Source organism: Lycium barbarum, chromosome 9 (assembly GCF_019175385.1).
Source record: "Lycium barbarum isolate Lr01 chromosome 9, ASM1917538v2, whole genome shotgun sequence".
Classification (NCBI taxonomy): Eukaryota; Viridiplantae; Streptophyta; class Magnoliopsida; order Solanales; family Solanaceae; genus Lycium; species Lycium barbarum.
The window spans coordinates 3,365,192-3,431,860 of record NC_083345.1 but is presented as its reverse complement, the minus strand read 5'-3'; the positions used below and the strand labels follow the sequence as shown (position 1 = coordinate 3,431,860).

Below are 66,669 nucleotides of genomic sequence, written 5' to 3'. Positions count from 1 at the left end.
CAAGACTCTCATTCGGCTAGTGGCGCTCCGAAGTGTTTTCATCACTAAATCTCTCTCTTTTATTTATCTCTCATCTTACCATCGCCTTACGGTGCCCATGAGGGTTTTCACCAATAAAACTCTCTCATTTTCATTCCCTCAACTCACCGTCGCCTTATGGTGCCTATGAAGGTTTTCACCGGTAAGACTCTCTCATTTTCATTCCCTCAACTCACCGTCGACTTATGGTGCCTGTGATGGTTTTCACCAGTGAGAGACTCTCATTTTCATTTCTCTCAAATCTTCATTGCCTTATGGTGCCTGTGAAGGTTTTCACCGGTAAGACTTTCTCATTTTCATTCTCTCAACTCACCGTCGACTTATAGTGCCTGTGAAGGTTTTCACCAGTGAGGAACTCTCATTTTCATTTCTCTCAGACCTTCATCGCCTTATGGTGCCTGTGAAGGCTTTCACCAATAAGACTCTCTCATTTTCATTCTCTTCTTCCACTTCCCTTATGCTTACGCAGACAGGTGATGCTCGTTAGCAAATATTTTGTACTCATAGCGTGCTCAGCCTTGACATTCTCAATGATTGGTCTGAAAGTCTTTTCTTTGGTTGTAACGTGGCTTTGGATAGGGTTGAAAAGAAAGGATGGCGTGGAGGCTCGAAGATAACACAAAAATAATAAGGGAGAGACTTACAACTTTTGGAATCGACTCAAAAGGAAAAATAACTTCTGTCCCTGTTTCTTTGACACGGGAAATTTCGAATCTTATTTGCGTTGGGACTTACAACTTTTGGAACCGACTAAAAAAAACTAAAAACAACTTCTGCCCCGTTTCTTTGAAACGGGGAATTCTGAATTTTTCTTGGGTTGGACCGAACCCCAGAATAGGATTGCCTACGTATCCTGTCGAGACAAGAATCAGGTCAGACGTAGTTTCGGCAATTTCTTGTGTGTTTTTTTTTTTTTTTTGCTTGGCCTTTCTATTTTCTTTTTATTTCAACTCTTTTATCTTCATTTGACTTTCTCCTTACCTTTTCTTTTTTCTCTACTGTCTTTTTTTTTTACTGTACTTTGATTCCAAAAGAGGGGTATGAAAGAAAATAAAACTAAGGCTCAAAAGGGGTAGCAAAGGGTGACACAATGTTCAGATAACATAATGAAATACCTTCGTCCTACCAATCCTTTAAAATGTCAAGTACAAAGCATGCGATTCAAGAATGAGAAGTGAAAATCATATGGTATATCTTTACAATGGATGACTCAAGTTAATCGGGGGGCACTTGCTTTTGACTTCTCTTGATATTGACCCACTTCAAATCACTTGGGATGAACATTTTGTTATACACTAGTACCATTCTCATGATTCCAAAAGTGACCGCCTTAATTTCATTCAAGCCAGACTTCAGCTTACTCTCAAAATGTTTTAGTACTCTACTATTTCCTCCCATGTTTTTCTTTACCATTTTCAATCCTTTGGGTGCATTTCTTGTGTAATTAAACTGGCCTTCAAGATCTGGCTAAAAATATCTGCATGCATGTCATGTCAATAGAACCAGCCTAAAAAGAACTATACAAAAGAAAAATTAAAGAAAATATACTAGGAAATGAAAAAACAAAAACTCTTTTTTTTTATTATTAAACAAAATGATAGAAGGGCTGTGGACATTAAAACAAGCAAAAAATTTCTGGATTACAACCCTAGAATAACCCGGATAACAGAAAGAACATCAAAACAAACTATCAAGACTCCTTCCTAGAGGGGAGATGAGTGACTTCCCAACTGCAAAGCTGTCATCTTAGCCACTAAGTTGCACATAAGCATTACTTGAACCATTATCATTTTCAATCAAATTATTCTCAGCAAACAAGTTCTGGGTCCCTTTAACCAATTCATCTTTATCAACTTCTGGAATTGAGACTGATAGCCCGAGAGGTTTCCCAGATGCATCTCTTCTCTGTTGTCTATCTTTCTTGCATTCCGGCCTAGGTAGAAAGTTGGAGCTGGTACGAGGTCGGTATGCTTGTGGGGTCGGGTAAGAACCTTGTGGAGCTGGTTCGCACCATTGTTGGTAAGGATGTGGTTGAGCATATAGTTATGCACCATAGGAAAAGTATTGAAGAGGTGGCATAGAATATTGAGGGTCTTGTGGAGGGAAGTAATATTGAGGTCGAGTGTATAGAGTTTGGGCATAGACTTGAGGTTGTGGCTGGGTATATGAGCGAGATCGACCCCTCACACCTCGACGCGATTCTGGTATAATCATGGCTATATCATCATTTTCCCTCATGTCGCTCAGGCTTCCGGAACCGTTTTGAGTTACATCAACATTTACTTTCATGTCAGCAAAACACATTACGTCATGTTTTGATTCCATCTTCTATCATTTCCCCCATCTTAATGACCTCAATAAACGGTTTGCCCAGTGCCGGGAGTATGTGTTGATAGTATTCTTCAGTTTGGGCTTGGAGAAAAGTATCTACAACCTCACCTTCTACCATTGGAGGATTTACTCTAGCAGCCTGCTCTCTCCACCTAATGGCGAATTCCCTGAAACGTTCTGTAGATTTCTTCTACACCTTGGTCATGGAGTGCGACAATTTCAGTATAATATAGACATTGCTCTAGAGCAATGTCTATATTATACTGAAATTGTCGCACAAACTCTTGAGCCATGTCATCCCAAATATGCCACTTAATGACGTCCTGATCAGTGAACCAATCCGAGGCTATTTCTGTTAAGCTGTCGCTAAAGTAGGCCATAAGCATTTCGTCCTTACCTCCAGCTCCTCTCAATTGATTGCAATACCTCTTCAAATGGGCCACAGGATCACCATGCCCATCATACTTGTCAAACTTTGGAGTCTTAAAACCAGAGGGCAAGTGAACATTAGGAAACATGCACAAGTCTTTGTATGAAACACTCGTATGACCTTCTTGACCTTGCAAGTATCTTATGGATTGCTCCAAGCTTTTCATCTTTCTAGTTATTTCCTCATCATCCACGGTCTTATCAAGTTTTTCACTGTTAACGGGAGGCTCAAGGTGAGGATTGGAGACATTTAAAGTCGGTTCTGGAGTATAGGGTTAAGCATTAGGGGTTTTGAACAAAGGCCCACTGTTAGATGGATCACTAGGCACAGTAAGTGGAGCTCGGGTTGAGGTCGACATATTAGGGGAAATGTCAAGGAAGCCCGGTGGCGGTGGAGGTGGTGGCTGACCAGTCATCCAAGCCCGATACATGCTTTCCATGTGTTGTTTTAACATTCTCACTTCTTCAGCTAAGCCCGAATTTTGGTCAATCAACTGTGTTTGAGCATCCACGTCAACCAACCCGGTGTCCTCGTTGGTTGTCATCTCCTTTTTGGTTTTCGACCTTGTGTTGTAAGGATGAGTCGCCAGTTTTAAAACCTCAAACCAACCACCTTCTAAAATCAAACATCATGAATAAAAATGATTGAGTTAGGGAATCGCGTGCAAGTCACATATCCATGATTATTAGTTCTAGAATGATTCTAAGGGTAACAATATCATTTTGGCATCATCCCCATTTTCGCTTGATTTGGCCTTCCTCTCTTTCATTTTTTGCTTTCCACACCTCTCGGTTCACTCATCTTTTTTTTATTTTTATGATTATCTCTCTTTTTCTTTCCACTCTTTTTTATTCTCCGCTCTTTCAATACTCTTTTTGGATTTTTTTTAAATTCGATCGAACCCGACTCGGGTTGCCTACGTATCATGCTGGGACATGAATCAGATCTTTGCGTACTTCGGGAAGTTTAGGCAAAAATTAATCAACAAAATTGTTTCGAATTTTCTCTTCTCTTTTTTTTTTTGAAATTTAGGAAGAGAGAAAAAAAACTGCAAAAACTTGAAGAAAAAAAAAACTTTTTGGATTTTGATTGTAAAATTTCCTCCAACGAAACCCCGCTAAAAATACTACTCGAAGTAAAATCTTTTTGCGTTTTCCTTTTTCCTTTGGATAGGGCGTTAAAAAGGAATCTCCCCCCTTTTATTATTATTTTTTTTTTATAAAACTATCTTCTTTGTTTTTTCGGATTTTCTAATACAAAATAAAAACACTTTTTTTAAAAAAAAAATTGAATAAGGATCACCGAACCCGATATGGGATGCCTACGTATCGTCGCCCCGAGAGACGGGAATCAGGTGTGCGTAGTTCGTTCAGATTGGACTGCTAAGTTGTTTTTTAAAAATAAATAAATAAATTAATAAACTCATCTCGAATTGAATCCTTCTTTTCTTATTTTTAGCAAGAGCTAGACAAATTAGAGGTTTAAGGAAAATGGGTATGTAAAAAGTCAGATGAATGCTTCTCTCTCTTCTATTTCACTAGTTAGCCTAAAGCCGATCGACAATCAAGCAAGCTTTAAAATAACATTTCAAATAGCACATGAGATGCACAGGTCGGTCAGAAAAAGGGATACCTGTCCTAGACGGACTCGACCCCTGTGCCGAGTGCGTTTCAGTTCTGCTAGGTTTAAAACCTAATGGAAAACGGTGTCTAGACTGGCTAACCCGAGCGAACAGCTCGAGCCAGGAAGGGGCAATACTGTCGGTAGCAGTGCTATTCCGACTTCATTGCTTATCCAGCCCCGCCTAACATGTGTGACTAAAATCCTTCACCAGGCGCCAAGACGCTCCGGCTTTATCTTGACAGAAAGTTAGGATGCATAACTGCATTCCTGTGACTGTGTGTGAAGTGTTTCGGAGACTCAGAAGGGTACACGGGAGAAGACAATTTATAATACAGTTCAACAATGTCAAAACGATAAATGAGCGGTAATTAGCACATTAGGCTCAGCCAAATACACATAACAAACCCAAATAATGATAATAAAAGCCAAGTATAAGGCAGTATCACAAAGCTCGAAATCTGGTACTCCCCAGCAGAGTCGCCAGAGCTGTCACACCCCTTTTTGCGCCCTCGCTCTATAAACGCGCAAGTTTTTATTATTAAAGGGTTTTTCCATTTGAAGTGACGGTTTTGAAAAGGGATTATTTTATTTACAGAGTCGCCACTTGGAATTGAGTTTTGGTGTTCCAAGCTACCTTATGAATCCTTAATCAAAAGGAAATGACTCTTTTATTATGGTCCGCGAAAATAGAAGACCGGGTAAGGAATTTTGTTGACCGGGGAGAAGGTGTTAGGCATTCCCCGAGTCCCGTGGTTCTAGCCCGGTCGCTTTATCAACTTATACTTAGCTTAAACTAATCTTTGGATATATTATGTATCTGAGCCTTGATTTGCTGATACTTTTATTTATTGAACTTTTTACTTTTTTTTTCTTAACTCGGATGCGTAACCGCATTCCGGATCTTTTAAGCGTCTCAAAATAAGATGCATAACTGCATTCTTACTCGAAACAAAATTAATTATTAAAAAGAGTTCGGCCAAGGTACGTAACCGCATCCTTGAGTTATTAGGGTGTCTCGGAATAAGATGCGTAGCCGCATTCTTAGTCGAAACAAACATCTTAAAACGCGCCTAAAGCTCATCTAGCGTTAAATACAATTATTTGTCTTTAAAATTCGAGACTTAATATTATTATTTGGTTATATTTTTTAGTCCTTTTTCACTCTTTGACAACGGGTTTTGAATAAATTCGCAACCCATCTCGCTCCCTTACAATTGGTTTTTCCGCTCTTTTCTTTTATTATTGACAACGGGGTTTGAAATAATTCGCGTCTCATCTCGCTCATCTCACAATTAATTAATTAATCGAGCTTTAAAATTGGCCTAAGCCTCAAGTTACTCTCGCATTATTATTATTTAAGAATGAAGATCAAAAGCAAATCCAAACAAATATTCCATTCGTATTCAAGAAAACAGAATCGTAAAAATTGAAGAGCAAACAAAGTTAAAATTGGACCTTTATTTATCCGAAAATGTATCGAGCTTTCAAGCCAATATTGAATAGCAGGAATAGAGATGTTCGACTAAAGGGAATTAAAATTCCCCGACAGCTTTGGACCAAGAACCTCGACTTTGCGACCTTGAATAAGAACTTCGCCGACGGTGGTGATTTAAAATTGAAGGGTAGTGATAACGACAAAATGGGTTTACATGGCTGATCAGCCAATGGACCTTGATGCTGTTTGGTGGGTTTCACGTTGAAAGACGACGGAACAGAGGGGGTTTCAGAATGGTGCTATGGTTATAAAGCTGTGGTGTGGCTTCATACCAAGAAGGAGATGTTGCTAATTAGTCTGATCCAAGGAGGGAGAAGGCTCATGCGGCTGATTTGTGTGTGCGGGTGTTAGGGAATTGGAAGTGGCGGTTGGGTGTAGTCTAGGGTCTTAGTCTCTATCTTTAGCTATTTATAATGTGTGTAGGTATAGGGTTTTGAGTGTGCTCATTCTTTTCCTTTTCCCCAAAATGCCCATGTGTAAAAAAATATCTTGGGAAGGAAGAATGGAATATTCCTTCCCAAAATGGATTGTGCTTTTTGTGTAGAAGAGTGAAATTTTGCCAAGTGGCAATATACTATTAGTTCTATTGTTTAATTTAAAAAATACTACTCCTAATTTAAAAGCAAGATTAAAAATACTCAATTACTCGATACTCTTTTATTACAATCTTTAACTTGGAAATGAACTAAAAATAGATTAAAAAAAATGTATTTTTTCCCTTTTTGTACTAATAAAAAAAATGCAACTAAACATATATCCTAAACCGTGACTCTATTTTTGTGATTTTCGAATATTCAAATAAGACCTACTAAACAAAAATAAAACCGAACAAAATGTCCAAACCATATTAAAGGAAAGTTTAGATACTTGAAGGTGAAACACCCCGGGGAGGGTCAAAAATCACGTGTCTACATGGACCATATTAGAAAAAGGACACTAATATGCAAAATCAATATAACATTAACATGATTCAGTTATCAATATTCACAATGATTTAAAATCTTGCAAGAATATGTTGCTAAGTTGCTTACCAGTTGTTCAGTCACCAAAGAAAGCTACTGTAGTCGGAAAGAAATTCCGGCCAGCCGGCGGTGATCCGATGGCTGGGGCGGTGATTTGTAGATTGTGAGTTGTTATTCCCAAGTGTTGGTGGAACCGTGGAAACAAGATTTTATTTTGGGAACTGATTTTGACTTTTGGAGTTTAGGGATTAAAAATCCCTATTCCACCACGTTTAAGAAAAAGAAAAAAAAATAAGAAGCACCAAAACGGTGCAGTTTCTTTTTCAGAAGTTAAATGGAAAAAATAATAAGAGCCTAAACTTTAAAAAATATGCTATCCCTCAGGTTTGAACCCAGGACTCAGAGGTATTTTGAACACCCTAAAACCATTGAGCTATCATTTTCTTTGTTGTGAGGGTGTTCAAAATATATATATCTACATAAATTCAGAAAATTTACCTTATATCTACAGTGAAATTTTTCGTCGAGGGTGTTCGGGTGAACACCCTGGGCTGCCCATAAATCCGCCCCTGTGTGCAAAGTCAAACGTGGACAAGTAAAAGTGAATGAAGGGAGTATTTCTCGGTAAGTATTTAAAGAAAGAGGAAAAGTCAGAAGTTTTAAAAGTTTATAGACAAGTACAATGTTTCACCATGAAATTTATGATACTATAAGTGGTCGTTTGGTGCATGGCCAAAATTATCCCAGGATTATAATCTCGGGACTAATTTATCCATATCCTGGGACTATTTTATACCATCTCCTAGATGGTATAAAATAGTCCAGGATAAGTGGAATATGCTGGGATATCCCAGCTTATACCATGGGATGCATTTTATACTTTGTTTGGTATAAGGTATAAATTTATCCCAGGATAAATTTATACCTTCTACCAAATATGGTACAAAAAATTAGTGCTGGGATATCCCAGCTTATACCATGTACCAAACGAGTGAGCAACGTTCCTTCTGTAATAAATTAATGGCATAAGATTGGTTAGGGATTTGGTTGAAAAAAGAAACGGTCCAATTCAAGATGCAACTATTGGGTTTTGTGGCTTTTGTTTTCAGAATTGACCTTTGGTGGCATGATTAGGGCAGTAGATTTTATTTTAGGAAAAGTATCTGCATAAATTTCAACACTTTGCCGTCCAAAACAATAGCCGGAGATGAGAATAAGAAACACACATAAATATATATCACAACGAGTGAGCTTTCAATGCATTAAAAAAAAAAAAAAAGCATTGAATGTTTCCACTTAATTTATATCAACTTTTCTCCTACAATAGTTGAATGACAAGTTATCCTATTAACACAAAGAACCCACAAGTAATTTCCTAGAAGGAATCACAAATCATGAACTGCATTATACTACCGCTTCAAGAAGCCCTCGTTTAATTTTATTTTCAACACTCTTGAGAATACCCTAGCCATATTGTATCTATATTTAGAAATTAGAATTCAGTAGTTGCCTTTTTAATCTGTTGATTATTAGAAGTCATTACAGAGGGTATATCAATTCAATCAACAACAACAACAACCCAGTGAGATCCACATCTTGGGGTCTGGGGAGGGTAGAATGTACGCAGACCTTACTCCTACCAAGGTAGGATGGTTGTTTCCGAGAGACCCTCGGCTCAATAAAAGCATAAAAAGAGAGTCAGATAAGGTTAAAAGATTCAAAACGATATTGCAATGAAATAATGCAAGCGACACAGTAAAAACAGGATAATCAAGGAATTCAAAGCGATATGGAAATGCAAATAACGGAAGCGGCACAAATAAAATAGAGTAATCAAAGTACAGAAAGTAGCAAATAATAACATAAATCAGAGCACAAGAAATTATAACGCGCTAATGCGCCTACTAATAAGGAAAGATAACGAGACTTATCTACTAGCCTTCTACCCTAATGTGGGTCCTCCACACCCTCCTATCTAAGGTCATGTCCTCGGTAAGCTGTAACTGCGTCATATCCTGTCTAATCACATCTCCCCAATATTTCTTTGGCCTACCCCTACCTAACCTCTCACACCTCCGCACTGGGGCATCTATGTCTCTCCTCTTCACATGCCCAAACCATCTCAGTCGCATTTCCCACATCTTGTCTTCCACCGAGGCCACTCCCACCTTATCCCAAATAGCCTCATTTCTAATTCTGTCGCTCCTAGTGTGCCCACACATCCATCTCAACATTCTCATCTCGGCAACTTTCATCTTTTGAACGTGAGAGAATCAAGGTAGTCCAATAGGCATGTCAAATCAGCAAAAATGCTCACGTGACTTTCCAAGTTAATTTGCAGGCGGAACACATTCACATATCCTTAAAATTGTCAGTAAATTTCATCTAGACATTCGAGCTATAACTAATTTCAATTGCGCACCTGAACACGTGATAAATTGTTCCTATCAGACATTTCTGGCTCAAATTTAGGAAACATTTTTTGTGTGTTCTTAAACGCCCATCATATAAATAAATTAACCATATAAAATATGTCACCTTCTTTAATCTTTGGGCCTTTAAGTAAAATTAGTACTTTGAGAAATCAGAGAAAAGAGAGACAAACCGAGTTGTAATTGTAATACTACTTTCAGTACCTTGCGTCATATTGTTTCTAATTCCAATAAAAAGAATTTACACATTTTGATCTCAACGGACGATCGCAAAAACTTAAATCTCTATGAAAGATAAGCAAAAAATGTTTCAACATCTGGTTAGACTATTCAGAAGAAGTAATATTAAAAAAAAATATATCCAAAAAGGTAAAAAAAGAATTGAAAGAGAAGCAGAAGTGACAAATAGCGCATAAAACCTGCTAATAGTACCGGGTAAGAGGGAGTATTTAAGTAGTTCTAAGCATAGAAAGCCAAGAGGATTAAATTTCGATTAAAAAAATAATTTATATAATGGAGATTTATAAGGGCATAGTGGAACATGATGACATATTTCTTATTATTTAAAAAAAAAAAAGGAAGAAAGTCAGAAGTTCTAAATTTTTATGGACAAGTACAATGTTTCAACATGAAGTTTACGATACAATAAGTAAGCAATAATCCTTGTGTAATAAATTAATGGCATAGGATTGGTTAGGGATTTGGTTGAAAGTATAAACGGTCCAATTTAAGATGCAACTATTGGGTTTTGTGGCTTTTGTTATTCAAAATTGACCTTTGGTCGCATGATTAGGGCAGTAGATTTTATTTTTGGAAACATATCTGCATAAATTTCAACACTTTGCCGTCCAAATCTATTGCTAGAGATGAGAAGAAACACATATATATCAATTGGATCAAATTAAAGAGTTGATCCAATATATAAGCTGTGCGCATATATAGCTGCTACACTGAGCTTTCTAAAATCCTATTCACAAATTGAACTGAAAACCATTTCAACATCCTTTCATTCTTGCATCTCATTAAACGTTTCATCCATGGATACTCTATTTATTCAAGGCGAATCATCTAAAACCAATGGAACTATGATGTATTTCTGAGTTTCAAAGGCGTCGACACTCGAAAAACCTTCACTGGTCATCTTTATTCTCGATTGTGCCAAGTCGGAATTAATACCTTCATAGATGATGAGGAATTGAGAAAGGGCGATGTCATTTCAACGGAACTAGAGAACGCAATTGAAGAGTCTAGAGTTTCCATTGTTGTTTTCTCGAAAAATTATGCTTCGTCTAGTTGGTGTTTTGAAGAACTTATCAAAATTCTTGAATGCAGAGAGAAGTAAAGCAGGTAGTTTTGCCTATTTTCTATGATGTTGATGTTAGGATTTAAATCCCAAATCCGACCTTTGTAGGCAGGTTCCCAGGAAAGATTGGAGGGTCACAGCTGGACCACTTAAATACCAACCTCCTTAGACAGAACCTACTTACGCCGTGATGTAAGCGAAGAATAAATAGCACACACAGATTTATAGTGGTTCACCCTCAATGTGAGAGCTACGTCCACGTTGCTGCTACAGATCTTATTAAAGAAGAAATATTACAAGTGTTTACAACACTCAACCTCACAACCCCAATCCCAATTACACTCAAGAATTTTACCACAGAAAATTCTCTCAAAGACCTTCTCTTACTTAGGCCTTTCACTAAGAGTATTTCTCTTAGATTTTTTTTTTCTCTCTTTGGGATGTGTTTAGCAAATGATCTTGATGATGTCTTACAAATGAACCATAAGCTACCTATTTATAGGAATGAATTTCCTATGATGAGGTAAGCGCTTACATCACGACTATCATGAGGTAAGCGCTTACATCACGAATAAGATGAGGTAAGCGCTTACATCACGACTAAGATGAGGTAAGCGCTTACATCACGACTATGTGAGACCCAACAAATCTCCCACTTGAAGACTAATTTTAATTTGTCTTCACACTTTGATCGATGCAGCAGCTCTTTCCTAGTTTCATACTTCGTGCAGGCCAACTGAAGCTGAGCATAGCTTCAGTTTGTCTATCGTCACTGCCTTTGTCAGCATGTCTGCTGGATTCTGACTCCCTGCGATCTTCTCAAGCACTAGCGCTCCATCTTCCAAAGCTGATCTAATGAAATGGTACCGGAGTTGTATGTGCTTCGTTCGAGCATGGTAGACCGGGTTCTTTGCCAAATGAATGGCACTTTGGCTATCACAATATAGCACACTTCCCTCGTGGTCCTGATCCAATTCCAGCAGAAAAGATTGTAGCCACATCATTTCCTTTGTGGCCTCCGTCACAGCAACGTACTCAGCCTCACAACTAGAGAGAGCTACTATCTTTTGCAACTTGGAAACCCAAGAGATTGCAGTACCTCCGAATGTGTAAACATACCCGGATGTGCCCTTTCTGCTATCAATATCACCACCGTTGTCAGCATCAACATACCCTTGCAATCCTGTTTTTGATTTTCGGAAATACAGAGATGAACTCGAGCTGCCTTTCAGATATCTGAATATCCACTTCACAGCCTCCCAGTGTTGCTTTCCCGGATTGCTCATAAATCGTCTGACAACTCCCACTGCATGTGCAATGTCTGGCCTTGAACATATCATTGCATACATAAGACTACCGATTGCAGATGCAAAAGGTATCTTGTCCATCTGCTTCTTCTCATCCTCGGTTGTCGGCGACTGATCCTTTGACAACCGAAAGTGTCCAGCCAAGGGAGTGCTGACTGGCTTGGCATCATGCATGTTAAACCTTTTGATAACTTTTCTCACATATTCTTTTTGTGAGATTTTGATGCCCTCCTTGCTTCGATCGATTCTCATCCCAAGGATTTGCTTTGCAGCTCCCAAATCCTTCATTGCAAACTCTTCCGATAACCCTTTTTTCAACCGATCAATCTCCTGTAGGTTTGCTCCTACGATTAGCATGTCGTCGACATAGAGTAGTAGTATCATGTACGAGTCTTCAAATTTTTTGAAGTAACAGCAGTGATCTGCCTCGCACCTTGAAAAATCAGCTTTCTTCATAAAGCTGTCAAACTTTAAATACCACTGTCTTGGAGCTTGTTTTAGTCCGAACAGACTCTTTTGAAGTTTGCACACCAGATTCTCCTTTCCTTCGACTTTGAATCCCTCCGGCTGTCGCATGTAGATTTCCTCGTCTAGATCACCGTGAAGAAATGCAGTTTTCACGTCCATATGTTGCAGATGTAGATTTTCCTTTGCTACCAGTCCAAGAACAGTTCTGATAGTCACCATCTTGACTACGGGAGAGAAGATCTCTGTATAGTCGATGCCTTCTTTCTGTTGAAATCCCTTTGCAACCAGTCTTGCTTTATAACGCTTGCTTCCATTGGGTTCTTCCTTTATCCGATAAACCCATTTGTTTTGCAATGCCTTCTTATCCTTTGGAAACTCGGATAATTCCCATGTATGATTTGCCGATAGTGAATCCATCTCATCTTTCATTGCCAGCTCCCACTTAGTCGATTCATCGACTTGCATTGCTTCTTCATAACATTCCGGCTCCCCTCTATCAGTGAGTAGAATGTAGTTGAGGGATGGAGAGTACCTGTGAAGCGGCTTCCTGATCCTGGATGATCTACGCAGTTCTGTGATTGGCGTTTGTTCATTTGTTTCAGAATCAGTACTTTCATCAGCACCTTCTCGGATTGTTTGTTCCTCTGCCTCGGCTGTACCTGGTTGCGGCTCAGGTGTCGGAAAGTCCCTCAAATCCACTATTTCCGATTCCTTGTCCTGACATTCTGATTTTTTTTGCAACTTGTCTTTGTACAGCACCTCTTCGTTGAAGACAACATTCCTACTTCGGATGATCTTCTGATTTTGTTCATCCCAAAATCGGTAACCAAGCTCGGTGTCACCATAGCCAATAAAGTAACACTTCTTTAATTTTGGATCAAGCTTGCTTCTAGCTGTATCATCATTATGAACATATGATAAGCAGCCGAACACTTTCAGAAATGAAAGATTTACCTTCTTGCCACTCCAGACTTCTTCTGGAATTCTGAAATCCAAGGGAACTGACGGTCCTCGGTTAATTAAGAAGGCCGCGGTATTGACTGCATCTGCCCAGAATGTCTTGGGCAGTCCAGAGTGTATTCTCATACTCCGAGCACGCTCGTTCAACGTTCGGTTCATTCTTTCGGCTATTCCATTTTGTTGCGGCGTTCCAGGAATAGTCTTCATCATCTTGATCCCATTATCGGCACAGTACCGTTTGAAATCACCATCGGTGTATTCTCCGCCGTTGTCGGACCTCAAACACTTCAACTTGAGGTTTGTTTCATTCTCGACCATGGCTTTCCATCTTTTGAATACACTAAACACATCGGATTTATTTTTCATAAAATAAACCCATACCTTCCTGGTTGAATCATCAATGAAGGTCACGTAGTAGTGTGATCCTCCAAGATATGGGACAGTGGTAGGTCCCCACACGTCTGTGTGCACCAATTCCAACTTCTCGACCTTCAACTCCCTGCCTGCATTTGAGAAGCTTACTCGCTTTTGTTTTCCGAGAATGCAGCTCTCACACGTATGAAGGTCCACCGTCTTCAGCTCCGGAATTAAACCATTTGTCACCAACAGCTTCATCCCCTTCTGGCTGATATTCCCCAGCCGACAATGCCACAAATCTGCCTTCTTTGTGTTGTCAACCACAGCAACAGTATCACGACAGCTAGCCGTCATGTAGAGAGTGTCAATCTTCTTTCCTCGGCCAACTACCATAGCACCTTTCGCCACCTTCCAAGACCCATTACCAAAGTTGAGATCATATCCCTCATAATCAAGCTGACCTACAGAGATCAGGTTTCGCATCAGCTTTGGAACATGTCTAACTTTTGTAATCTTCCACGAGGATCCATTTGACATCTTCAAATTAATGTCTCCCGTGCCAACAACGTCTAGCGGCTCTCCATCGGCTAAATAAACTTTGCCGAGATTCCCAGCCACGTAGTTTGTCATTATATCATGATGTGGGGTGGTATGAAAGGACGCTCCTGAGTCAAGCACCCTAGAGTCTATCGGGCTGTCAACCGATAGCAACAACGCATCGCCAATGTCTTCCGTAGCAGCGTTGATTCCAGCCCCCTTGTTGTCCTCCTTCTTTGGCGCCCTGCAGTTCTTCTTGAAGTGACCTGGTTTTCCACAGTTCCAACACTCAAATGTTCGTCCTGGTCTGGATTGACCCCTGCCATTTCTTGACTTCGATCTGCCCCTATTTCGGTTGTAGTTTCTGTCAAAATTTCTGCTTCTGTTTTCAACATTAAAAGCAGAACTCCTCGATGCCTCTCCAGAATCTGTCCTGCGCACCTCCTCAGCAAGGATACGATCCCTAACATCGTTGAACTTTAGTTTGTCACTACCGACAGAATTACTAACCGCTGCTCTCATTGGCTCCTAGCTATTTGGTAGGGATGCCAACAAAATTAGAGCTTGCACTTCATCATCGAAATCAATTTTTACCGATGACAATTGATTTACAATGGTATTGAATTCATTTACGTGTGCAGCAACATGAGCATTTTCCATCATCTTTAGATGAAATAGTTTCTTCATGAGAAATACCTTATTATTTGCCGAAGGTTTCTCATACATGTCAGACAATACCTTCATCATATCTGCAGTGGTCTTCTCCTTTGCCACATTGTGAGCAACGTTCTTTGACAGCGTCAGCCGAATGACTCCCAGAACTTGTCTGTCGAGGAGATTCCAATCTGCTTGCTTCATCTCCTCTGGTTTCGGACTCAGAGGTTCATGAAGCTTTCTGCCATATAAATAATCTTCAATTTGCATTCTCCAGAACGCAAAGTCTGTACCATCGAATTTACCGATGTCGTGCGTCGTACCATCTTCGCCTCCCATCGTTTCTAAATCACAACACAACATGTTGCTCTGATACCAGTTGTTAGGATTTAAATCCCAAATCCGACCTTTGTAGGCAGGTTCCCAGGAAAGATTGGAGGGTCACAGCTGGACCACTTAAATACCAACCTCCTTAGACAGAACCTACTTACGCCGTGATGTAAGCGAAGAATAAATAGCACACACAGATTTATAGTGGTTCACCCTCAATGTGAGAGCTACGTCCACGTTGCTGCTACAGATCTTATTAAAGAAGAAATATTACAAGTGTTTACAACACTCAACCTCACAACCCCAATCCCAATTACACTCAAGAATTTTACCACAGAAAATTCTCTCAAAGACCTTCTCTTACTTAGGCCTTTCACTAAGAGTATTTCTCTTAGATTTTTTTTTCTCTCTTTGGGATGTGTTTAGCAAATGATCTTGATGATGTCTTACAAGTGAACCATAAGCTACCTATTTATAGGAATGAATTTCCTATGATGATGTAAGCGCTTACATCACTACTATCATAAGGTAAGCGCTTACATCACGACTAAGATGAGGTAAGCGCTTACATCACGACTAAGATGCGGTAAACGCTTACATCACGACTATGTGAGACCCAAAAGTTGATCCTTCTCAAGTGCGAAGGCAAACTGACTGCTTTGGTGAAGCTTTGGCTAGACACAAGCAACAATCATTTGGGGCTCAAAGAATGGACAAGTGGAAAGCTGCACTTACTAAAGTTGCAAATTTATCTGGATGGGACTTGCAAAATGTTGCTAATGGGTATGATAACTTGATTCAACAATTTAATTTTATTTGTTATTATCCCTTTGTTTATACCATGTGATACAAATTTTAAACGTCCTCTATAAAGAGGTAAGTCATCTATTTTAGTGCTTCAAATTGGATTTCCCACTCAAGGACCTATCGTGTTTAAATTTTGATACCGCTTAGCTTCATCCCAATCTGTTATATGTTGGCTATTTGATTTTGATTTGTCCATCAATTTTGCTCATTTATCAAAGTTCATTTATTTGTTTTTTCTTTTAACTTCTGTTTTTTTATAAATAAACTGCAGGCATGAATCAAAATTTATTGAAAGTATTATAAAACGAGTCCTACAAGAGGTCAACCAGACACCTCTAGATGTTGCTTGGCACCCAGTTGGAGTAGATTCTCGGGTCGAAGATATAGAGATGCTACTGCAAAGTGAATGTGAAGATGAAGTTCGCATGGTTGGTATATATGGCACTGGTGGAATTGGAAAAACTACTCTTGCAAAAGCTATCTACAACCAAGCATTCAACACTTTGATAGTAGTTGTTTCCTTTCAAATGTTAGAGCAGAAGCTGATGCATTTAATGGTCTAGTCAAGTTGCAAGAAAAACTTCTTCATCAAATCCTCAAAACTAAGGACTTTGAAGTTAAGGATGTTGCTGAAGGCGTTAATCTAATCAAAGCAAGGCTTGGGTCAAAGAAGGTTCTAATTATTCTTGATGATATGGACCATATAAGCCAATTAGAATACTTAACAAGAGAAAGAAATTGGTTTGGTTCGGGTAGTTTAATAATTTTTACAACCCGAGACGAGCATTTGCTATGTGGTCTTAGAGAAAATGAGAGATATGAGGCCAAACTATTAATTGACTATGAGTCTCTGCAACTTTTTTCTTGTCATGCTTTTGACAGTCTATCTCCACCACAAGAATACATTGAGCTGGCACGAGACGTAATCAAATATTCAGGTGGGCTACCATTAGCTCTTGTTACATTGGGGTCACATTTAAGAGGAACACAAATAGAAAAATGGACATGGGAAATCAAAAAACTTAGAGCAATTCCTCATAAAGATATCCAAAAGATTCTCCAGATAAGCTTTGATGGACTTGATGGGGATACTCAGAGTGTTTTCCTTGATATCGCATGCGCCTTCCATGGATTTTCTAAGAATGATGTTACCAAAATATTAAATGCATGTGGTTTCTGTTCTGAAAGTGCAATTTCAACCTTAGTCCAAAGACATTTGCTCCAAAGGGATTGGCGTTCTTTGGTTATGCATGATCTAGTACGGGATATGGGAAGAGAAATTGTTCGCATGGAATCACCCCGAGACCCTGGAAAACGGAGCAGATTGTTCAATCCTCAAGAAGTTTGTGATGTTCTACAAGGCAATAAAGTCAGTAAATTCTTTATCTTTGTCTTGGTTATACTTCTTTTTTCAATTTAAATTGACAAACATTTGCTTATAATTTCTGTTGTCACCACAATCATTAAATTCATTTGTGCTTCTTCTCTGGTTAGTAAATTTTCTCTGGTTGTTTACCGACCATGGTGTACTTGAAATGATCATTTGCTAAAGTCTGAACTCAAACTATCAAAGGCAAAAATATCAAATAGAAATTCAATTATTGATTATCGAAATCGATTTAATTTGTTGATGCATAATTCTTATTAAATTCCAAATAAGTAATATACTTATGGTCATAGATTATATTATTCCCAAGAGTAGTTATTCAAATGTGTTTGACACTTTTTTTTTCCTTTTCTTTTTATATTTTCAATTGATCACTTTATCTTGCGTAGTTTGTTTAATAATGTACTTATTAAATTCTGATGCTTGTATCTTAGTGCGGAAATTAGGCTTGCTCAATGAAATTAGGCATGAGAACTTTATAAAGTGTCGCCTAGCCATTTATGAAACATCTATATTATTACTTCAACAACTTTATATATTAAATATTCATTTAAATATAGTCTAATAGTATACATCTATCTGTTATCGGTACTAGTATCATGTTTTTGGAAGCCATTTGTCCTCCTTTTTTAATCTTTTGATGTTATTTCTCTTTGAATGCAGTTATTTGCTAGTATTAGAACGAGACTCGTCTTTGCTTTTTGAGCAATTTTACATTTCTAAATCCTCTAGTTGGATCTAACACGTAAATTCATTTTTCTTGACCTTCAATTTGTATAAATCATATTTCTCTCCTAATTTTGGGGCTTAACATGGTCTTAAGATACTTTTCCATTCATTGGACTACAGGGTTCCAAAAAGGTAGAAGTACTGAAGGTAGATCGACATGCATTAAAGAGCGTGAACTTGAGCACGAAAGCATTTAAGAAAATGAAAAATCTGAGGGTGCTTAAAATCGATGAATTACATGTTAGTGGAGATTTTGAGTTGTTGTCCAAGGAGCTCAGATGGTTGTCTTGGAAAAAATGTCCTTTAGAATGTATACCATCAAATTTTCCAACTGAGAAACTTGTAGTTCTGGATATGCGGGAGAGTAATATCCAAGAATTTAGTCTGAATTTGCAGGTTCGTTGCAATTCATGTGCACTGTTATTGCAACTGAATGAAATATAATCTAACTTGAAACTATATTTGGTTTACTTTTAGTGTTGTAAAAGTTTGAAGAAGCTAAATCTTTCTGGTTGCAAGCAACTCAGAAGAACTCCGAACTTCAGTGGTTCACACTGTCTTGAGACTTTGTGGTTTCATGATTGCTCTAGTCTGAAGGAGATCCATCAATCAATAGGAAATCTAAAGCGACTAATTTATCTAAATTTGGATGGTTGCAAAAAGCTTACGGATCTTCCAAGCAGCATATGCCAGCTAGATTCTCTTCAGATATTGGATATTAGTAGATGCTCATCTATACAAAAACTGCCAGTTGACTTTGGAGATATTCAAAGTCTAAAATTTCTTTGGGCATATGATACGGGTATAAAACAATGGCCTGGATCTGTTGAAATGCTAAGAAATCTTGAAACTATGAATGTTGGATGTCGATATTTAAAGGCCAAAAGGAGTTTTCCTGGAAGAAGAGTCCATCAGATACAGGGGCGGATCTACCTTATGAGGTAGGGATGCCACGTCATTCGCACGCTTCGGCAAAGTTTTTAGGTATGTATGCAAATATCTGTGTATAAACGTACATATAAATTAATTGGCACCTTTAATAAATTGACTAGCTCTGGTGCCATTGGACGCGCGGGCCACTTAAGTTCTTTGTTAGTGGCGCCGCAGTTCGATTCTCTATAGCAGGCATTCGGACATCTTTTTTTCCCCTATACCCTCGCCTCTCTTTCCTCCTCCCTTTTCTTTTCCTCTTTTTTCTTCTTTTTATTCTTAACTAGTGTACGTACCCGCGCGATGAGTATTAACTATTTAATTTTATGCTTAATCTTTTTATATATTCTTAAGTCATATTCTTTTATATTTCTACATTAAAGTTTTTTACATTTGTATTCCTTGTTTATCGTGATAGGTATTATCTTATTTATTTGATATAATAAAATTTTGTCATATCTCATTTATATATTTACAATCAATAAATTTTTGAAATAGTACATCAAATTATTAATATACTAAATTTAACGTCACCAATGATGTGACACTTAAATAGAAATTTTATATTAAAAGTTTATCTATATATTAAGTAATTTTCATTTTAGTATTAGGTGCAATAAGCAATATATCCTTCTCTTTGTTTCATTGTTTATTTTATCATTAATTTCTTGTAGGTACTTGTAAGTTGCTTTGCTTTATTTGTTAAACGGGTGAAAATCATTTACCCTCCCCAAATTTTCTTTAAAAATCAAACTACCCCTCAACTATGACCAATATACATTTTTCACCCCCTTATTCTATGCAATGTCTATTTTATCTTTGATTTTCAAATTCTCCATCTATGTAATATCTTTTTATGTTATACATAATTTTATTCTTAATCTTGGTATTTATATATTTTAATTTAACATTATAAGTAGAACAATCCTTTCATGAACTTGTTCAATTTCATGTGGCTTTTCTTGCGCACCACTTATCCACACATACTATCATCACTATGTTTATAACATATATCTTAATTTCATTATGTAATATTTTCTATTTGGTTTTGTCTATTAAATTTTTTTAGTTTTGTGATCTTAGTCGCAATTTGACTTTTTCTTTATTCATTTTCTGAAAAGATATTTTTAATCTCAAATTCAAATTTTGTTATCTTGTAATTCTAATTTATAATTTTTCTATGTCAAATTTGAATTCAAAATTAATTTTGTCTAAATACTACCGCGTGGATTTTTCTTTAGTGCGTCACTTTAATTAATTTTCAAATCCTATTATAATTAATGGCGTATGAGTGCCTTCTCAATGTTCAACCATTTATCAATATCTATTTATACCAGTCCTGAAGTTCAGCAATGTATAATAGAAAATTCATAGCCGCCAATAAATAGTTTCACAACAACAAATGACGAAAATATTCAGGCAAAAAAACAAAGTGGACATACTTCTTGTAGTATTGGGAATTAGAAATTTAGATGCTATATATTTTTTGTATCATACTATAGTAAAGAATTGAGAATGTGATTTGTTTATTTTTCAATTTTTCTCTTATATAGAGAGATGGGGGGAAGTGGAAGTGAAAGAGGAAAGGGGTAATGAATAACAGTAGTATTGTTTACCTATTCAGAAAACAGTATTAGTGTCTGTATTGATTAAAATTCTCTCCCTAAGAAATGCAAAGGAATGGTATAAAATAGACGTAATTAAGACTATTTTAGGGAACTAAAGAGGTCTATCTTTAAGCCTTGTATATAGTGGTTTGTCTGAGGCTGATATTCCTAGGGATATTGGGAGTTTATCCTCCTTATAAAGCTTATGTTTGAGGGGCAACAAGTTCTGCTGTCTACCCTTTGATTTTTCTGAGTTACGATCTTTGAGGCACTTGGATTTGAATGATTGTGAGAATCTTCAAACACTCCCACCTGTATCAGATTTAGAAAGTCTTACATCTTTTGAAATTGCAAATTGCAAGAAGTTGGTAAACATTACAAGGCTGGAAATCCTTCCTTCTATATGGAAGATGAACATGCTTAATTGTACTCTGCAGAATCCACTCAAAGAAGGTTTCTTTGGTGCAACTGCTCTAGCATTGCAATCTAGAGAAACTTCAATTCTGATTATTCTCTCTCTTTCTCTTTCTCCCTCGCTCTCTCTTGCCATACTAATAATCTTCCATCTTCATCTGATTAAGCAGGGGGTAGAAATTTATCTTCAAAGCAATGAGATTCCAGATTGGTGTAGCAATCAAGTAACCGCTTCATCTCTCTGCCTCAGTATGCCCAGACATAATAAGGAGTATAAATTTTTAGGAATGATTATCTGGTGTGTTCACAAGATTGTCAAAGTACGCTCTTCTGGTCCACTGAGTACTTTCTTGGGGTGTAGATTCGGAAAGTTGCGTACTTTCTTGGGGTATGGACTCGGAGAAAGGACTCCATGTGTCTTAACATATGGTGTGGGTGTAAAACTCCATGAACACACAGAAGTATCAAGTGTATTTTACAGCACTTACAATCAAGTACCTTTACGTGGCTGGGTAAATGGCAGAGAAAAGATGAAACTCTTCGAGCAGGGTGAAGAATGTAGAGTAAAGAAGATAGGGATCCATCTGCTATATTTAGACCAACATGGCAATGTTACATCTTTGCCGGGAGAGGTGGATCAGTCTTATTCTCAGATGAAGAGAAATCGGGAGACAAACGATGGAGTCTTAGTGGAAACGGACCCGCAGAGCAATGCAATGCTTGATGAAATTTTCAATTCCTTGACGGAATACCCAAGTTCTGAGTGCTAGAGTCACGATTATTCCAGTATAACTATAATCATGTTACATTTTATATGATAATATTTCAACTTTAGCTAGTCAAATAAGCTTTTTTCATTATCACCATATCGGGCATGACTCTTCAGTAGTTGCCTTTTTAGTTTCTGTTGATTATTAGAGGTCGTTCTTCCCTCAAAAGTTTTTTTTTTTAAAACAAGGTTCTGTACAAGGGGAAATACTACTAATATTAGTAATCTGTGCAGCTTATTATAAATACAGATTCACTTACGAAGATATTGGAAGCTAAAACATTCATTATTCATCCAATCATACATTTCTGGTTGTAGCATTCAAACCGTGGAAATAGTCTGTTGAAAGAAATGAAGGCCATATAATCAGACTTCATACATTATACACAGAAAAATTGAATCCTGCACATTAGATCCAAGCAGAGGTGGCTAAAATGGACAATTGCTCAGAAGACTAAGCTTTAGATTGTTTTAAGTAAAATTAACATTACACAAAGAGAAATCAGAGAAAAGAAGAGAGAAACAGCTTTGGTAATAGTAATGCTTCTATCAATGACCCTACATTATATTGTTTCTAATTCCAATAAAAACAATTCACACATTTAATTGATCTTGACGGACGATCACAAAAACTTAAAATCGCTATGAAAGAAGATGACCATAGAATGTTTCTATTACTGGTTAGACTATTCAAAATAAATAGTAATAGCAAAGGAATATATTCAAAAAGGAAAAGGAGAAGTTACAAGCCATTTATTAATTCTCTGGAAGCTCTTCTCTCCAGGTATCTGTCTACCTTCAACTCAACAATTAAATCTCTGAAACTATTTTATACAGAATTGATACATGAAACAACTAAGTTACAAGTTACCTTCTTCTGCATTTTACGAATCCGATAAAATAGTTAAAAATTGAAAACTGTTCTTGGATTAAATAATTAAATAAATCGAATTGGTAATTAAAAAATGTGTTGTTCTGTTGCGTTTCACGAAATATCATGCCTAATGCCTCCTCCTTCCGATTGATTCTGCCCCCTTCATCTCAATTATCTGTCGGACTATGATGTTTCTCTTTTAAGCGCTCCTCAAGAAAATAATAATTAGCAGACTTTTGACTGTTTTATCCTTATTTTTGTCTTAAGATATAATAATCTATTTATGTGTGATCTCCCAAAAATTGAAGTGTTTGTAGTCTTCAAGAATAATTACTACTAAGGGTAAAATAGAAAAAAAAAAAAAACAGTTAATTTTGTCTTGAACTTATAAAATGACAAATAATCTGAGATATGAATATTTAAAAATCATGACATATAATTTGAGATGGAAGGAGTTCTTTATTAATGCATCTAAGACAAAAAGGAATGTGCCAATTTCAATGGCTGATTTACACTAATGTCCCTTTTTAGGCCACGTGCCAATTTCAATGGCTGATTTACACTAATGACCCTTTTTAGGCCCCATTTTTAAAAGCTGTGCAAATATAATTTTTAAAAGATTACCTTTCTAGATAACATTAGACTTGGTTCTAATGTTTGCTCATATGTTTCTCAATCTAACATACAACTAACATCTAAATAACTTACGAAATTTTAGACCGGCCATGATCTAACATTTTCTAATACGACTTTAGTTTGCTTAAAAGCGGTCTTTAGACCGTGACCTAAAAGGTTCATAAGTTATAAAAAAAAAAAGGGTCATTTACTAAATAGTAGCTATCGAGGCGGGAATTTTGTTTAGTTGTTTTTCTCTTGTTAAATTAAATTGTTTGCTGAGGTTATTTTTATCTGTTGATAAGAAAATTTAATATTGAAAATTACAGAGATGTATGTATAAGCAACTCAAATACCTTATAAGAGAAATAAAAGCAACTCAAATCATTTTTAGGTTGATATTGCGAAATTATTGAATCGAATTTCAATTATAGAAGTCGACGTGTAACTAGTGTTTTGTGAATTTTAGGATTTCAAGGATAATGATAAAAAAAAAACTTCAATTGTCACTTTTTCGCGAGTTTCATGCTTCAATTGTTAGTTGTTCTTTTTTTCTGCCTAAACTATGACCATTTATATATTAACACACATACATAAAATTGTATACTTGCTTGAAGTTGCAATCTTAAAATCGCGATCTCATAAAGTTGACATCTCCATTCGCCTTTGGCCACAAAAATGTCTGTCATAACATATTTAAGATCACAATTTCCAAATCATAAGTTTCAAAAATATTACTTTATTTTTTAAATTTCCTACTTAATCGAATGTCACAAGTTACGAACCTGAATTGTAATGGGAGTAGTTAAAGAAAAAGGATTCGAAAGCAAAAGTAACATCTTTTTGAATGTTCCACTAAATCTCTATCAGCTTTCCACTACAATGCATTCAATGGAAAGCGATTCTATCAGCAGAAGGAACCAAAACTAATTTCTTAGAAAAGATCATGAACTATGCATGTATTGTGTCTTTATATCTATGGATGTTTGATTTGTAGTGGTCCAAATATTCTAAACGGTCTTAGTCTTTCTTTTTTTCTTCAAAATTTACCTATAGGATTTAGATATAAATTATACATCAAATCTTAAAAAGAGAAGTAAACAAACAAATGAATGAATAAAACATATAGAGACTAATAAATGCATGCAGATAACTTCCCTATCTTTAAAAAGTAAACAAAATTGAGTATATATAGCTGCTTCACTGAGCTCTCATTCCCTTAAGAAATTGACAAAAAACTATCCAATATCCTTTATTCTTCCAATCTCATCAAACCTTTCATCCATGGATACTTTATTTATTTAAGGAGAATCATATATATCTTCACACTTCTCTTATGATGTATTTCTGAGTTTCAGAGGTGAAGACACCCGAAAAAACTTCACTGGCCATCTTTATTCCAGATTATGCCATGATGGAATTAACACCTTCATAGATGATGAGGAATTGAGAAAGGGTAACGTGATTTCAAGGGAACTAGAGAGAGCAATTCAAGAGTCAAGGGTCTCTATTGTTGTTTTCTCGAAAAATTATGCTTCGTCTAGTTGGTGTCTTGAAGAACTTGTCAAAATTCTTGAATGCAAAGAGAAGTTAAAGCAGATGGTTTTACCTATTTTCTATGATGTCCATCCTTCTCAAGTACGGAAGCAAACAGGGTGCTTTGGTGAAGCTTTGGCAACGCACAAGGTACGTTTTGGAGCTCAAAAAATAGAGAAGTGGACATCTGCACTTACTGAAGCTGCAAATTTATCTGGATGGGATTTACAAAATGTTGTTGATGGGTACAATTTCTTCAGTTCAATTATTTAATCATATTTGTTACCTGCCCTTATTGTTTATACGGTGTGAAAACTAGTAAAGAGAGCAAGTTCTATGCACTAACGGTGCAATAAATATTTACACAATCCCGTCATTTATTAGGCAATTACAAGTAAATTTCTTAAAAGGCATTAATGGATAATCTGGTAAAAATGGTAATTCTGCTGTCAGAAGTTACAATTCAATAATAAAAGATAAAACAATTGTACATAATCAACATATATATATATATATATATATATATATATATATATATATACACTTAAATTTCCTGTGAAGAGGTAAGTCATCTATTTTACTCCATTAGATTGGATCTCCCTATCAGGTTAAAATTGTGATAACTGCTTAGCTTATCATCCTACCCTCTAAAATATTATGTGTTGGCTATTGAATTTGATTTGTCCATCAATTATTTTCATTTATCAAAGTTTTATTTACTCGTTCTTCAAAATTAGGCATGAATCAAAATTTATTGGAAGTATTATACAACAAGTCCTACAAGAGGTGAACCAGACACCTCTAGATGTTGCTTGGTACCCAGTTGGAGTAGATTCTCGTGTCAAAGATATAGAATTGTTATTGCAAAGTGGATGTGAAGATGAAGTTCGCATGATTGACATATATGGAGTTGGTGGAATTGGAAAAACAACTCTAGCAAAAGCTATCCACAACCAAAAGTTTCGACACTTTGCTAGTAGTTGCTTTCTTTCAAATGTTAGATCAGAAGCTGAAGCATTTAATGGTCTAGTCAAGTTACAAGAGAAACTTCTTCATCAAATCCTCAAAACTAAGGACGTCAGAGTTAGCAGTGTTGCTGAAGGCATCAATTTAATTAGAGCAAAACTTCGTTCAAAAAAAATTCTAATTGTTCTTGATGATGTGGACCATACAAGCCAATTAGAATCCTTAACAAGAGAAAGAAGATGGTTTGGTTTGGGTAGTTTGATAATTATAACAACCCGAGATGAGCATTTGCTATGTGACCTTGGAGCAAATGAGAGATATGAGGCCAAACTATTAAATGACAATGAAGCTATGCAAATTTTTAGTTGTCATGCTTTTAATAGTCCTTCTCCACCACATGATTATGTTAATTTGGCACAAGACATAATCAAATATTCAGGTGGGCTCCCATTAGCGCTTGTGACATTGGGGTCACATTTGCGAGGGAGATCCATAGAAGAATGGAGATACGAATTCAAGAAACTAAGAGCAATTCCTCACAGTGATATTCAAAAGATTCTCAAGGTTAGCTTTGATGGACTTGATGGTGATACTCAGTGTGTTTTCCTTGATATCGCATGCGCCTTCCATGGGTTTCCTGAGGATGAAGTTACCAAGACATTAAATGCATGTAGTTTTTATTCTGAAAGTGCAATCGCAACCTTAGTCCAAAAACAGTTGCTCCAAAGGGAAGGACGTTGTTTAGTGATGCATGATCTAGTGCGGGATATGGGAAGAGAAATCGTTCGCATGGAATCACCTCGAGACCCTGGCAGACGGAGTAGATTGTTCAGCCCTCAAGAAGTCCGCTATATTCTACAAGGACATAAAGTCAGTTAATTCTTTATCTTTATCTTGGTTATGCTAGAATAGTATTTTAAATATAGTTCCATATATATATATATATATATATATATATATATATATTCTATTTTTCATTGGTACTATCATCGCGTTTCTGGATGCTATTTGTCCTGTTTCTTCATTCTTTTTTTTGCTTTTGGTATTATTTCTTTTGGAATAATCCTAGCTAGTATTTGAAAGAGTGTCATCTGAGTTTGTTGGACTATCGATTTGTATTAAGCATTTTTCTCTCTTAATTTCTCATACTTAACTAGTTAACACGGTCTTATGGTACTTTTCTTTTTTACTGAACTACAGGGTTCCGAAAATGTAGAAATATTGATCGTTGATCCACGGGTGTTAAAGGGCGTGAACTTGAGCACCAAAGCATTTAAGAAAATGAAAAATCTTAGGGTACTTAAAATCAACGAATTAGATATTGGTGGGGATTTTGACCTGTTGTCCAAGGAGCTCAGATGGTTGTCTTGGCAAAAACGTCCTTTAAGATCTATATCATCAAATTTTCCAGCTGAGAATCTTGTGGTTTAATTTAGATATGCAAGGGAGTAATATCCAAGAATTTGGTTTGAATTTGCAGGTTTGTTACTCAATTTTACAGTTTCATGTATACTGTTATTGCAACCAAGTGAAAGAATATCTAACTTGAAACTATATTTGGTCTACTTTTAGTGTTGTAAAAGTCTGAAGAAGCTGGATCTCTCTTGAAAAATATTTTTCTTGAAAATTATTTTCGCGGATTTTTCGTGAAAAATATTTTTGAGGAAAACATTTTCCGTGATAAATATTTTCGAGAAAAACATTTTTCGTGAAAAATATTTCCCATCATATTAAACATATTTTCCTGAAATATTTCCCTTCATATTAAACATACCACAAACTTGTAGGATACATGATACAAGAAACGTGTATACATAAAAATAAAAAAAAATAAAAAAAATCTCAAGCAATAGACCCAAATTTAAGTAAATCTTAAAAATGGGCTAGAATTGGGCTAGTATTGGGCTAAGATGGAGATCACTTTAAAATGGACTATGTTGGGTTGGGCTAAAATCAGTCCAATATAAAATTATCTTGAGCCCAACCCATAAAATCATTACCTACGAGGATTTATTAGGATGGCTCATTTGGGCGGGTTGGGCGGGTCATCACCTTTTGGGCCAAATTTGACACCCCTAATCCTACCCTATGGATTTTCAGTTGGTGGTGAAATGAGTGACTGCTCTATTTTAACAGCATTCAACGCAGTTGTTGAATTTAGCTTGATGTTTAGGATCATTGCAATTGGTATTTTGGGCAACGATCCTATGTTATTATTCTTCGGGTCAAGTTATGATGTTGAATATGTGATAACTGACATGAAAGCTAGTGTGTGTGCGCGTGTGTGTAGTACAATTAAAAGTCCATGGCATATGTGGCTTAAGAAACAAAATACGGACAACTTCAATTCAATAGGGGTACAAAACCATTATTAGATGTGACAATTGAGCATCTTCAGTAGCAGTAGCTTCTACAGATTTATTTTCTTCAGTTTATGTAATGGACTTTCTCTTTGTATAGTGCTAGTTTCTTGACTTGCACTAAGCGTAGATAAAAAATTGAATCTGCATAGTGAATATAGTGGCTCTTTGAATAACCTACAATGCCAGAGAACATTGGAAGTGATTGAACAGTGTAATTTAAGAATTTTAAGTTATGGGAACGGTCGTGGTGAAGAGTGTTCTTACTATTTTTGGAATGCAAAAGAAGAAACAAAGGGTAAACATGTGGATTTACTTGGTGTATGCCACACTGAATGGAAATGATGCCTAAGAATTGGAATTAAAGATGTTGTCTTTTAGTGTTAAAATTGTCATCATATGATATTTGGGCAAAGACTTTCTTCAACTTGCATTCGATATTCTCAATTCCAAGCAAATTTGGGTTGGCTTATGAATCAAATTGTCCTATTTAAGCTCTACAAATTGTTCTATTCAAGCTCTACTAGTCTGTATTGTGTGTTATACCCCATTTTAACCGGATCAAAATGAAGTACAACATATTGGTGATTCCTAAATTGCTTAACTTAAGGAGTCGCCACCTAATTATTTTTAAAAGTGAATTAGGACACCAATTTTAACTAAATAAATGCTTAAAATTAACTCCAATTAATGATCTACTTAACTCATGTGATTCTAGGTAAGGGTTCGTAATTATCTTAAAGGGAAAGGATTAAGCATCCTTTAAAATCCGTTAACTACAATTAGCCGGCCAAATTTAAGTTAATACATTATGACCGTATATTTGATTTTAAGAAAATTAATAATTAAGAGTTAAAAAAATATAACACGGTTAGCCGGCCAAACTTAAGTTAATACATTATGACCGTATATTTGATTTTAAGAAAATTAATAATTAAGAGTTAAAAAAATATAACAGTAATAAATGATACTTAAGGACTCGATTTAAGAAAAGGAGATTATCAATTATGATGACACCGAAAGCTTAAAACGTTTGGTTTAACAGAATTACCCTTCGAAGCATTCAGTCAAAAAGAACATGATTAAAACAAAGAACCCATATTAGAATTGAAAGCTCTGGACATATATTTGGACTTACATTGGTTTTAAAACATGCTACAAAAATGAATCATTCAATTCACTAAACTTAAAGATTTGGACTTGGATTTTGACTCAAAAATAAAAGCCATTTTTTGACCAAAAGTGCTTAACAAATTCAATACCAACTGAGCTAAACTATTAAAGTCATTTTTTGACCCGTTGAAGAAATTTATGGCTAAACATAAGTTCCAACTTTAAAGAATGTTTTAAGAGCTAGTTTCTTAGAAAAATGTTAACCCTTAATCTTAACAACCCGCATACTAATATCTTTAATCGGTATTACAGATGACATAATATAAGTTTTTTAGTAAATGCTTGGATTATTAACTAAAGGTTAATCTGAATGATAAACAAGGTTAAATGTTCAGATTCTTATAAAGAAATAAGTCACCACCAACAGACATAACACTCATAACAAACAAAAAGAAACAACAAGATATAACTCTTCTCCTATAATAAGCAACAGAAAGTAGGCCATGACAGAATATTTACTACTTTTCCCAGAGACGGGAATAAAGATGAGTGAAGAAGAAATGCTGATTTCGGGTCTAGTGGCGATGAACATTAAGTCTCAAAGCGAGACTGCTTGCGACGGCGAGAGTCTTTCATAAAGACTCCATTTTGCTCCCGAAGTGTACATGAAAAAAGAAGGAGAAATAAAGATACAATTAGCAAGCAATTTTCAAGTCTTAACAGAGAGCATACTAAGATAAAATATTCTCGTCTAAAGAGAGATGCTACCACATAGTCATCAAATTAATCAAATTTCTAATTAGTTCGCATAAGCAAGTGTGTTCCCAGAAGTATGATTTTCAGACATGAACATACACCAAACAATATTTGTTTGGAGCAAGCCCCTTAATACATATCAACACCAGAGTATTAACTTTGAAAAATTCTATTTAAAGATTTACCTCCTAGAGTTCGAGCTTAAAAGAATTATAGATACTTAGCTAAACCCATATTCAAACATGTGTAATTAATAAACTCCAATAGACATGTTTCTTAGATAAACATGCAGAGACATATTTTCTATATGTTGAGGCGAGCATAAGAAGATACATTAACGCTTCAAAAGGGGCTTGATAACAACGAAAGAAATTTATTTCTCAGAATATGCTACTGTATTATTTCAAAGGAAGTGTTCTATATTCTAAGTGAAATGTCTAGCAATAGGGAACTGAAATCATGGTATTTAAAACCAAAAACCACAGAAATAACAACTAATGTCATGATCATCCGAAAATCTATTCACATAAGAAATACAATCAGCCTCTATCTTTGGCTCGATCAACACATACAAAACAGAATACACAATCCCTTCATGATTTTTGTATACAACAAATTTTAAATCATGTTTTCTACCTGGAAACCAAATAAACTATAACTCACATATTCAAATAAACGAACATTTGTTAACACCAAAACACAATAAACAGGGGGAAGAAATTTAAAGTTACGGACCGTTTTTGTGTGCAGTGAACTAGAGTGCGAGGTCTTAGATCCAATGTTCACCTGGCCAAAGCTGTTGAAAGTTAAAAGTCTTCATTAAAATGGGAAGAAGACAGTAAACAACCTTTGTTTTGAGATTAGGGCACTAAATCTGAATCCGCGACTTAAGTAGCACAAAAAATAAAAAGTTGAACCAAACTAGTATAAAAAAAAAAAAAAAAAACATAAGTAGTATTCACGCACGAAATTCGTGCGTGAAAGGACCAAACTGCAAAAATGCAGCTTGACCCTTTCACGCACGAAATTCATGCGTTAAAGGACCAACTTGCAATAATACCATATACTCCTTTCACGCATGAAATGTAATAGGATATACTCCTTTCACGCACTAATTTCATGCGTGAAAGAGCAAATTCCCATTTTGCCTTTCACGCATGAATTTAGTCCGTGAATGGAGCATTATTTGACCGTTTTAAAGGATCAACTTGCAATAATACCATATACTCCTTTCACGCACTAATTTCATGCGTGAAGCAGCACCGTTTTTTTTTTTTTTTTTTTTTTTGTCTTACCTTTCAAATCACATTTTTTTCCATACTTTGGGCAAAGTTTAGTCATGTTTCAAAATCCCAAAATATCAATATTTTATATAAAACTTAATATCTTTTTTTGCGTACAATAATGTCGGCTCATTACATCAAGTCCACCTAAACGTTTGGATAACCGTTTTAGGGGTTCTAAGGTGCCCCGAAGTAAGTTTTGAAACTTGTCTATTTATAGGGTTTTGATTTAAGTGTTTTATTATATTTGAATGTTCAAATATAAATATTTGATTTAATAATAATTCATCCAATACGAGAGGTTTATACTAATTTAAAAATAATTCATTCCATCTAATTACAATACTAATTCAAAGTAATACAATAATAAATTACAATAATAATACAATTTTCAAGTTCTAGAGACTCTATTACTTCGAGAGGTGCTTGTACTGCCACGGCCTTGTTGCCCACAGGAACGCTTGTCATGGCCATATTGCTTACAGGTAGAGCACTTGCGAGAATAAGTTCTTTCACTAACATCCATTTGATTGGGTCTACGACTTCGTGAGTTAATGCCCAATTTCCTGATGTAATCCTTGTTAGCAACATTAGTGTTGTAAAATTTATCGTAAATAACATATTTTTTTTTTGCATATTTAGTCTTTATTATTGTTTCATATCGTAAATTGAAAGTGCAGCAACTACCACATAAACCCTAAAATCTGTGCGTGAAATGACGTTATGCCCTTTCATGCACAGATTTTGTGCGTGCCTAATTTAAGCATATTTTCCCCTTTCACGCACAAATTTTGTGCGTGAAAGTGGAAAAATATATTTTCCCCTTTCACGCACAGATTTTGTGCGTGAAAGTGCACCATAAACCCTAAAATTTGTGCGTGAAAGTGGAAAAATATATTTTACACATAAAGGCTTGATTTGACAATACGTTACTGCAATATTTGACCGTTTTGTATTGCGCATCATTTTAATGCGCACTATAAGTATTGATTTGACAACATTTCAGGAATCTATGACACATAAAGGCTTGATTTGACAATACGTTGCTGCAATATTTGACCGTTTTGTATTGCGCACAATTTTAATGTGCACTATAAGTATTGATTTGACAACATTTCAGGAATCTATGACACATAAAGGCTTGATTTGACAATACGTTGCTGCAATATTTGACCGTTTTGTATTGCGCACCATTTTAATGCGCACTATAAGTATTGATTTGACAACACACCACGCATGACGATTTCAGGAATCTATTTAACTTGAAGGCTTGACGAGTGAAAAACTCATCAATTGCATAAGTGTAAGTCTTACAAGTCGTAAAAAAAAATCAAACTTCATTGAAAAAATATCTCAAAATGCTTCACGTGTTAAGGTTTCACTATTTTGGGATGGAGATATCGTCGAGGACAATTACTCCATTCGTTATAGTACCAAACCAAAAGCCCATGTTAAATTTCCAACAAATTTAGATTATGAAACACTAGTCATGTACATGCACGAAAGAATGAAAACTACACCCACTGAGTTTGGAATCTCAATAACTGGCAGATATCCACAAACAATATCAAACGGTGTAGTGTGTTATGGCATGCACAATATCAACGATGATGAATCTTTGAGTGATTATTTGGGATCGCCGGAAGAATATCGTGATTTAGTATTTATTAATGTTCTTGAGATGTATGTTGAAAAGATACCTCGGGAAGAAATCCCTCAAGTCCAGCCTATTCATCCCTCAAATCAATACTTATAGTGCGCATTAAAATGGTGCGCAATACAAAACGGTCAAATGTTGCAGCAACGTATTGTCAAATCAAGCCTTTATGTGTAAAATATATTTTTCCACTTTCACGCACAAATTTTAGGGTTTATGGTGCACTTTCACGCACAAAATCTGTGCGTGAAAGGGGAAAATATATTTTTCCACTTTCACGCACAAAATTTGTGCGTGAAAGGGGAAAATATGCTTAAATTAGGCACGCACAAAATTTGTGCGTGAAAGGGCATAACGTCATTTCACGCACAGATTTTAGGGTTTATGTGGTAGTTGCTGCACTTTCAATTTACGATATGAAACAATAATAAAGACTAAATATGCAAAAAAAAATATGTTATTTACGACAAATTTTACAACACTAATGTTGCTAACAAGGATTACATCAGGAAATTGGGCATTAACTCACGAAGTCGTAGACCCAATCAAATGGATGTTAGTGAAAGAACTTATTCTCGCAAGTGCTCTACCTGTAAGAAATATGGCCATGACAAGCGTTCCTGTGGGCAACAAGGTCGTGGTAGTACAAGCACCTCTCGAAGTAATAGAGTCTCTAAACTTGAAAATTGTATTATTATTGTAATTTATTATTGTATTACTTTGAATTAGTATTGTAATTAGATGGAATGAATTATTTTTAAATTAGTATAAACCTCTCGTATTGGATGAATTATTATTAAATCAAATATTTATATTTGAACATTCAAATATAATAAAACACTTAAATCAAAACCCTATAAATAGACAAGTTTCAAAACTTACTTCGGGGCACCTTAGAACCCCTAAAACGGTTATCCAAACGTTTAGGTGGACTTGATGTAATGAGCCGATATTATTGTACGCAAAAAAAGATATTAAGTTTTATATAAAATATTGATATTTTGGGATTTTGAAACATGACTAAACTTTGCCCAAAGTATGGAAAAAAATGTGATTTGAAAGGTAAGACCAAAAAAAAAAAAAAAAACTGTGCTGCTTCACGCATGAAATTAGTGCGTGAAAGGAGTATATGGTATTATTGCAAGTTGATCCTTTAAAACGGTCAAATAATGCTCCATTCACGGACTAAATTCATGCGTGAAAAGCAAAATGGGAATTTGCTCTTTCACGCATGAAATTAGTGCGTGAAAGGAGTATATCCTATTACATTTCATGCGTGAAAGGAGTTATGGTATTATTGCAAGTTGGTCCTTTCACGCACGAATTTCGTGCGTGAAAGGGTCAAGCTGCATTTTTGCAGTTTGGTCCTTTCACGCACGAATTTCGTGCATGAATACTACTTATGTTCTTTTTTTTTTTATACTAGTTTGGTTCAACTTTTTATTTTTTGTGCTACTTAAGTCGCGGATTCTAGCGGATCATTTGGGAAGGGATTCTAGAGGATTCTACATAGTGGGCTAATAGGATTTGGGCTGCAGATGTGGATTTTAGTTGGCTGAAAAGTATTGGGCTAGTACAAGAGTTTCGTTTGGGCTCGTGGCTGATTTTACCTGATTGGGTTTCTTGGTATTTTTGTTGAACTTGGGTCCAAAGTTTGGCCTTTTACTCCTTCTTCTTTTGAATTTCTTTGAGCTTCATAGTTGAATAAGAATTTTTTTTTTAATCATATTATATAACACCATGTAATATTAACATATTAGTATTAAGTAATTAAATTATTTAGTCTACCTTAAAAAAATTATAGCTGCTAGCACTTCAATAAATTATGATATATTTCAAAGTTTAGCGAAATAAAAAAATGCTATAGTATAATAGTAGTTATTTATAAAGTGTAAAACTAGAATAGTATTTCCACTTGATTAAGTCAAGGAACATGAGCTACCTTAAAGATTGACAAAAATGAAAATTAGAAGTTAAAAAAAAGACGGCGATAATAGTAGTAGTAGTAGTAGTAGTAGTAGTATTGGTAGTAGTAGTAATAGTACTAATAATGATAATAATAATAATATTAATAATAATAATAATAATAATAATAATAATAGCGAAAGTAACTAGTAAAAATGGTAAAAGCTAAGCATTTGATTTATTACCAATTTAGAAGCTCGAAGAAATAAATTGGAAGAAAGGAGGGTCAAAATTGGGTGTCAACATTGTAATGATTCAGTAAATTGATTAGTTTTATGCTGGTTGTGAGTATTGTAATCTTCCTTCTTTATCTTGGTTTGAGACCAACAATTTGAGTGAGCTCACACATCAAGTAATTTCCTAGAAAGAATCACAAATCATGAATTGTACTCATCTACCATGCCACTTGAAGAAGCTCTTGTTTAATTTTATTTGATTAAACTTATGGATGCTTCAATTTGTAATGGCCTCAGATTATAAACTTTGATAATTTGTTTCAAATTAATTTTAAGAATTTGGCAAAATCATATTTCATCACTCTACAAGAAAATAAGCTCAAGATTTATGTATGAACTACTACATAATAATTTACATAGTCAAGCGAAAAGGATAAATAAATCTATATCTATATATATAATAAAGCTAGACATAAACAAGGTGATGTGGTACCTCTCTATGGCCAGCATTTGCATTTTTCTTTTTTCTCTTTTTTTGGCATTTTTTTTTCATTTTTATTGCATTTTTTTGACTCATTTCTTCTACTAGTCTATGAATTAGTAAATGCCTCGTACAATAAAAACCATGGTTTGGACATGATCTGAAATCATGGTTTGAAACCATATCTGGACATGCAATTTGGATATCTTAATTTGTATTTTCTCTTATAGACATAAAAAATCACAAGTTATGAAAACTATCAAAACATTCTCAATTCTTATACAATTTTACCAAATGAGCAAGTCATAGTTCATAACAAAATTAATACGCTATTAGAAGGTCTTTCTAATAACTACAACATCAATTGATCAAACTTTAGTTTAATAAAAATGAAAATTTAACATTAATAGTAATGAGGTTGGTAGACATAAATAAATGTTGGTCGAAGTTAATGAGGTTGGTAAATGATTGGTGGGAGTAATTGTTAAAAAAATCTACCAACTTATGGGTCTCTTTTTATAAAATATAAATTTATCCGTCAAATTTTATATTTAAAATTTTTGAAACCATAGTTTGAAACCCCAAATCATGCCTTTTTGGATGATTTGGAGTTTGAAACCATGAAATAAAATGCATGTTCAAACGTTGATTTCATCTCATGATTTCAAATCATGATTTCAAACCACATGTTCAAACGCCTACTAAATATAGCACTCAAGCCCACATACTCTTTATATTAAATCTGAAATAGCCGCGATCTTTGTTACTTTTCTTTATCATCATACGTTTGAGACGTTTCTTTCACAATAAATTTAAAAGCTGCTATAAAATAACCCATAAAGGGTACTTTATTAGTTTCAGTTTTTTCTTAACTTCAATTACATATCATCATTATATTAATTCTCTTCAGAAACATCCTTATAAAAATATGATAACTAAAACAAATTTAGTCACTACTATCAAAAGATTCTGTCCTCTTTTACGCCAGGTGAGTACTTCTTGTGAACTCTTTTTTTTTTTTTTTAAAAAAACACTAAAATAAAATCTAGATCATTATTGTTATTTTTTATATATGGCTGTGAATTTTTATTTTTTTGCATATTAGAAATAGGTGAGTAATGGATTTTACGTGGATGTCAATATTCCCCTATTTTATTTTTTGGTGATTTTATGATACTATTGTTTTTGGCGGATTATTATGATTTCTATTTGTTTTATTAATCTCTTCTTCTTTCTATTTTGATCTCTAATTGGTAGAAACTTTCTTGAATCGAAAACAGGGTTTTCCAGGTACTGAAGTTTGTTATACCAAATGTTTATTTCTCTTAAATAATTTGTACTTTTCAGTTATCTATCCTATATTTTTATAGATAGTGTAAGCATGTTTTTGTTGCTTAGCTATTAACTGCTAAGACTGGAAAATATATGAACAATTGTAAGTGAAGATGTTATTTCATAATTAGCTTTCCCAAATAGTTTTACATCTTTTCAATGAAAATAAATTATTAAATAATAAATTTCTCAATTGTCAGAAGGATTCACAATGAAATTGAAGCTTGAATATTTCTTCTATTTTGAGTTCTCTCTTTTTTTTTGATGATATCTTCTATTGAATTTGTAGAAAAATATTTTAAAAGAAATGAGCAAATTTTTTCCTAGATTTTAGGAAATTTTTGATGATTTTGAGAATGGAAGGGAGTAGCTTTATAATGGAGTTCTTGGTTATAAAGAATATGATATTCCGATGAAAGAAGAAAAAGAAAGAGTAAATACTCTTTCCTAAAATGAATGGGCGAGGAAGGAAGAGAGAAAGAACAGGAGGAAAGAAAAAGAGAAAGAAAGATAAAACAAAGGAAAAAGATACGACAAAAATTAATTGAAGAAATTCATCTGTGTGTTTCTCCCCTTTCCTTATTACTTTCATAGTAGACAATGTTGTTGACACATTTTCTTTTTGAAGATTTTTGAAAAGAAGAAAGAATTAAAATGTAACTCTTGAAAGTTAGAGAAGAGAAGCTAGAAGGTTACTTAATATATTAGATGAATAAAGAAAAAATATTTTTAAAATTTATACGCATATTGATATAAAGATTTCAAAACCCGTAACATAAAATAAATAAAGGAAAAATTTTCCACCTATATAGTTTATATTATTAAAAAACTCATAATTGTTAAAATAGTAAAGAAAAATAGTAAAATTAAGGACAATAATAAAATGCTTTTAGAACATAAAATCTAATTCACTTGAATTTGAGGACTAAAAAAGATATTAAAATATCAAAAAAGTTATTTCATAAACTTAATAAGTGTGTTATAATCGCGCAAAACACGAACCAATTCACTAGTGTATAAATAAAAAAGAAAAAGTGAGTATAAACACAAAAAATGTAACATTAGTAAATATAAATAAGTTTTTACTTTTTTAAACGAAAATGACTTGCAAATGACTTTAGACAGAAAAGGCATGCAAATGACTTGACCCAAGATGAAGTTTCCCAGAGGAAACCATTACCTGTGGGTATACACATAGCTGTTTCGGTGGGCTCCTTTTACATTGTGTGATTTTAAATTTATAGCAATTGAAGTATAAAGCTTTGACAAAGTAGGTTTTGTATTCCGAATATGAAAAATGAGTTTAAATTAAATGAGAATTTTTTGAAACATGAAAATAATGGCAACTCACTATTATTGCAAAATGAGTCTGTCCGACTTCTTGTTATTTTGACAAATTGATGATTGGAGTTTGTTCTTTATGATATTTTGAACTTATATTTCAACTCTGAGCTCATTCAAAATAAATTTAGGTGTTGAACATATATTGGATTGTTAAACTTATTCTTTATTTAATGTTTTATTTTTTTGCTTGACTGTATAGATTAATATAGAATATGCATAAAAAGTCCCTAAATTTGACTCAATCTGTAACTTGTACATAGGGGTGTTCATGATCCGATTTGACTCGGTTTTTAGTTAAAATCAAACCAAACTAATTAAGTCAGTTTTTTCAATATTGAAACCAAATCAAATAGTATAAATTCTATCGGTTTTTGTTTAGTCGGTATTATCGGTTTGGTTCGGTTTTTGTTGGTTTTAAGGACATATTTTATAATGCAATGAAATTGATACAAGTAAGGTACACAAGGACAAAGCAAGTGAAGCTAATTTGACACAAAAAAGTAGTCATTCACTACCTGAGGCGCTTAGTTATAAACGGAATGAATTTTGTAACAAAATCAAGATTTAGTAACCTGTTCTTTAAAATGAGAACTGTTGTTTCTTGTGAATCAAAATTTGCACCTTATTTAATGATATGCAAAATCAGCAGAAAAGGAAAGAAGCCGAAGCGCATTAGCAATACAAGAACACTAGGAATCACATGATCTAATGGATCTCAAAATCAAAATTAAATCTTGCAGTTCACATAAATTGGCCAAACTTTACTTTCTAATTATTTGAATTAATATTGGATTTCTACACATATACATATTTTAAATACGTATATATTAACAATTTTTGAAAATTTAAAACTAAATCAAATCAAAATCGAGCCGGTTTTGGGTCTCATTTGAAACCCTTACTTGCACATCTAAATAGTGGTGGGTTACCAAAGGAAAAGTGAAAAAAGTAATATTACATGTGGCTTTTTCTATTAAAACATTTTGAATTTGAAACTGTTAAATACTCTTTTAATTAAAATTGTAATCAACTTTAAATTAATGACACTCATCCTTGACTATCTATATGCTCTAAATTTGAATTTCCCTCTTTCCCACCAAGATATTTCATGTCCAGTGGTGCAAAATTAGAAGTGTTTAATTAAAATGCTTGTTTTTTCTTGCATTTTACCAACTAGGGACAACTTACCTTCTCTCTTCAACACTAAACTCTTCTCAAATCTTAGTCATTTACAAAACTAACATGCTAAACATCCACAAAGGCATTACACAAATCTTCATGACAAGTGTATCTAACTCCTAATGAAATAATTATGCATGGAAAATTCAACAAGTCAATTTGATGATGATGAGAGCTCCTTCATTTTGCTCCTTTAGGCTTCAACCAGCAAATTCTTCAACCAATCTTGTTTTTCTCTGTCTATTGTCCATCCCATTTCACGCTACTGATGAGCAGTAACGAAGCCACTTGTAAATTGAATCCCTTTCATTAAATACATTATTATGTAATAGAGTAAAAGTAATTTTATATATATCAACTGTCCTCTACAATACTTTAAATGACAAACTGCCCTAACAAGAACCCCGCAAGTAATTTCATAGAAGGAATCACTATCATGATCTGTACTGCATTTTTACTATAGCTTCAGGAAGCTCTTATTTAACTTTATTCGATTAATGAAATTTATGAACTTGTAGTGGCCTAAAATTTCTAGACTTATTTATTTTATTTCGGAATATTATGGTTATGCAAAAGTAAAACTACCTAAGACGTATCTTGGGAAACTTCCTTTTATTTAGGTTTAACCCTCTACAGGGGTCGTAAATGACTTGACGCAAACATCAAATTTCCAACTAGCTCTTATTTTCCATTGACAAGTTGTCTACAAATCATCTAACTATATTCCTTTATCTTCCATTCTCATCACCCTTTCAGGCATGGGTACCCACTTTACTCAAGGAAAATCGTCTACGTCTACCTACTTGTGTTATGACTAATCTCTAAACATGTGCGTAGCTCGTATATCTGATATCAATGAGTACAAATATTTAAAAATTACATGAATTATTTAAATTGTGTTTGAAATAATTTTTTTTTTTTTTTTAAGTACTAAGGACCCATTGGGCCGTGAGAATTATTCACTTTTTTTTTAAATCTTTTTTCGCTTTATTTCAAAATCAGCGTTTGGTCAAGTGTATTTGAAATTTTGAAAAACACATAAAATCTTCTTTTTACTTTTTTTTTTCACTTTCAGTATATTCAAGCAACCAAATATTTTTATTTTTATTTTGTGGCTTGTTTATATATGACAAGTTTTGGAAGTATTCTTTCATTTTTTTAATCTCATATTTTGACCAATTCTTTCAATCAAGTTGCCCACAATGTGAAAAGGATAAAAAATAAAGACTTTGAGATACAAAAGAAGGGAACCCCACAAATAACGAGTTGATTTCTCAGAAGGCCGCTCAACTATCCTCATTGTAACACAAAAGTTACTTAACTTTATTTTGTAACTGCAAAGTCACTCAACTATCGTCATTGTAACACCAAAGTTATTTAACTTTGTTTTTTAACTAGAAAGTCATTCAAATTTCATCTTTGTAACACAAAAATCACTCAATCCAATTTAGTCAACTTTTGCTGACATGACATTTTTTTAAAAAAATTAAATCCTTATTTAATATAAGCTCACCCATTTTTATCATTTCGTGATCCGCGCCACTAAACGGACCCCCTATCCAAATTTTTATAACAAAACATTGAGGATTGAAATTTTACTAGTAATTTTTTACTGGTAATGTGGCCGGATTCTCCTCCCTACTCGGTCATTAAAATTTTGCCTCAGGTTCATCTGATTACTATGATGCTACTACTAAGCTATTTGCAAGTAGTAACAGTTCTTCAAGGAAGTTTAGACATTTTCAAATCAATCGAGTCTAGTTGTATCTTTTGTTCTTCTTTTCATCTATGATATACTCAGAATACAATTGCCTTGAGAAAACAACTTGAATTTCACAAAGAATACTAGAAGTTGGTAATGTTTACAGGGAAAGTAAATGTTACATCAATAATCAACGTTTCAATCCACTTAGTTAATGCAAGAGCCAGGAAGTAGTGCTTTTGTTCAAAATTACTATATTAATACTCTGCTTTACAAAATTTACACTACTGATTAGTTCTTAGACATCTTCATCAATTCCTACAATAAATTCATTGGAGAGCGGGTCAGGTTAGTAGGGCGGGGTCACTAAATGGTAAAAATGGGTGATATTATATTAAATAAGGATTTAACTTTTAAAAAAAATGCCATGTCAACAAAAGTTGACTAAAATGAGTTGAATGATTTTTGTGTTACAAAGATGAAAGTTGAGTGACTTTCCAGTTATAAAATAAAGTTAAGTGACTTTTGTGTTATTAATTATTTTTTTTCAAAGTTATCCTTCTTTTTAATAGTTTTTTTCCAAATCCCAGCATTCACTATTTCAAACTTTAAGAAAAAATTGAGAAAAGACGTAAGGTAATTTCGTCAAATGACCCTTTAATTAATGTCATTTATTAAAGTTCTTAATGTATGTGCCATACCCCCAAAAATTCAAGAAATTTTTACATGGACAAAAATTCAAGGAATTTTTACATGGGCATGCAACTTATAAGACTTAATTACCATTCTTGAAGGTACTTTTATTTTATTATGATATATAGCGGGGTTTTACCTTAAATAGCAAAAAGAGAAAAAAGTAAAAAAAAAAGACGAAAATAAAAAAGCCAAAAAGTATGTAGAGTTAAATTATGAAAAAAAAACTAAAAAAAATGAAATGAGAAAAGGAGAAAAAAAAATTTGATCTATAAAAATATATTTTCTATTAATTTAGGTTTTAATTAATAATTTAGCGATTCTAGTATTTCTCTTAATTACTTCTTGTTGTAGTCTAATTATTAATTTCTTTAAATATTTTTATTAATCTAAAAATAGTTAGCTACTATATTTATTTTTATCTTTTATTTTATTTTTAAAAAGTAAAAATAAAAAGACCAAAACGAAAGGACAAATTGACAAAAGTTAAAGTAAAAAAAATAAAAAATAAAAAGAACAAAGAAATTAAAAAGAAAGGGACAAAAAGCAACAAGTATGCTGCGTAAGGAGAAAGCAACAAAGTTACGCTCCAACGATGACACTTTTCTGCTGCCAATTAAATAATGTATCTTTTTCGTGTTCACTTTCTCCATTACACTTTCTTTAAGAAATTATAAATAAAAATATATTTTTACTATATTATTCTTATTTCTCCAATAAATTACAATCTAATTACTATTTATTACTTTAAAAATAATCAATGTTAAGAATAAAATATAAAAAAATTTATTAATTATATCTTAATTTTATAAATGATAAATATTTTTAATAATGTATATAATTGATATGGGACTGTGGTGGTACAACAAAGAAATATCTTGGGAAACTTCCCTTTTTTTTGGCGATAACCTTGTGCTGGGGTTGTAAAATGACTCCACCAAAATTAAGTTTCGAGGAAGACACCATAACCTGTGGGTATAAATCTCACATTGTTCCATCTATTCTCATCAAGATTTTCATCCATGAATACCTTATTTGTTCAAGGAGAATCTTCTACGAAATGTTGCTGACGGGTACAGTTTCTTAATTCAACTATTTAATTTTGAATTTAACAAGTGTTTGTCTAAATTTATAAATTGTTCCGGTTTATAAACACATCTTGACTTAAGTACCAAAGTGAGTGCTCATCAAACAAAACACATAAATTGGTCAAGATATCTACACTTTTAGTTTGATCTGAGTTTTTATTATTTTATTTTTAATAATTTTTCCAATTTTTCAGAATACCTTCCCAAAACAAAATCGACAACTTTCATTCTGCTTCACGTCCAAAAGATAAGGATTCATTCAATTTGCGACTGCATTTGTTCAATGTGATTGAAGATAAATATTAAGCCAACTGGAAAAAAATACATGTCTGAATTCTCTGTGAAATAATCAAATGTGAAATCAGATAGAAAGAAAATATCATATATATATAAAATCTGATAAAAATTGAGAGGCACTAAATATTTAGTTGAATTTGAGAAATCATGGATGATAAGGATTTTGCTCCTGCTGCTCGCCTGAAGAGTTGTAGAGACAATATCTGGGAGCAAAACGCAGATGGAAAATTGGACAATTTGGGTGATTCGGATCAAAGACAAAAACGCCCCCATCTTTAATGTGGGTAAAATGCTATCACATAAACGCCATCACATAATTTGGTTAAAAAAAAAAAGTACTTTTGAAATATTTTGCAAGACCCCGATTCAATCTCTCCCTCCCCCACCTCCGCACCAACTCTTTTGCGTTGCATGTATTGCGTTGCACAACCATCTATGGATTCCATACGGTTGAGACAAGGACTGATCTAATGGCTCTGCACCATACTCAAGTAGGACCTTGGATCTGTATTGGAGACTTCAATGCTATGTTGACAGTGGAGGATAGATTTAATGGGAACCCCGTGAAGGATGTAGAAACCAGAGATTTCCAAGAGTTCATGCGAGATGCTAGTATGCATGAGATGAAGGCAGTTGGCAGGGACTATACATGGACGAATAGCCATGTCTTCAGCAGAATTGACAAGGCTGTTGTGAACTCTAGCTGGATGCACACTTATCCCCATGGATCTCCATGTCATGGACCCTTATTTCTCTGATCATTCTCCACTATGTGTCCAATTCGCTACACCAGGTAAGAAGCCAAAACCCTTTAGGTTCTTTAATTATTTGGCTCAGCACCTTGAGTTCATACCGCTGATTGGGGGAAAGTGGAGAAGAAAGTGTGATGGGGACATGCATACTGTGTGGGAGCAGCTTAAAGGTGTAAAGGGTGCACTGAAGCGTCTAAACACTGCTGAATACCTTGGAGTAGAAGGGAGAGTGAAGCAAGCAAGGAATCAATTGAAAGATATGCAGGAAACAATGAGGGGCTTAGATACTACCGCTGATATATTTGCTGAGGAGAAGGCAAAGAGGTTGGAACTGGAAAGATGGTCGACTATTGAAGAGAGTATATATAAACAGAAATCTAGAGTGCACTGGCTGAAAGTAGGGGACTCTAGCTCAGCTTATTTCTATGCTTCTATGAAGAACAGAATTAGTCAGAACATAATCAGGAAGCTGGTGAATGATGATGAAGACATACGACTGACTGAGGATAGAGTGGAAGAGGAGATCATGAGGTTCTATAAAAAATTACTTGGCACTGCTGCTAAGTCCTTGCCTGCTATCCACCCTGAGGTGATGAAGCATGGTAAGGTACTGAATAGAGATCAGCAGCTACTGCTTATAGCTCCAGTGACAGCCGAGGAAGTATGCAGGGGACTGGTTGGTATTGATGATATGAAAGCACCGGGGGCTGATGGGCTTAATTCTCGCTTCTTCAAGAAGGCTTGGCCAATTATAGGGGATGATATTACAGCTGCTGTGCTAAGGTTCTTTCAAACCACTGAAATGTATTTTCCTGCAAATGTCACCACTGTCACATTGATTCCCAAAGTGAAGCACCCGTCGTCCATCAAAGAATATAGACCCATCTCATGTTGCTCCGTTATATACAAAATTATCTCTAAAATCTTAACTAATAGGCTGCAAGGGGTGATGGATTACTTGGTGGACAATAGCCAATCTGCTTTTGTGCCAGGGAGGATTATCACAGACAACATTATTCTTAGTCACGAGTTGGTGCAAGCTTATGGAAGGAAGAATATATCGCCCAGGTGTATGATCAAGCTGGAATGCAAAAAGCCTACGACTCTGTAGAGTGGGTCTTCTTGGAGCAAATACTAGCTAGTTTGGGGATCCCAGGACAATTTGTGTCTTGGGTTATAACTTGTGTTTCAACAGTCTCATACTCCATATTGATTAATGGTAGCCCAACAACCCCATTCAAAGCTAAGAAAGGACTCAGGCAAGGAGATCCAATTTCTCCATACCTGTTTGTATTAGCTATGGAATATTTGTCCAGGTCTTTGAAGACTCTACAAGCTAAGCCAGACTTTAACTACCACCCAAAGTGTGAGCGACTGCATGTGGTACAACTGGGGTTTGCGGACGATCTCTTAATGTTTTGCAGGGGGGATAAATTATCTGTCCAGATGATGTATGTGTGCTTCACTGATTTTTCAAGTGTTTCTGGGCTGGTAGCGAATGTTAGCAAAAGCTCCATCTACTTTGGTAGTGTTGGCTTGGAAGAACAAGAGGCTATCCTACAGGCACTTGGGTTTATGAGAGGAGAACTTCCGTTTAAATATCTGGGTGTCCCTTTGAGCTCTAAGAAATTATCAATATCCCAATGTCAACCCCTACTAGATAAGATTCTAGACAGAATCAAGAGTTGGACATCAAAATTTCTTTCCTACGCAGGGCGGTTGCAACTGATTAAGATAGTGTTGTTTTCTGTGCAAGTCTACTGGTCCCAGATTTTTGTGCTTCCAAAGAGAATCCTCAAGAATATTGAAGCAACTTGCAGGGTATTTTTGTGGATTGGTGAAATAGACAAATCTAAGAAGGCATTACTAGCATGGGATGCAGTGTGTTCACCCAGAACAGCCGGGGGATATAATGTGACTAATCTATATATGTGGAACAAAGCTGCCATATGTGAGCTATTGTGGTGTCTGTGGACAGGTTGTGGGTGCAATGGCTTCATGCCTACTATAGGAAAGTTCAACCACTTTGGGATAACTGCCCGCAACAAGCATCATGGGTTGTCAAGAAGATAATTAAGGCAAGGGAGTATATAGAAAAGGCAGGTATGCAAATGACCGAGTTTTTGGAATGGCCAACCTTCTCTATTAAAAAGATGTATCTACTAATACGAGGAGACTTTCAGAAGGTAACTTGGAAGATCACCTGTAACAACTACGGGATGCCAAATGGATATTCATACTAAATCTGGCTGCTCAGAGGAGACTACTTGCAAGGGATCGACTAGCTTCGTGGGGTATTACGCAGGATGTGATGTGTCCCCTATGCAATGACGAGAATGAAACATTGAATCACTTATTCTTCACCTGCTCGTATGCCGCTGGCATTTGGGAGAAACTGCTTCAGTGGCAAGGTATGGCTAGACCAATCTTAGGTTGGGTGGATGAGCTGCACTGGGCGACTACAAATGCACAAGGGAATTCAGCTACTGGCGATGTGTATCGAATGACCTTGGCTGCATGTGTTTATCAGGTATGGAAGGAGAGGAACCTGCGCATTTTTGAAAATAAGAGTAGGCCACCAGCTCCTATTCTTCGTATGATAATCCAAGAGGTGACGATGAGAGGTGCAACGCAGAGAAAATTAGCTAGCAAATTTGAAAAGCTCAACTTTTACCCGTAGTACAGAAGGTGTTCGCATAGTGTGAGAAGATTAGAAGTGAGCAGGTTTTGGATCATCTGTCCAAAGCTGCACAATTTTGGGAGAATTTGCTTTGTAAATATATACTTGGTAAATAAAATGAATTAGTTACCAAAAAAAAAAATCACTAATTTTTTACGTGGTAAAACAAATATGTGTCGTTTCTTTATTTTACTTATAAGCTTTTATCAACAAAAAAATAATCTTAAAAAATATAATAATTCGCGTAGGAGTGCAATTATTCATATTCTTTTGTGTAGTTTTTGAATATATAAGTTTTATTTTAATGATTCAAAAATACTACTTACTTAGTAATTTAAAAGATTAAGACAATTAGAAAAATATAGTAAAAGAAAAATGGTCTGACTACACAAAGAGTAATACCTTCACATAAAATGAGAAGGAAGGAACAATTTTTTTCCTTAACAAAAAAATGAAATCAAGTATTACACTATGTGCCATGATAAATCTACTAAGAGCCCGTTTGGATTGGCTTATAAGTTGCTTATAAGCTGTTTTCAGCTTTTTTGAGTGTTTGACTGGCTAGCTTAAAGCTATTTTGTGCTTAAAATAAGCCTAAAAAATTAATTGGCCCCGTTTAGCTTAACTTATCTAAAACAGCTTATAAGCAAAAAAAAAAAAAAGTTGGGCTACCCCAATTTTTTTTTATTTTGGCTTATAAGCTGCCTTTTTTAAGCCCATCCAAACAAGCTCTAAGACATATCAGACATTGTGCATATTCATTGCTTAATGATTTTGCCTTCTGAGATGGGTATCACTAACATAGATATTTACAAGTCTATTTATAGATCTTATTCTCCTATCTTAAACTCAAAAAATATAGATTCCACTAACAATATTGTTTGTGGCATTCCTTTAGAGATTTTAAAATTTAACATTACTATGAATCATTTGTTGAGCTCTTATATGGTGAGCTTGCTATTGAAAGTAGTGCCTTTAGGATAACTAATAAAATAAATGAATATAGTTTTGTGTTGTGTATTAATTTGAGCTTAAAATCGATCGTCACGTTTGTTCTTTCTTCTTGGAATGTTTTGCAAAAAGATTGCACTGGTCTATTTGATGTTGAATTTCGACAATAGATATTGAAATACCTAATGGGATAAAGGAAAATAAAGAAGAAAAACATTTTCAAACAAATGATTAGCTTCGTCAACTTTGTAATGCATTAGTTCATTTTCAATTAATTATAACGTCACTTATCCACTATTTAAATCATAGTTTGTTTATTTATTTATTTGAGGTTGAAAATCGTGCCAATATTTCTTGGACACTCAAATATCTTCTTGCAATAGTTGGATAGTCAATATTGATTTAATTCAGGAAAACAACTGAGTGAAATTAATCCAACATATGATAAAGTTCAATTTGGATTATTGGACACTATATTCTCAAAAGCCTTCAATGAAATAAAAAAGAGAAGAGCTCCAATATCATGAATTTTTTGAAAATTTAAGGAAATTCTTCTTTAACTTTCAAATAATTTTATATTATGATTTAGTTTTTAAGATTTTTTAGAAAATGCGAAGTACTACTCCTTCTACAACTTAATGTTACAAAGCGAGAGAAAAATACAAAAAAAAATTATAATTTAATTTTAGTGTTAGTATTGGACACGGGCTTAGCACGGATCAAGTGACACTAATATATATATATATATACACACACACACTCACTCACAGAGTCACAGATTTATAACTTAAGTAAGATGTCAAAGATATTTTAGTTATTTTAACAATAGATCAACTTATTAACTTTTTTTTACTAAACAAATTAATTATTTATTATCAGTCTCAGTACTTATATCTGAACACGTAACTGCTTATTTATAAAATCAGTTTCAATGCCTAAAACTTATCAGCTACTTATAATCAACTTACCCAAACATACTCTTAAGTTATATACACTAAATTTTACAGTATGATGTCTCATATAGCAAGCATCTTGCCTTATTGTCAAGATAATAAATCTCACTTTTTATAGGAGGTTTAGTTGTCAATATCCTTTAAAGAGTTTAAGTTCTACGCGGTGACACTTTAAAATATATTTATACAATCATGTCATTTATTGAATAATTACAGATAAATTTCCTGATAAGTATTCAACCTTGATTTCCCTGTGAAGTACCTATTGGGTCAAAATTGTGATCATCCCCCAATGTTGTGTGTTGGCTATTGATTTTGATTATCCATTAAAAAAATAATCAAATTTTAAAGTTTTATTTACTTGTTTTGCCTATTATTTTTTCCAAAACATTTGTAGGCATGAATCAAAATTTATTGGAAGTATTATAAAACAAGTCCAACAAGAGGTCAAGTACCGGACACCCCTAGATGTTGCTTCGCATCCAGTTGGAGTATATTTTTGTGTTGAAGATATAGAGTTGTTACTGCAAACTGGACGTGTAGATGAAGTTCGCATGATTGGTATATATGGGGTTGGTGGAATTGGAAAAACAACTCTGGCAAAGGCTATTTACAACCGAGTGTTTCGACACTTCGATGGTAGTTGCTTCCTTTCAGATGTTAGATCAAAAGTTGAAGAATTGGGTCTAGTCAAGCTACAAGAGAAGCTACTTCATCAGATCCTCAAAACAAAGGACTTAAAAGTTGATATTGTTGCTGAAGGTGTCAATCTAATCAAAGCAAGACTTGAGTCAAAAAAGGTTCTAATTATTCTTGATGATGTGGATCATAGAAGTCAATTAGAATCCTTAGCAAGAGAAAGAAGTTGGTTTGGTTCGGGTAGTTTAATAATTATTACAACCCGAGATAAGCAATTGCTATGTGGGCTTAGAGAAAATGAGAGATACAAGGCCAAACTATTACATCCATATGAGTCTCTGCAACTTTTTTCTTGTCATGCTTATAAAAGTCTTTCTCCACCACAAGAATATGATGAGCTGGCACAAGACGTAATCAAATATTCAGGTGGGCTACCATTAGCTCTTGTGACATTGGGGTCACATTTGCAAGGGAGATCCATAGAAGAATGGAGATACGAGTTCAAAAAACTGAGAGCAATTCCTCATTGTGATATTCAAAAGATTCTCAAGATAAGCTTTGATGGACTTGATTGTGATACTCAAGATGTTTTCCTTGATATCGCGTGCGCCTTCCATGGATTTCCTAAGGATGAAGTTACCAAAACATTAAATGCATGTGGTTTTCATACTGAAAGTGCAATTTTAACATTAGTCCAAAGACACTTGCTCGACAGGGCTGTGGTTAATTTGACGATGCATGATCTAGTACGGGATATGGGAAGAGAAATCGTTCGCATGGAATCACCTCGAGATCCTAGAAAACGGAGTAGATTGTTCAACCCTCAAGAAATCCGTGATGTTCTACAAGGAAATAAAGTCAGTAAATTCTTTATCTTTATCTTGATTATACTTTTTTTTTTTTTTAATTTCATTTGATAAACATTTGCTTATAATTTCTGTTGTCACCCCAAGAGCTAAATTCATTTGTGCTTCTTCTATAGTTAGTAAATTATCTCTAGTTATTTACTGACCACTGTGTAGTTGAAATGAGCATTTGCTAAAGTCTTAAACTCAAACTATCGAAGGCAAAAAGTATCAAATAAATTTTCATTTATTTAACAATTATCTAAATCGGTTTGCTGATACATATTTCTTACTAACTTCTAAATAAGTAATACGTACACTTATTGTCATAGACTATAGTATTTCCAAGAGTAGTTATTCAAAGATGTTTGACTCATTTTTTTTTTTTTCAATTCATCATTTTACCTTGTGCATTATGTTTAATTATGCTCTTATTAAATCTCTATGCATGTATCGATTGCGGAAATCAGGCCTGCTCAATGAAATTAGGCATGACAACTTTATAAAAGTGTTGCCTAGCATTTTATGGAAAATTTACAATATTATCTCAAGAAACACACACACACACACACACACACACACACATATATATATATATATATATAGAGAGAGAGAGGGGGGGGGGGGGGGGGGGGGGGGTGGGGAGGGGGAGAGAGAGTCTAATGCAGTATATATTATGTCTTTTCTTGGTAGTATATATTCTCAAGTTTCTGGAAGCTATTTGTCCTCTTTGTTTGTCTTTCTTAATCTTTTGATACTATTTCTCTTTGAATGCAGTTATTGGCTTGTATTTAAAGAGTCTCATCTTAACTCTTTTAGCAATATTAATTCTTTTACACCCTCTAATTGAATCTAATTTGAAAATTCATGTTTCTTGGTACATAATCTTTTCACTTTGTTTGACCTTCAATTTGTATAAAGCATTTTTCTTTCTTAATTTCTGGGACTTAACATGGCCTTAAGATACTTTTCTTTGTACTGAAACTTCAGGGTTCCGAAAAGGTCGAAGTACTGATGATAGATTCATGGGCATTAAAGGGTGTCAACTTGAGCACCAAAGCATTTAAGAACATGAAAAATCTTAGGGTGCTTAAAATTGATGCATCACATATTAGTGGAGATTTTGAGCTTTTGTCCAAGGAGCTCAGATGGTTGTCTTGGCAAAAATGTTCTTTAAAATCTATACCATCAAATTTTCCGGCTGAGAAACTTGTAGTTCTGGATATGCAAGGGAGTAATATCCAAGAATTTGGTTTGAATTTGCAGGTTCGTTACTCAATTCTGCAATTTCATGTGTACTGTTATTGTAACTTGTAACTGAATGAAAGATAATCTTACTGGAAATTATAGTTGGTTTTACTTTTAGTGTTGTAAAAGTCTGAACAAGCTGAATCTTTCTTATTGTAAGAAACTCAAAAGAACTCCGAACTTCAATGGTTCACGCAGTCTCAAGACTTTGAGGTTTCGTGATTGCTCAAATCTGACGGAGATCCATCAATCTATAGGAAGTTTGAGTCGGCTAATTTATCTAGATTTGGATGGTTGCAAAAAGCTTACGGATCTTCCGAGCAGCATATGCAAGCTAAAATCCCTTGAATCCTTGAACATTTGTTGGTGCTTATCTTTACAAACACTGCCAGTTGGCCTTCGAGATATGGGAGGTCTAAATACTCTTAATGCAGGTTATGCGGGTATAACTCAATTGCCAGGATCTGTTGAAATGCCAAGAAATCTTGTAGAGTTGGAAATAAGAGGTCAACATTTAGAGGCCAAAGCGGGTTTTTCTCGAAGAAGAGTCTATCGTGTGCGTGTGCGTGTGCGTGTGCGATCCTTGCCAACTTGTGTTGTAAGCTTAACCCTTACATATTGTGGTTTGTCCGAGGCTGATTTTCCTAAGGATTTTGGGAGTTTATCCTTCTTACAAATTTTAGATTTGAGTGGCAACAGTTTCCACTATCTACCCTTTGATTTTTCTAAGTTACGATCTTTGACGGGCTTGCTTATGAATAATTGTGAGAATCTTCAAACACTCCCATCAGTATCAAATTTAGAATATCTTCGGACTTTTGAAATTGCAAATTGAAAGAGTCTCATCTTAGCTTTTTGAGCAATTTTAAATTCGTTGACCTTCTAGTTGTATAATTCATATTTCTCTCTTGATTTGTGGAGTAACCATGTCTTAAGATACTTTTACATTTACTGAACTATAGGGTTCCAAAAAAGTAGAAGTACTGAAGATAGATTGACGGGCATTAAAAGGAGTGAACTTAAGCACTAAGGCATTTAAGAAAATGAAAATTCTTAGGGTGCTTATGATGGATGAGTTATATATTAGTGGAGATTTTGAGTTGTTGTCCAAGGAGCTTAGATGGTTGTCTTGGAAAGAATGTCCATTAACATGTATACCATCAAATTTTCCAGCTAAGAAACTTGTGGTTCTAGATATGCAAGGGAGTAATATCCAAGATTTTGGTTTGAATTTACATGTTTGTTACTCGATTCTACAATTTCATGTGTATTGTTATTGCAACTGCTTGAAAGAAAATCTTACTCTAACTATATTTGGTTCTTTTAGTGTTGTAAAAGTTTGAAGGTGTTGGATCTCTCTAATTGCAAGCGCCTCAGAAAAACTCCGAACTTTAATGGTTCACGAAGTCTCGAGACTCTGCGGTTTCATGGTTGCTCAAGGCTGATGGAGATCCATCCATCAATTGGAAATTTGGACAGACTAACTGAACTGTACTTGTATGGTTGCAAAAAGCTGATGAATCTTCCAAGCAGCATATGCCAGCTAAAGTCCCTTCGACTCTTGAATATTCACAGGTGCTCATCTATACAAACACTACCAGTTGACCTTGGAGATATCCGAGGTCTAAAATATCTTAATGCAAGTTGTACTGGTATAAAACAATTACCTGGATCTGTTAAAATGCTAAGAGATCTTGTATATTTAGAAGTGGGAGGTGAGGCCAAAAGGAGCTTTTCTCGAAAGAGAGTCCATTGCATACAGTCCTTGTCAACTTTTATTTTGCGCTTAAGGCTTACATACTATACTTTAAATTGTCTGAGGCTGATATTCCTAGGGATATTCGGAGTTTATCCTCCTTGAGATGTTTTGACTTGAGCGGCGACAGTTTTCTCTGTCTACCCTTTGGTTCTGTTGAGTTACGATTCTTGGAGTACTTGTGTTTGAACTACTATAAGAATCTTCAGACAATCCCACTAGTATCAAATTTAGAAAATCCTGAGTTTTATGAAATTGGAAATTGCAAGAAGTTGGTCGACATTACAGAGTTGGATAACCTCTCTTCTATAGAGCAGCTCAACATGCTTAATTGTAATGCTCTGCAGAATCCGTTCAATGAAGACTTCTCTAGTGCATTCCAATCTAGAAAAATTGGAATCTGGTTAGTCTCTCTCTCTCCCCCCCCCCCCCCCCCCCCCCCCCTCATGCCACAGTAATAATCGTCCATCTTTGTCTAATAAACCAGGGGTTAGATATTTATCTACAAAGCAATGAGATTCCAGATTGGTGCAGCAACCAAGTTACAGCTCCATCTATCTGCTTCATTATGCCCATGCATAATAAGGAGTATCAGTTTTTAGGGATGATTGTCTGGTGTGTTCGCAAGTTTGTCAATGTACCCTCTTCTGGTCCATGGAAAGGCTTGGGGTTTAGTATTGCAGGAAAAATGTTTCCAGATGTCTTCTCGCATGATGATAATGAATTACCTGCTGGACACGTGGAACTATCATTTGTATTTTACAGATCTTACATGCAAAGACCTTTTGATGGCCAGATGAAATGCGGAGAAAAAATGGAAGCCTTCGAGGTGGGCATAGAAAATACAGTAAAGAAGATAGGGATCCATTTGTTATATTTAGACCAACAAGGTAAAGTTACATCTTTACCAGCAATAGTGGATCAATCTCATTCTCAGATGAAGAGAAGCCGGGAGATAAGTGACAAGAGTCTCAGTGGAAAAGAACCCAAAAAGAGTTTCAACAGAGCATATCAACTCAACCCTTGATGAAAAAGCCAAGTTTTGAATGCTTGAGTCAATGTAGTTTTCCAAATTGAACTAATCATGGTGTCAATATTAGTCCTATTTAGTGGGTCAAACAATTTATAATTGACTACGATATTTTCAAATATTTCTTTTACATTTTAGTTATTAAATATTTTGCTAAAAGTGGGCATCTGTATCTCTAAAATGAATCAAATAAACAAGGCTAAATACAGGGAAAACCTCTTAAACTTAACATCGTTTGTCAATTATTACATCGTAACTTTTTCAATGACCATTTGACCACGTCGTGACGTCGACATAATTAAGTCTCGTGAAAATTGCTTAGTACTTAATCACCATGTTAGAAGAAATTTGGAAATCCAGATCTATGTAGAAGGCTTATGATATTTGATATCTTTTTTATTCTTTAGCTGTGTACGTCTATGGGAAAATTATTTTCTAGAATTTATATATCATCAAGTGAGAAACATCATGTGTTCACTAATGAATAAAAATCATTTCTCTCGCAATTATGTTAACTTCTAATTTCATATCACTTTTTTCAATCAACAATTAGACGTTATTGCCAATATGTAATATTAAAAAATTTCATCTAACTACAATCTAATTAGGCAAAAAAATATTTTCCATTCGCAAACAAAAACACCAATCCCAGATTATTTTTTTTTCATTCGTCATACCAAATACACTTGACTGCGGTCGTAGTTGTCTTCCCATAAAACATTTCGCAAGTGTATGTAAAAAATGAGGGCGGATCCACCATAGAGGCTACAAGATAGGCACAACTCAGTATTTTTGTTCAAATCTCCCTATTTATATTAAAATTCACTTAATATGTATAAATAATAGGATTACTTACACAAATGACTACATTTTGGATTTTTTCTTTTAAGGCATAGCTATATTTTTACTACTTACATTTTGAAGCTACGATAACGCTTATTCAAATACGATTATATTTCGCTGCATTCAATTCGGACGGATTCAATATGGTTGTATTCAATCGCAACAACTTATTATATATGTTTAATTCGATTGTATTCAAACAACATAAATGCAAAAAAATACAGAAATATTTAGTTGTATTCAAAATTCACTATATTCATTGGTATAAAAAAAAAAAAAACTCCTTTCAATACAATCGAAAAATACATAAAGAAACTCTCTATTTTACACTCAAAAAATAATGAATACACTGAAATACACTCAGATCTGAGATACAAAAAAAAAAAATACACTCAGATCTGAGATACAAGAAATAAAATAACTCACACCTTAGAATACATTACCAAAGATTTTTCCAAAGAAACCATTTCTTTCTACGTATTCAACATAAAAACAAATACATCTCAAGTAACAACAACGATAAATACTCAAATTTGAGAAACATATTCATATCTAAGCAAAATACACTTAGATCCGGTAACCGCGAAATTCGTCGCTGCAATCGATTTCGAGTCTTAAGAATTTCGATTGCAGATCTGATAAATACACTCGATCGCAGATCTGATAAATACACTCGACCGAAGACGCTGGAGAAGACGACCGGCGGCGGAGGTCGGCTAGCTCCATCAGAGAAGATGACAGTTTGGTTTGGAGTTAAACAATACAGTTTGGTTTATTGAAAAAGTGAGAAAATGTGCATTTCGTTAATTTGATATTGTTGATCTTGAAGGCTTAGTAACCTTGTAAATTCTTCGAAAATCTGGAAAACATAAGAAGCTTCTTATGTAAGGAAAGACAAGCAAGCAAAGTTACAGAGATCGGAGTTTGGGGTTTGAAGCTCTTCCATACGCCCTCTTGTTCATGTAGTTGTTCAAGGCCCAGCCGCCCTAGAAAATCTATTATGGTGTTTGGACTGTATGATCTGGAAGAAGAGAGTGAAAAAGGACAGAGAGTAATGAGGGTTGAGGGAAAGATTGATATAATGGAATAAGACAGATGAATTTTGAATTAATTATTTTGTGTAATTAAAATATAATATTTAATTAATAAATATAGTATAGTTACTAAATATAAATATATTTATATGTTATCTAATAAAATTTTCTAAATAACATTCTACCAAGTAGAAAGGATGGGATCGTAATCTATGACACATAAACTCAACAACCTAATCCGCCTCTCACCACTAAGTATGACTAAATAATGTATCCATCAACAATAACATCAATAACACCAGCAAAAGCAAAATTCATTCACAACCACAATACAAAATCATAAGTATTAAGTAGCAAAAAAAAATATATATATATATAAACTCATAGACACATATTTTTCTATCATTGATCACCTCTACAACGATAATACTTAGAACAACCTCTATTATACGGATTCGACGGCGGCGGTAGGCAGCTCCGTGAATACGGTTGGCCGCCACCGCCGCCGTTACACACCGGTTTATCTCTTTTTAAAGCACCAGGAGAAATATATCTTTTTCTTTGTTCAAGAAATCTTCTACTAATATCAGATTCCATTAACATCTCCAACTCTTCATTACACTTAGCTATTGTATCATTGCATTGTGATTGGCTATTTTCTGATGTGATTATAAATAACGTGGTAAGAAAAAGAGTGAAGAAATAGAGGAGTTTTGTGAAATTTGGAGCTTTCATTTTTTGGTTTTTGTGTGAATGGTACATTTGGTTCTATTATTTGTAGTCCTTTTTTTCAACCTTTTTTTGGTAGTGGAAGACCCACTGATTACCAGAGGAACCGCACTAGTCCACCAACCAAAACTTAATTATTATATTCACAAACAACAGTATCCAAGTTTTGTATACTATAGCGTGAGAAAATTTTATACAATTAGTGGGATTCACTCTATTTAATGTTACAATATCAGACTTGATATAAAAGTTATCTATATTGGTGACGTAAGAAATTTATATACCGATTGTGTACATAATTTAAACTCAACGTGGTGTTGTGCTTTGAGATAGTTCAAATAAATAGGTGTGAGAAATTAGTTATATGCTTTATGGAGGAAAATAATTAGCAATACATTTCTAAGAAAAATATATTCGAAGTTGTCATTTTTTGTCATCGTTGACTAGTAAGCCTTTGAGATCTTAAAGATGTTGAGAATCATAATTAATTAATCATGTATCGGACATATCAAAGCTACGAGTTCGGCAGAACTCAGTAATTTTGATTCAAATCACGTATTTGTATTAAGACATTCACTTAATATTATGAATAATCTATCAAGAATATTGCAGTAAGCAAAATTCGTGGTCTGAAACACATAAATTCAAAATCCTAATTCGCTTCTCGTAATTAATTAAGTAGTGACTACAAATTGAATCTATCAACAACAACATCAATAGCAACAGTAAAAGCAATATTCATTCACAAATCACAACCACATGAATACAACATCATAAGTAGACACAACAGCTTCATCTCTTTTTCCAGTTTTTTCTTCCTATATTTTGAGCCCGTTTGGATTGGCTTATAAGTTGCTGAAAACAGCTTATATTTTTTAGTGTTTGGCTGACCAGCTTATAAGCCATTTTGTGCTTAAAATAAACCCAACAAAACAATTGTGCCCGTTTGTCTTAGCTTATCTAAAACAATTTATAAGCTGAAAACAACTTATAAGCCAAACAAAATAAGTTAGACCACCCCAACTTATTTGTTTTTGGCTTATAAGCTGCTTTTTTTAAGCCCATCCATACAGGCTCTTTGTCTTGAATTTTAATGTAATGCTCCTCGATCTACTATGGGCTCAACCTTAAAATTGATACTACATATATTTTGTCTTGAATTGTCATCCTAATTAAAAAAAAAAAATCTCAAATGAGATCTCCTCTGATGGAGATATTTCTTGCAAAGAAAAATGGATCATGGACCTAACTCAAAACCAAAAACTAGCTTATGAGGGGAGGATTGCGCAAATCCATATAAGGAGACTACCCATCTCATTAACCACCGATGAGGGATTTTTTTCATTCTTCAACACCCCACCTCACGCCCAGGACTGGACATCTGGTGCGTGGACAATTTAATTTGGGGGCCCACATCAGGTGAGATGGGTCCTGCTTTGATACCATGTAAAGAAATGGATCATGGGCCCAACTCAACCCCAAGAGCTAGCTTATGAAGGGAGAATTGCCCAAGTCCATATAAGGAGACCATCCATCTCATTAATCATTGATGAGGGATTTTTTTCATTCTTCAACACAACTTTTTTGAGAAAGGTAACAGCTCATGGAGATACTTTTTTCTATACATTGAACAGAAAAAAAATAGGCCAACACAAGTTTAGGGGAGCTAAAATTTTTGTAACTTCCAAAACTAAGTTTCTATGGGCCTGAGTAGAGGGGAGATGCCAGTCCATTTGAAGGACAAGCCGTGCAATCTCTTGGACCTAAATACATTTTTTTGCACGGATTGCCCTTCTTTTGGGGTGGTCTTTAAATTTTGTCCCTCATATTTGTGGTCTTTAAATTTTGCCCTTCGCTTGGATACCTGAGATTCTGGGTTCGAACTCCCGCTCAGGCATAAAATAAAAAAATAATTTCGCAAGGCAGGGCTGGGGGAGTGTATGCCGGATCCGGCATAAAGTCCTTAAGGAAAAACTAAAGTTATGCCGGAGGGGACATAACTTTTCCTCAAGGCATAGTTTAGTTATGCCTTATTGGGCAAAACTTTTCCTTAAGGAACTATGCCTTATGGGGCAGACTTTTAATTAAGGCACAACCAAAAGTATGCCCCATAAGGCAGAACTTTTTCTTAAGGTATAGACTTTGCCTATAAGGCAAACTTTTAGTTATGTCTTAAGGAAAAATTCCGCCTTATGTGGCATACTATAAAAGTTTGCCCATTAAAAGTATGTCCCCACCGGCATAAACTTGTTAAGGAATTATCAAACTTATGCCGGACCCGGCATACTTATGCCTTATGGGCAGACTTGGCATAAGTATGCCGGGTCCGGCATAACTTTGGTAATTCCTTCACAAGTTTATGCCGGTGGGGGCATACTTTTAATGGGCAAACTTTTATGCCGGACCCGGCATAAACTTGTGAAGAAATTACCAAAGTTATGCTGGATCCAACATACTTATGCCAAGTCTGCCCATAAGGCATAAGTATGTCGGGTCCGACATAACTTTGGTAATTCCTTCACAAGTGTATGCTGGTGGGGGCATAGCGAAATTTAAACTCTGCCTTGCGAATTTTTAAAATTTTGACTGTGTGGGGGTTCGAACTTGAAACCCATGGGATTTAAACAAAGGGCAAAATTTAAAGATTTCAAATATGAGGGGCAAAATTTAAAGACCACCCCAAGAGAAGGGCAATTCGAATTGCCCACCTAAATATGCACACACAGAATAAGGGAAATAAGACGCAAGACGAATCCATATACCATCGGCCCAAAGCTTTCCTTAATGATCTTAGGGCAATTTGCACGATTGTCCTTATTCGGGGGTAGTCTTTAATTTTTGGCCCTCAAATTGCTGGTCTTTACTTTTTTCCCTTCCCCTAAAATACCCTGAGGTTTTGGGTTCGAATCTCGACTGAGTAAAAAAAAAAAAACTCAAAGCAGGCTGTAGAGCAGAAAAGGCAAAAAACAAATTGCCTTAGGGAAGAATTTTACGACTTTTCGCGAAGCCTTGTCTTGCGATTTTTATTTTTTTTTACTTAGCGGGGGTTCAAACTCAAAACCTCCTAATATTTTCGGCCACTGTTTTAAACGAAGAACAAAAATTAAAGACCAGCGCCTTTGGTCAATCCGTGCAAAACAATGATGATCTTACTCCTTCCTAGCCCAAAAGTAAAACATTCCAGACTAGCCCAACTTCCCCATGAGCCCAATCTACTGACGTTAGGGTTCCCTCCTCATTTTACTAAGTGGATACGTTACTGATTACAAATTAATCATGTAAAGTTTTTTTTGGTTGCTATGCTAACTACTCATGTAACGTTATTACTAGGAAAGTGGTAATTTTCTGCAACAATGAAAGTCAAATTGTTTTTTGTCCTCAATCCACTGTGATTTAATAACTTGCCAATACTCTCAACTCATTTCATATTATACTAACCTTAAATTAAGAATACAGAATGATCCTCACACTATACGCGAATTTAATTTGTACAAGATCTACAAGCTGATATAAATCTATTTAGATAATTAGCAACTTTATTATAATGGCGATGAAGAAGAGTTCCTTCTCTGTGGTTTCTTTGGTTTGTCTAATTCTCATCACCATCGGTATGTAAATGTCTCTCCTATGCCCCTCTCTCATTGAAGTAGAAATCCCTAAAGTCTCATTGAAATAGAAATTCCTGGAGTCTCATTTGAAATCTTAACATAAAAATATTTTATTGTTCGGATTAATTAACTTAATTTTTTATTCCTTTTTCAAACCGATTAAAACTGTGTTACTTGAGCCGAGAATTTATCGGAAACAGTCTCTCTATCTTCATGAGATAGAGGTAAGATCTGAGTATACTCTATCCTTTCCAAATTCCACATGTGAAATTACACTGGGTATGTTGTTGTTAAGTAACTTAATTTACACTTCATATGTCTTATGTGTGAGAATATAGTAAATGAAGTATTTCATATAAATCTGTAGTTTTAAGCTATATTGAGACAATATGTTGGGATTATAAAACATAGGTACATGTTTGAGCAATTTATTCCCAAAGGACCATTCTATTCCAATTAATCATTTTTATGCCTACGACTTATTGAGACCATTTTTTTTTTGTATATTCTAGAGTAGGACTATCAAAAGAAATTTATACTCCATCTGTCCTAACTTATGTGATACTTTTTGCTCTGGAGATTCAAATTCAATGAACTTTGATAAATATTTAAAGATTTTTACCGAATTGATATGATAAAACTTGTAATTTATAGTTTTCATATAATTATCAAATATATAAATTTTAATCTTAAAATCTTGAGTTAATCTAATACAATTTAGCTTTAAAGTTTAGTCAACTTGATTCTTAAAAAAGTGAAAACTATCACATGAATTTGGACAGAGGGAGTATATTCATTACCTACTAGTTGATATATGCAATTAGTTGATCCCAACAATTTTGGCGTCAAGGTGTTGATCAGTTTTTGCAACTTACAACGATACTCTCTCTAATTATTGTGGCTTTGCTATAATAAAATGGTGGCCTATGAAATTGTATTAGTTTAATTTAACTACCAAGTAGGAACAATTTATCCATTAACTTTTTTACTCAAACACTTTGGTATACATATACTTTTTGATTAAACTAATATTCTATTTAATTTTTTGTATATAGGGATGAAGAGTAATGCTGTCGAGATATACATGCAAGACATACAATGATTGCTGGGCTTTTTGCGGTCCAATGATCCCATTTTGTGTGGAGGGCATTTGCCAATGTGGTATTTCCCCAAAGAAGGAAATATCAAATGGAGTTATTAGAAAACTTTTATCTGCATTATTATATTAGGAGTCTACATCTGCATTATTATATTAGGAGTCTACCTATTCACAAGAACATTAATTAAATGTTCTTCTATCTACATTTCCTTTGATTTTTTGGAATGAAATATAGTAAAGATTAATTGTTGGAGTATTTGAATATAAAGTTGTTTCATATTAGTGGATGTTATAATGAGATAACGTTAATGCGTGTAGACACTCAATCATTTATTCTCTTTTGTGCTCCTTCCACCGATATGTATAGTTGTTGATTTAACAGTTAATAGTTTGTTAATTTTGTGACGATGGATGTATATGAAGAAGGATGAAAAGTGCGCATTTCAGCTAACTAAGGGTTAAATATGCTTAATTAAATATTACAAGGACCCAAATCAGATAAGTGGATATTTCAGAAATTAAATGACATATTACTCAAAGTTTAGTAGTAAGAAAAATGAGTTCCGCCTAATATAAGTGAGGAAAGTCATTTTTTTCATTTTAATAATAAAAAATATTTTCTCACTACGAAACACCGAAAAATGACTTTTTTTATCAGGTAGAAAAGATCAATATGAATTTGCGTTCAGCTAACAAATTTATTCTAATTTCAAGAGCTCGGGTTGAACGTGCCAATAAACATTTTATGCGCAAGAAAGACAAAATGTTACTTATTGTGAGGTTCATTTTATCCAACTAATTAATTACTGATGAAAGTGATGGTACCTGATTGGCAATGCTCATATTAAGGTCTCACTCTAACATGACACCTCCGAGAAACAAGTTTTCATGTACGGGTGTGTTCTAATTTTCTCATGTTCATTTGGTAATTTTTTTTTATTTTTCTCAAAATTGGAAAAAATAACTTCCCTAATAAAAGTAGGGAAAACAAATTCACAAATTCATTCCACCAACCACCCTATCACCACCCAACCACTCCCAACCCTCCACCCCACCCCACCACCAACCCATCCCTCCCCCCCCCCCCCCCCCCCCCCGCCCAATTTTTTTTTTTTTTGGAAAAAAAGTTTTTGACATTATTTTTGGTTTTTTGCACCCCCACCCAAAACCCCGCACCCTACCCCCCCCCCCCCCCCAACAAAAAAATTATATTTTTTGAAAACCCCCACCCCTACCCCGCTGCAAAAAAAAAAAAAAAAAATTGACATTTTTTTTTTGGTTTTTTGCACCCCCACCCCACCCCCGCACCCTAACCCCCCTCCTAAAATTTTTTTTTTTTTTTGAAAAAAAAGTTGACATTTGTTTTGGTTTTTTGCACCCGAACCCACCCCCCACCCCTCCAAAAAAGTTTGACAATTATAAAAATTAAATGTTTGTGTGGTTAAAAAATTAAAACTTTTGGAGGGGGTGATGAGGTATTGGGGGGGGGGGGGGGGGTGGTGAAAAGATTTTTTTTTTGGGTAGGGGGTGTCTGGGGTGTAGAAACCCATAAAAGACAATAAAAAACTTCAAAAAAATAATGTTGGGGTTGGGGGGGGGGGGGTGTTGGTGTGGTATGGGTTCCACACAAGGGGTAGGGGGTGATGGGGGATGTGGTAGTGTAGAAAATTCAGAAAAAAAAAATTAAAAACGTCAAAAAAAAATGTTGGGGGGGTTTGGGGGGTAGGGTGCGGGGGGAGGGGGTGGTGTATGGGTTACGGGAGTGATTCGGGGTGGGGGTTTAAAAAAACAAGAAAAATTACATAAAAAATGGCGGGGGTGGGGGTGCAGGGGTGGGTGGGTGGGAGTGGGGTGGAGGTGAGGGGTTGGGTTGGAGTTGGTGAGGGTTGGGGGTGGGGGTGCAAAAAACAAAAAAAAAAAATCAAAATAAATTTTCTTTGGAGGGGGGTGGGGGGTGGGGGAGGCGTAGATGGGTGCGTAGGAGTGGGGGTGTGGATGGATGGGGTTGCGTTGGAGTTGGAGTTGGTGAGGCTTGGATGAGTATTTTCAGGAAAACGTTTTCTATCAACCAAACGAACATGAGAAAATAAGTAAGAAATTCACTTATTTTCCATTACCCAAACGAACATGAGAAAATAAGTGGAAATTCACTTATTTTCTAGGAAAACATTTTCCAGGAAAACATTTTCCTCCATACCGAACACACCCTACAAGTTAGCTATTTGACTTAACTCTTAAATAAAAATACCTAATTTTCAGAAGCAGTTTGTAGCCTTTTTCAAAGAAATATTTTTATCTGGTACTCTAGTAGTTTGTGTTTGGTTGAGCAAGTTGGAAGAATACTCATTCCTGGGGGAAGTGGTACGGTAGAAGCCTAGATACGAGTTCGGTGAAATTCAGTAGCAATTCTTGTACAATCTTACCAAATGAGCAAGTCATAGTTCATACCAAAATTAACACGCTACTAGAAATCCTTTCTAAAAAAATACAACATCAATTGATCAAACTTTAGTTCAATAAAAAAGAAAATTTAACATGAATAGTAATGTAACTACTCTTTAATATAATCCTCCCACATGGTAGACATATATAAAGGTTGATAAATGATTGGTGGGAGTAATTGTTAAAAATATCTACCAATTATGGGTCTTTTTTTATAAAATATAAATTTATGGGTCAAGTTTTATATTTAAAGATTTTGAAACCATGGGTTGAAACCCCAAATCATGCTTTTTTAGCTGATTTGGGATTTCAAGCCACAGTTTTGAAACCATGTGTTAAATGCTCAACCATGAACTGATTAAGATCAAAAATAAGAAGAAGAAGAAGAAGAAGAAGAAGAAGAAGAAGAAGTTCTAGATAGAATGGAGAAGAAGAGAACACATTTTATTCATTTTTAACTCATTCTCAAAAATAGAGAAGTGTTCTTTTTAATACAAGATATATCTCACTCTATATACTAACTACACTGATTGAAGAAAAATAGATCCCGCTAACTAACTACAGCTGTCATTCTAACTACTTTGTTAACTGCCTAACTGACTCCCTAACTACCTTTAAGTTATATCCACATTGGACCTGTGGGACCCCTCTTCTTCACTCCCTCTCAAGCTGAAGAATGAGAACAGGTTTTTCATTCCCAGCTTGGTAACTAAGTAGTCATGTTGGGGTCTGCAAAATCCCTTTGTCAGCAGGTCTGCAAGTTTCTCTTTTGTGCCAATGTGATGTGTTATAATGAGTCCTGCTTGGATTTTCTCCCTTACAAAGTGACAGTCAATATCTATATGTTTAGTTCTTTCATGAAAGATGGGATGAGCTGCTATTTGTATGGCAGCTTTGCTGTCACAAAACAACTGAACTGGTGTTGCAACAGTTACTCCTAACTCTGAAAACAATCCAGTTAACCAAGTGATCTCAGCAACAGTTGAGGCCATGCTTCTGAACTCAGCCTCAGCAGAACTTCTAGACACAGTCTCTTGTTTCTTTGACTTTCATGAGACTAAGGCATCACCAAATTTTACAACATAGCCTGTTACTGACTTCCTTGATTCTACACAAGATCCTCAGTCTGAATCACAATATGCTGTTAGTGTGTTTCCTCCTGAAGATGGCATAAACAACCCAAGGCCAGGTGTGCCCTTTATGTATTTAACTACTCTCAAGGCAGCTTCTAAATGAGATTGTTTTGGATCATGCATATATTGACTTAGGATCTGTACAACAAAGGCAAGGTCTGGCCTGGTCATGGTCAGATATAACAACCTTCCAACAATTCTTTGATATCACCCTTTTTCTTCAAGCTGTCTGTCATTTACAGAAGTGGTTGGCTGTTGTTGATCATTTTCTGATGCATTTTCACTGATGATAGAGTCATATTCCACAGATGTAAGCTTGTGGTTGAACTCTAAGGGTGTAATGGCTGGTTTACTTCCTGATAGTCCCAACTCAGATACTAGCTCTAAGGAGTATTTCCTTTGACACATGTGGATTCCCTTCTCTGATCTAGAGAATTCTATGCCAAGAAAATATTTCAATTCACCCAAGTCTTTCATTTTGAACTTGGTTTGAAGATCCAACCTGACCTTCTTAATCAAGGATAGGCTGCTACCAGTGACCAGTAGATCATCAACATATACTAATACTAGCAAGATCTCAGTGCCAATTTTTTGAGTAAATAAGGAATAGTCATAACGAGATTGTTTAAATCCCAGATCCACCAGTGCTTATGTAAGCTTAAGATTCCATTGCCTAGGTTCTTGTTTGAGGCCATATAAAGACTTATGAAGTTTGCATACAATTTTACTGCACTCCCCCTGGCTTGAAAAGCCATCTGGCACCTTCATGTAGACATCCTCCATCAGATCTCCCTGCAAAAAGGCATTGTGTACATCCATCTGAAATATGTACCAGTGAGACGCAGCAGCCAAAGCAACCACTGACCTGACAGACACCATTTTAGCAACAGGACTGAAAGTCTCCTTATAATCTAGACCTTCTTGTTGAGAGTAACCTTTTGCCACAAGCCTGGCTTTAAATCTTTCTACTTCACCAGAGGATTTGTACTTGACTCTATACACTCACTTGCACCTAATAGGGACCTTGCCAGCAGGCAACTCAACTAGAGACCAAGTATGATTTTCTGTAAGACAGCTATCTCAGCCTTCATGGCATCAACCCATTGGGGTTGGGAACAAGCCTCAGCATAGGATTTTGGCTCTAGGACAGCAGAGTAGGCAGAGAGGGAACATCTATATGCAGGAGTCAAATGTTCATAAGAGACAAAATTAGATAGAGGATAAGCACAGGAGACAGAAGAAGAGGGATGACTTATGTAATTAGCCATCCAGATGGGAGGTTTAGTTGGTCTAGATAATTTCCTGAGTGTAACTGAAGGAGCAGGATTAGGATAAGGCAAAGGAAAGGATGAAGTACTAGATGGACTTCCTGAGGGAGCAGTAATAGGATTAGTGTGATCAGGCATAGGAGAAGCAGAAGACTCATCAGGTAAGAGTGTGTTTGATAGATGAGATGGATGAGAGGATGATGAGGAAGATGGTGAGGTGAGAGTTGGAGATGGCACAGATGAATAAGGCTCAGTAGGTAGAGGCAAGTCTGGAAACAAAGGAGACAGGTTAGAATTAGAGGGAATGTCTCTGAAAGGAAAGACATGCTCTTGAAATACAGCATCTCTGCTGACAAAGAACACTTTAGAGA

The 66,669-nt window shown here is 34.9% G+C and overlaps 4 protein-coding genes across 9 annotated transcripts; 3 read left to right on the top strand and 1 right to left on the bottom strand.

Moving 5' to 3' along the window:
• Positions 1-15,937: 15,937 nt before the first annotated feature.
• LOC132610444 (disease resistance protein RUN1-like) lies at positions 15,938-21,872 on the top strand. The gene is made up of 7 exons (XM_060324737.1): positions 15,938-16,011; positions 16,307-16,467; positions 16,575-17,404; positions 18,272-18,547; positions 18,629-19,092; positions 19,756-19,761; positions 20,957-21,872. The coding sequence occupies exons 1-7, from the start codon at positions 15,938-15,940 to the stop codon at positions 21,870-21,872; spliced, it is 2,727 nt and encodes a 908-aa protein (XP_060180720.1).
• A 2,799-nt stretch (positions 21,873-24,671) lies between these two features.
• Positions 24,672-27,381, top strand: LOC132609830 (disease resistance protein RUN1-like). Its single transcript, XM_060323992.1, has 3 exons — positions 24,672-25,141; positions 25,634-26,732; positions 27,063-27,381. Exons 1-3 carry the CDS (start codon positions 24,960-24,962, stop codon positions 27,291-27,293), a joined length of 1,512 nt encoding a protein of 503 aa, XP_060179975.1. The 5' UTR covers positions 24,672-24,959; the 3' UTR covers positions 27,294-27,381.
• Positions 27,382-42,750: 15,369 nt separating this feature from the next.
• LOC132609828 (disease resistance protein RPV1-like) lies at positions 42,751-54,371 on the top strand. Of its 6 annotated transcripts, none has more exons than XR_009570948.1 (7): positions 42,751-42,976; positions 49,022-50,120; positions 51,099-51,374; positions 51,517-51,718; positions 51,791-51,954; positions 52,684-53,515; positions 53,600-54,371. XR_009570948.1 is itself a non-coding variant. In XM_060323990.1 (7 exons), the coding sequence occupies exons 2-7, from the start codon at positions 49,179-49,181 to the stop codon at positions 53,626-53,628; spliced, it is 1,989 nt and encodes a 662-aa protein (XP_060179973.1). In that variant the 5' UTR covers positions 42,753-42,976; positions 49,022-49,178; the 3' UTR covers positions 53,629-54,371. The 6 variants fall into 6 exon arrangements, 2 of the variants coding, with proteins under 2 accessions (XP_060179973.1, XP_060179974.1); XM_060323990.1 differs by having other exon boundaries at positions 42,753-42,976; positions 51,517-51,954; positions 52,684-52,931; positions 53,460-53,515; XR_009570947.1 differs by having other exon boundaries at positions 42,753-42,976; positions 51,517-51,924.
• An 833-nt stretch (positions 54,372-55,204) lies between these two features.
• On the bottom strand, positions 55,205-56,834 carry LOC132610841 (protein RALF-like 32). The gene has a single exon (XM_060325250.1). The coding sequence runs from the start codon at positions 56,779-56,781 to the stop codon at positions 56,422-56,424; it is 360 nt and encodes a 119-aa protein (XP_060181233.1). The 5' UTR covers positions 56,782-56,834; the 3' UTR covers positions 55,205-56,421.
• Positions 56,835-66,669: the final 9,835 nt, after the last annotated feature.

Excerpts from the sequence above, each read along its gene's own strand:
- LOC132610444 (XM_060324737.1), top strand. The coding sequence starts at position 15,938 with ATGGACAAGTGGAAAGCTGCACTTACTAAAGTTGCAAATTTATCTGGA. Across the intron at positions 16,012-16,306 it reads TTGCAAAATGTTGCTAATGG|GCATGAATCAAAATTTATTG; the intron begins GTATGATAACTT and ends AATAAACTGCAG. Across the intron at positions 17,405-18,271 it reads ATGTTCTACAAGGCAATAAA|GGTTCCAAAAAGGTAGAAGT; the intron begins GTCAGTAAATTC and ends ATTGGACTACAG.
- LOC132609830 (XM_060323992.1), top strand. The coding sequence starts at position 24,960 with ATGGTTTTACCTATTTTCTATGATGTCCATCCTTCTCAAGTACGGAAG. Across the intron at positions 25,142-25,633 it reads TTACAAAATGTTGTTGATGG|GCATGAATCAAAATTTATTG; the intron begins GTACAATTTCTT and ends CTTCAAAATTAG. Across the intron at positions 26,733-27,062 it reads ATATTCTACAAGGACATAAA|GGTTCCGAAAATGTAGAAAT; the intron begins GTCAGTTAATTC and ends ACTGAACTACAG.
- LOC132609828 (XM_060323990.1), top strand. The coding sequence starts at position 49,179 with ATGATTGGTATATATGGGGTTGGTGGAATTGGAAAAACAACTCTGGCA. Across the intron at positions 50,121-51,098 it reads ATGTTCTACAAGGAAATAAA|GGTTCCGAAAAGGTCGAAGT; the intron begins GTCAGTAAATTC and ends CTGAAACTTCAG. Across the intron at positions 51,955-52,683 it reads GATCCTTGCCAACTTGTGTT|TGTTGTAAAAGTTTGAAGGT; the intron begins GTAAGCTTAACC and ends TGGTTCTTTTAG.
- LOC132610841 (XM_060325250.1), bottom strand. The coding sequence starts at position 56,781 with ATGTACCATTCACACAAAAACCAAAAAATGAAAGCTCCAAATTTCACA.